Source organism: Vanellus vanellus (genome assembly GCF_965231255.1).
Source record: "Vanellus vanellus genome assembly, chromosome: 15".
NCBI lineage: Eukaryota > Metazoa > Chordata > Aves > Charadriiformes > Charadriidae > Vanellus > Vanellus vanellus.
This window is the reverse complement of record NC_138920.1, coordinates 7,118,097-7,188,130: the sequence shown is the minus strand read 5'-3', so window position 1 is coordinate 7,188,130 and position 70,034 is coordinate 7,118,097. Positions and strand designations below refer to the sequence as shown.

General features: G+C 55.3%; 2 protein-coding genes across 2 annotated transcripts; one reads left to right on the top strand and one right to left on the bottom strand.

Annotated features, from left to right (window-relative positions):
* Positions 1–44,564: 44,564 nt before the first annotated feature.
* EMILIN3 (elastin microfibril interfacer 3) lies at positions 44,565–54,309 on the top strand (the record flags this gene model as incomplete). Its single annotated transcript, XM_082491017.1, has 4 exons — positions 44,565–44,761; positions 48,425–48,547; positions 51,629–51,876; positions 52,415–54,309. 4 exons carry the CDS (start codon positions 44,565–44,567, stop codon positions 54,307–54,309), a joined length of 2,463 nt encoding a protein of 820 aa, XP_082347143.1.
* A 4,032-nt stretch (positions 54,310–58,341) lies between these two features.
* LPIN3 (lipin 3) lies at positions 58,342–67,666 on the bottom strand (the record flags this gene model as incomplete). Its single annotated transcript, XM_082490946.1, has 19 exons — positions 67,469–67,666; positions 67,034–67,129; positions 66,008–66,243; positions 65,561–65,668; positions 64,992–65,112; positions 64,413–64,821; positions 63,507–63,606; positions 63,217–63,386; positions 63,041–63,134; positions 62,752–62,821; positions 62,066–62,158; positions 61,528–61,586; positions 61,132–61,261; positions 60,740–60,888; positions 60,494–60,580; positions 59,226–59,378; positions 58,822–58,933; positions 58,615–58,718; positions 58,342–58,486 (listed from the first exon to the last, which is right to left on the bottom strand). Exons 1-19 carry the CDS (start codon positions 67,658–67,660, stop codon positions 58,342–58,344), a joined length of 2,628 nt encoding a protein of 875 aa, XP_082347072.1. The 5' UTR covers positions 67,661–67,666.
* Between the last annotated feature and the right edge of the window lie 2,368 nt (positions 67,667–70,034).

The following is a 70,034-nucleotide window of genomic DNA, read 5'->3' as shown; positions in this document are numbered from 1 at the left end:
GGAAGGTCTCATTGGATGAGTCCTGCCCTGCCATCTCCTCCTGGGTCACTTGGAAAGGGGGGGGGTCCAGAGAAGTGGCTTTGTTGGGGTCATTGAGGAGCTGTGACATCTGCAGGTGCTCTGAATGTTGTAAAACCCCACAGTGATGGTGCTGGAGCCATTTGCCGTTACTGTTCTTCCCGGGATGCAGCTCCTGTCTTCACCTCGCTCTAACCTCATGCTTTACAACTCAACAATTCCCATTTTTTACCCTTTCCCAGACTTACTCCTCCCTGGGTGTTGATCCTGCCCATTGTGGGATGCGCCCGTGTCCTCTGTGCTTTTATCAAGCTCCTCAGCACAAGGCAGATGCTGGTGGGGCTGGTCCAACCTCAGCCCTGGGGTCCCACTGCCTCCCCTTTCCCGGCCCCTCCTGCTCGGCTGATGTCCGATATTGCCGTCTCTGCTCCAGGCTCTTCGCAGGCCATTTTCTGCCACTTATGTGTTCTAATTTGGCTCTTCAGCGGAAAGACTCTGTGTCCTCGCCTGGTGTGGGTCCAGGCTGTGGCCATGGTTTGGACCCGTCTGCGTGCTGCCGGGCTGCCTGGCAGCGTCCCCGGCTGGGGATGCTCTTGGTCCTTCCCAGGGAGAGCCAGGCTGCTCCGCAGAGCTTCAAACCCTGCGGCAAGCGCGGCGGTGGCAATTCAGCGCTCTTCGGCTGCGTCTGAGCTGGGGTATGGTCATCCAGTTTGCCACATAGGTCCTTGGGGGAGAGACGGAGCCCCCAGTGCACCTACCTTGCCCAGACCCCTGCTTTGGCATGCGCAGGGCTGTCGGGGTGTCCATGTTGCCCACCCGCCTTTTTGGCATGAAGACCCTTCCCCTCCTTGTGGCCAAAGAGCTGAGCAAAGACCGTCCCTTGTGAGCCATCCCCCCGTGATCAGGGCATCTCAGCAGGGACAGGATCAGGCCCCTCTTCCCCCAGCCTCTGCAATCAAGCGCTGTGGGCATGTCTGGTAATTATATCGCCCACTGAAGTGTTGTAATTAGGGTATTGAATCATTTGGCAGCAGGAAAATGAGGACACAAAGCAGAGGAGGAGGCGCTGGTGCTGCAGGTGGACAGTAGGTCCAGGGCTGGGGGGGGCCATGGCACTTGTTCCCCCATGGCTGTCGCCTTTGGGGGTCTCGGTGTCCCCCCGTGGGGTTGTGAGGATTTTCATCAGTGGGAGCACATGTTTTGCTCTCCCGTTTTTTACCTGGCCGAAGGCATGCAGGAGTTTTATCCGCCTGAGAGCTCTGCCCAGCTCACAAGCTGGGCTGGGACTGCGTGTCATGATGCCGACACCTCGGCTGCTCCCATCGGACAGACAGAATGAGATAAAATTAGTTACCCAGCATGAGCTTCTCATTAAAGCGGGGGGATAAAGGCAGCGGTTCTGGCTGGGAGCCCCCTCTCTCTACCCAGCAGGTCCCGCCACCTCTCTCAAGAAACAAGTAGTACTCTCCTTCACTCCCGCAGACCCCAACTCTCACCCAGCCTTTGGCTCCTCGGAGGAGCCGTGCAGTGCCAACGCCACCACCGCCAGGGGCAGGGAGACATCCCAGCATGAACACAGGAAGGACCAGAACCGCTGCTACATTTCTGGAAGGAAGGAATGGTGGCTTTTTTTTTTTAACAAAAAAAAAAAACCAACTACAAAAAAAAAGAAATCGGGTACCTGCCAGGAAAAAGAAAAAAAAAAAAATCAAACATATTTTCCGTCGTGTCTTGGCTGTGGAAGTAGGGATGTGACAGCCACGGAAAATGGGAGGGATTAGGTAATATGCCGGGACGTAAATAAATAAATAAATGAGGGAGTGGAGGTGGGGAAAGATCCCAGAGCATCTCCCATCCCCCTGTCACCCTCTTCCAGACCAGCACACCCCCCCACACCACCCCGAAGCCCCTGCGACGCCATAGGGAAGAGGCTCCTCCGGGCGGCGTGCTGTCCCGCTGTGTGCTGGCACGAGCAGCACATTTCGAACCACGGCGAGAGATTCTGGGAGCAATAAAAAACGGCTTCACTTTATTTTTTTTTTCCCTTCCATCCACTCCCCCCTCTTTTTTTTTTTTTTTTTGTCATGTGCTGCATTTCCTACAATCTGATTTTCTTCTCTCCAGCAAATACAGGTTTCAGGTTCCCGAGCACGGGGCTGTGGTTTGAGAGGAGCAATGGAAACTCCCTCGCAGTGGGAAGAGGCCAAAGGCATGGGGGGGCCGGAGGGGAAGGGAAACGGGGCTGTTCTCACTGGGGTGTGGAGGCTCATAGGGGCAAGGAGCTAAAACCCCTGTGCTCTGCTCCGCACCAGGCACGTTTTTCCTTCAGTCCATCCTCTCTGAGGCTGAGGGTCACGATTCATCTGGAGCTTCTGCCATTTCCCATGCTGGAAGAAGAGACCTCAGGGGCTGCCATCACTCCAAGGCCACTCCAGAGCCCACGGGTGACCCACAGGAGGGTCAGAGCTGAGTTTGCCAGTGACCCCTACCCACTGCCACCTCCATCCCTTGCCTGTGCACCTCCCACGGGGCGCTTCCCTGCCTGGCTGATGGCCAGCATGGTCGCCTTTCCCAGACAGCTGGGGGAGAAGCGAAAGTGCTTTTCCCCATTCCCGAGTGCGATATTTATTTACAGGGACTTCAAATATTTATCTAAAGCGCAGGGCTGTGGCGAGGATGACGGCACGTGGCAGCCGGGTCCCCCTGCACAGCCCCCACAGGGTCTCACAGCTCCATCGTCCCTCCTCGCCCTTGGGCCACCTCCTGCTCTTTATTTATTTCCTTGAGGATCTTCTCTGTAGTAAATCACTGCTGGTGGGGTCGGTCTGGGGGTAATGGGATTCAGCTGCCCGTTGGGATTTTGGCTGGGATCTGCAGGAGCACCTCCGCTCCTTACGGGGGCTGGGTTAATCCTCCAAACAAGGACAAGCAATAGGATCTCCAGAGGCTATTTCCCTGGATTGAGGAGCTTTGACGCAATTTGGAGAAAACCTGGAAAGCCATCCTCTTTCCTCTGCCTCTCACTTCCCGGGCATTTAATCCGTCGCCTGCCATGAAAGTACGATCGCGCTGGTTGGGGCAGCCCCTCCTTGCGCGGTATCGTCTCGAGGCTCCTTCATGCTCCCCATCCTGGCTCCCGGGGAAGCCATTTCAGCCCGGGGCTCGCTTTCCAATTAGCAAAGTATTATTTCCAGCCCTTTGCAGTGCCAAAACAAGCAGAGCTTTTCCCATCGCTGCTCCCTCTCGGTGGCAGCTGCCAGGGCTGTGTTTTCCTGACGGCTTCAGCAAGGGATGAGTTTGTAACCCGGGGTCCGACTGCTGGGTCTGCGGCTGGAAACAGCATCCCTGGTCCCTCGCGTGAGAGAGTGCTGAGGGAAAGGGGGGTTCACGGCTTCTCCCACACCACCCCCAGCCTCAGCACTCCCCCAGCCCACTCTCTGTCCAGGCTCCTCGGCACTGTCACCCTCTGTCAGGACGTTTTCTCTTCACAACCACAAAGGCGATGGGCAGAAGTGCACAGGCATGGATGGACATAACCCAGGAGGGGAACACTCCCCGCACCGCTGGGACTGGGGAGGAGAGGAGGTAAAGACGCTCCGTGCAAACAGGCTGTCCCACAGCGCCTGCAACACAGCTCTCAAAGGGTGGGCTTCAGGTCAGAGCTGCATGCAGGAACAGTTTGCCAAAACCCTGTGGAAAAGACCCTGAGGAAGCCCTATTTCTCAGGGGTCTCCAGGTTCCCAGGGGGCAGCTGTGACTCACACCCCAGTCCAGCCCCCAAAGTGGCGCCGGGTCCAGGTTCTGTGGCCCCAGAGTGCAAAACCATCTGCCATGCCTCAGTAAAACTGGGTGGCCTTCAGGGAAATGACCTTTGTGGAAGTCCCCAAAGGCACTGTGACCTCCATCTCCATGAGGTTGCCCACCAGGGAGCATCTCCTGGGTGGCCCATTGCTGCTGCTGGGCATCAGCTGGGAGATGCAGGGACAGGACCAAGAGGTGTCTGTAGAGCAGGTTCAGAGCTGGTTGTGGGCTTGTTAGGAATTCATTCCCAAATGGGTTTCTGAATGTGTTCCCATTTCCATCACTCGTGCAGGCTCCTCCAGCGGGTAGGCTCTCCAAGAGCGGCTCAGCCTGGCGAAGACTGGGCTCTGCCTGCTCACCACAGCCCTTGCTCTTATCAGACAAAATATCCAACAAGAAAGAAAAATGAGTTTCTGGATTAGATTCTGGCATGAATAAACACTCGTGCTAGAATTTGCCAGTCTTTCAGGAACTGCAAGTATTTTCCCAGTGTCAAATGTTCATGCAGATAATGTATAAATAATGACGTTGATTATGTCAGATATTACAATGAGCAGAGCTCTGGGCTTTGGTTCATAACAGTATCTGCAAATCAGTGTCTTAACTTTCTGCTCTTCTTGGTGGATTCCTCATGCTCCAGCGCTTTGAGGCCAAACACCTGGGTTTCTGGACCCGCCAGCACCTTTCTTGCAATGGGACCAAGCGGAAGGTCCCCATGACATGGCAGAGAGACCTGGCGCAGTTTCGGGAGAGGTGTGGGGTGTGTGACAACCTGGGGGTCATCTGACCACCTACCATGGGTCAGGCAACCCTGTCCGAGGCACCTCCTGCCGCCCTCCGAAACGGAAAGCCCAGGCTGATCTGCAGCCTGAGACTCGCAGCAGAGGGTGCGGCAACATCCGAGAGGGAGCTGCGATGGGCCCAGGAGCGTTTCCCTGCGGGGCTCAGCAGAGCAGGAGGAATGTGGCGGCCAGCGGTTGCATCTTCGGCAAGAGCAATGCCACCCCTGGGGCTGGGGGGCGTGGGGGTTCCTCCTGTCCCCCTCACGCCTCCGTGCCTCTTGAGGGATGGACCTGAGACAGGAGGGTGGAAGGTCCCTGGGGGAGCTGGGGACACTCCTGGGTGTGACGAGCAATTAACGAGACCCTCGGAGCACGTCTGGGGATCACCCTCTGCCCCTGAACCCCTCGCCCACAGCAGCGCCTGGCACTTGCAGGAACAGCTCTTTTTCCCTCGCCCCGGCCCGCGGAGCTGCTCCCAAGAGACGTGGGTGACTGGGGAGGAACTGTCTGCCAGAAGCACAGAAAAGCACCAGATCCAGCAGCTTTGCTCCTTCTCCAGCTGGAGAAATGACATCCACGGGCTGCGGGTGAGGAGAGCACCGGTGGGAAATAGGAAGGCAAATGCAAACTGAAGCTAATCTGAGCCTCTGTTTTTTCTCCGGATTGCTCTATTTATTCCCAGTCTTTCTTTGATAAAATTGGTAGAGAATCAGAGGCAACACACACTGCCTTCCAAATGCGAAGGGAGGGGTAGAAGGAGCGCCAGAGAGAGAAGGCAGCTCCAGCAAAGAGTGCGCTGCAGAGGGGCCATCTAAGAGGCACGAGCAGAATAACTGCGCTCAGTTCGAGAGCCCCTCTCTCAGCAGCCTCCCTTTGCTGCTCCGTCCGTGCAGGACTTTCCCATTCATGTCCAGCATTTGAATCTGCACATTAAAAAAAAGAAAATAAAGACCTTTTATTTTCAAGGCTTGAAGCAGCCGGACAGCATCTCCCAAGACGATGGCTGCAAAGGTGAAACCAAAAGCGGGCACCAGCTTCACGTCAGCCTGGAGCAGCGTTCTGGAGCCAGTGTCCTTGTCTCATCTCTCACTGCCCCTTCTTCCTCCTGCCCTCAGCTTGTCAGAAGCTGGCTGCGCGTTGCCCGCTTGGGATGCTTACAGGGTACAGGAGGGACTTAATAGCAGATGGGAAATGAGGATGATATTAGGACTGCATTGATTTTAGCCAGAGATTGCAGAATGGGACACAGTCTCCAAAAGAAAGAAAGGGAAAAAAAAAGCGTTTTTACAAATTTCCGGCAGTTTTTATTGTAGGTGGAACTGGTAACCCCACCTGTAATGAAAGTAGTCTGCTATTTCCAGTTACAGGACTCTCATTTCATTTGCTTTTAACTGTGTCAAACTAACCACTTGGCCTGAACTTCTCTAGGCTGGCTGCACATTAGCCAAAATAGCACCACCGTTTGCAAGGACAGGGTTAAGGAAAAATGAAAGCATTTTCTGCAAGAGCTCTAACAGCCTTCTGATCTGGCAGGGAGATGCGCTTCACCTAAAGATGCGTCTGCTGGCAATGAGATGAAAAGCTGCCCAGGTTATAACCTCTGGAAGACTGAAGTCTGGCTGGTAGGTATGGCAGAAAGAAGGAGAGGCTGGGTTTAAATTCACGTCTTTTATAGCCCGATGTGAAAAGAAGCGGCGCGGCCTTGCTCTGAGGCACTGAAGGTGTTAACGCCGAGCCCCAGCCCCTGTACAGAAAGCAGAGCTTCCACTGCAATGTGGCAACACAATCGCTAAAATCCACACAGAAATTTACCCTTCCAGTCCAAACAGGGGATCTGCTTTCTTTCTCCTCGCTCTCCGCCTTTGGGGAGTTACATGCCAGGAGCGAGCCCAGCCGACAGCACGGAGAGCAGCCGGGACCCAGCACCGCGCACCCGGGCTGTCCCCAGGGCAGCAGTGTCCTCTCCTGCCAAAAGCTTTTAGGAAAGTGTCTGCAATAATCAGTCACTCTGCACTCTTATTACTTGCCAGAAGAGCTTTTATCGTGTGGCCTCGTGTGGATTTGTGTTTCAGACATGTCCAGGTATCGTTTAAAGCTCTGCTCCCGTGCCTGGCTGCCTCACCGTTGGGACGGGCTGGGGGAGACGTAAGGACCCAGCCCCGCTCCAGCGCTCTCCACTTGGCTGCTCTCTGTGATGGGGGAAGGAGGAGGTTTTTTTACTCAGTGTGCCTGGTGCTGGCATGGAAACCCCAACGCTTTTCTTCCAGCAGATGAGGACCTGCCAGGCAGCAGACATGGCTGGGGCCAGATACTAGCCAGGAAACTGTGACCACACTGAAGATGGAGATGACTCTCAGCATCAAAAGGCAGCAGCAGGCATGGAGTTTGGGGTGAAGGTGGCTGAGCGGGGAATGAAGGCCAAAGATCATCCACTGGCCAAGAGTGGCTGGGCTGGCCTGGCTCTGCTCTCCAGCAAGCCCCAGCGCAGCTGTTGGTGGGACCAGTGATGTAGCCTCACTGGCTACGAGGAGCTGGACCTTGCTGTGATGGGGTCTCAGGCTGGGGTGGGTGCACCCTGTGGGGTTTTCCCCACCGCTGCTCTCTCCTGGTGTCTCGGAGCATGGAAAGCAGCTGACGGTCCCTGCGCTGGTGTGCACCACCATGTGCCCAGGGCAGGAGGATGGGCAGTGCTCCATGGCCCCCCACCAGGCACCCCATCCCTCCACAGGTGCCCCCCAAGGAGGATGGGGCAGGGGATGCATATACAAGAAGTACAACCTCCCTGGGGCTCAGGAGGGTGGGGAACATTCGGCTGAGGGGTCAGATGCCTCAGTTGTCCTTGTGCCAGGGCTTGGCCAGCCATGCTCCAGAGAGAGGAGCGCATAGCACCCCTCTGCGCGTTCGCTGGGAATCCTCAGGACTGGCATCTCGATGCAGGAACAAAATACCCTGTCTTATGTTGGTGTTCCGACTCCAGCAGCTGGAATCCATCCCAATCCAGCTCCACCCATCATTTAAAAAACTCACTCAATTTCTTGCAGATAGATCAACAGCAAGGAAGGGAGTTTCCATTATCCCTGTGCAGGTCCAACTCTGACCTGTGGACGAGACTGATTATTTGTGTCTGGGTAGCCAAACCCCTCCTTGCTGCTGTTGCTGCTGCTGCCTGGGGTCCTCTAGCATCAGGCAAAACCTCCTCGGCTGCAGGGCCAGCTCTGGGCTGGGATCTGCAGGCGGTCAGCGTGTGGCTTGGACCGGCTGAAGAGCTTCGGGGGAGCCAGGATCACAGCTGTGACGCTGGGGAAAATGGCACCGTTAAAAACCTACGGAAGGAACAACTGGTAGATGCTCAGACTGGATCTTGGCCGCGGCACCCGAGTTAGCCCCTTGCCCTGGCCGGGAGCGCCAAGGTCTCCTTAGCAACCACACTTCAATATTTAGCACCAAATGCATGTGCCTAAACGACCTTCCAGGTCCTTTCCAGAGCGCTGCTGCTGAGCCGGCTCCAGGAGCAGTGGCAGCTACCAACTGAGTCACCGTCAACTCAAGATTTCCTCTGCTTCTCCCAGATGAGCACTTACTGGGCTTGCCACGACCTGGTCCACTCAGCTCTGGTGAGCTCATGGCCAGGGTGGAACTTCCAGGAGAAGCAAGGCGAGATGGCCCACCAGGGAAGTTAGAGAAAGCTGAAGTCCGGAGGGTCCATAGATAGAGACTGCCCTGTTGTAGCCACCAGATGGAGAGGAAATGTTTTTGGAGATGCGGTCTGCAAAGGGACAGAAAACAATGCCTGGCAGGAAAGCCTCGATCCTATCGTTGTTGTGACTTGGGGAAGGCCAGCGGAGTTGGCAGCTGATGAGCACCAGGAGCAGAGATGAGAGCAGGGGAAGGTCCATGGACAGATTGCACCATGGACAGATTGCACCATGAACAGATTGCACCATGCCCAGGAGTCTGATTTGCAATAAGGAGCTAATGAGGGAGAGAAAGACAAGTCCTGGAGACTGACTGCTCGGCCAGGACGATGGGCAGTAGCGCCAGTGCTTGCAAGGGCTGGCACAGCAGAGACTCAAGAGAAAGTCAGCAAAACAGAGAGGTGGAGGTTGCAGAAGCTCAGTGCTTAGACTGCTGAGGGGTAGAGTGAGTGGTGTAAGAAGAGGATGTCTAGGACATCTAGGGATGACGCAAAGTGATGACTAAACCCCATTTGGGCTCTCAGTCAAGCCGAGGCAAAAACAGACAGGGTGACATGCTGGAGAGATATGTGGCCATGATGCACTTTTAGTCTAAGGACTTAGCTGAGAGAGGATGGGGTTTCTTTTGGTTGTTAAGTGAAATACTATGCAGTGAAAGCGAGAGCACCAGCATCCCTCTGGGCCAATTGCAGAGCATGTTAAAAAAGCTCCAGCCACAGAGGTGGATTTTGCTGAAGCATTTCCAAAATGACAAGAAGTTTTGAGTTAACTAAAATCTGAGGAAGTTGAAATATGGGTTCATTTATTCTGGTCATCAAAGATGGTAGGGGAAAGGACCTGAGGGCTTTCGCCTGAGGCTTTGGGAACCCAGCACCAACTCAAGCCAATATTTGCTGCGAACTTCCTAATCTCCCAGACCCACAGAGGTGACAGTCATTGCTACCTCTCCTTCACCCATTTTAGCTATTGCTGTTTCGACTTTTGGTCGCTGCAGCTTCTCACGCCAGTAAGTGGCTGCTTATTCCAGCTTTCATGAAAAGCAGGTCTGACGCTACTGTTTGAAAACCATGGCTTTCCTTCCCTCCCTCCATCCACCTGACCATCCACCTGCCTATCCCTGTAGTAGCTAAGCGCCTCCAAAGCCAACTGCGTTTAATTTCTATAGGCTCACGCAGGAAGCCCTCTCCTCCAAGCTCCAGGGAGCTAAGGAGAAAGCACTGAGGCACGTAGCCCCCAGCCCCTAGTTTGGAGAGGATGGCAAAACCCACGGCTTGCTTCATCACGCTACACCTTAATGACAAAAGCAAGCACAGTTTCAACTACCTCTGGCCCTCTCCGGTCTCCAGCTTTTGGTGGGCTCTTCCTCACACGCAGAGACACTGTATAGACATGCTGCTCTCCCCTCCCATGAGCTAATAGTCCCCCACAATAACAAAATGAGGTTTTGGATGCAGGCTGCCTGGTTCACCTGCTCTCAGAGGCTGCATGCAGCCTATGCAGACCTCAGAGCTTGGGAGGTGGTGATTCCCCCAGCCTTGCCCCTAGCACTGCACCTGCCTGCAGCCTGAAACCTTCCCCTCTGTGCCCCCAGCATCAGCGCGGAGGCACGGCGTGTGCACCGAGAGGAAACAACCCTGCCCCGAGCAGGAGGTGGGGGATGTTTTATGAGAAGCAGCTACAGCCATTCTTGGAGGACTTTGGCTCTGAGCCGCTCTGCCACATTCTTAGGAGAGATCATATCAAAAAACTATTTTTACTAAAAATGTAGTGGTAACAGGCTCCAGATGTCTGTTGTTATGTAATAGGGTTTGTTTTAATGGATCCGACTTCCAGATGTGCAGCTTGGACTCAGGGCGTCTGCCTGGTCCTCTGCGGAGCAGGAGGGAGCAGCCAGCTCTCCGTGCCGTGCAAGAAGGGGCAACTGCCTCCATCGCGGATGGGATCTTTCCTGGCTCCTGTGTGTTTCCTGAGCATCACTTCTTTCCGGTCCAGTGCTAGACATCCTGGGCAGCCGTCTCCGGTCACACATCTCATTCTTGGAGGCTAACGACATTTCTCAGCTCTGTGTGAGAAAGAAGGGGGCTTATGAGCAAGGCTGGGGTAAGGAGGAATTCCTGGAGGCACCGTGGTCTCCCATAAGCCTCACATCACCGTCACATAGATGAGAAGTATTATTTGTTTGGGGATTCAGAACAACTAGGGACTGAGGACTGGAAGCTAAAGGGAATTAAGAGACTGGCCATGTCTTGACTCCCCAGGGCCCATTTTGTGCTTTCCCAGCTGTGAGAAAAACCTGGGCAGGATGGCTGCTAGGAGGAGGGAACCAGACAGTGGTTTCCCCAGGCAGAAACATTTTGGACCTGGAAGTAAAGTGGCAATGGAGGAAAGGGACTGCCGCTGTCCCATTGAGCCTCTGGGAACAGCCTTACAAACACTAATGGGACCAGCCCATGCACCCTTCTGGACCAGTTTCTATGCTGCCATCAACGCCTACCAGCTGAGCTGTTGCCTTGCTTCATCTTGCCTGGTAGAGGTCCACTTCCCTCCTGGAGACTGGAGAGAAGGTTTTTAAAGGCATTTTGGGGCACGGCGGTTTCCCTTCCCTCAGAGCAGGTCCAGGTGCCGCAGGTTCCTTGTCCCACTTCTCCAGCACGGCTGGACCCTGTTCAATGCACTGCTGTCATCAGCATCCCATTAGCAGGAAACATTGGCTGCTCACCTCTTTGGTAGGAAGAGCTCCAAGTAGGGATGCAGGAGACGTCTGGATCCTAGCTGCTAGGTGGACAGGGGGATGAGTGGCGCATGCTAAGCCGAGGAGGATTTGAATTCAAAGTATGTGGCTCTGTGCCATTACTATTAGCATCTGCTAATAAAATGCTAAGACTTATTAAGTGCCCAGATCCAGGAGGGAGATTTAAGGGGGACGCACTTGGACTGAGAGCACGAGGCTTAGGTGCTTTTCCGGCTTAGGTGCTTTTTTCTGAGAGCACAGAAATGTCAGCGGCGGGGGCCAGCTCTCCCGAGGAGCACACGTAACCTCTACCTGATGACAGAAGGAAAGAGCTGGAGAGGCAATACCAACCCCATAACACCCCACAGGACGCAAACGTTCTCCTCCTGAGCCGCAGCTCCAAGGGGAAGGAAAGGTGAAGGGGCCAGTAACAGATCTGCACCCTGCCGAGGGGGACCTCGTCTTGCAAGATCAGGTCCTGCCCCAACATCTGTGACCTCCCAGGCTGGGATTTCCGAAGCGGCTCAGGCAAAACTGCAGCGAGGGAAGATCCCTTTGGGTTTGCTGTGTCTCAGTATGAACCTCCCTAGTGTCAAAAAACAAACAAAGACGAGTGGGACAAAAATCGCTGCTCAGCTGGAGCCTGGGAAGTCCGGGGGGTGGGGGGAAAGAGCTGCTCTGGGCTCTCGGGGTCACATCCCGTCTTGTGCTTGATTTTACCTGCCACAAGACTTTTGTGGAGCTGGTTTTGCTTTGCATTGCAGCCACGTGCTCGTCTCAGCATCTTGATTTTCTTGCGCCTCTTTGCAGAGAGAGCAGCGCGAGGCGGGCCGGGGGCTCTGCAGCGCACAGGCAGGCTGCCTCGGCGGAGCCGATCGGAAAGCCATCTGCTCGCGCACGAATGAGGAGGTTTCCAGGGTTTTGTGAAAGAAAGGGGCTCTTCCCCCCCCCCCCCCCTTTTCTTTCTTCCTATGATGAAGCCATACGTGCACACAGACAGCAGTGCCAGAAATGTGGTGTTTATCAAAGGTGTATTCCTCACGCCGCCACGGGACAAAGCCCCGGTGGAGGGATGAGAGGGGAGGGGAGCGGATGCAAAGGCGTACCCAGCCCAGGAGACAAGCGGTGGAAGGTGTGGAGATGAAGCTGGGCTGGGGAAACGAATGAACGCTTCAGCCTGGGCCCTCCCCCTCCAGCGTGTCCATGTAAAATGTGGAGATTAGGTGGAAAATCCATATAGAGGGGAAATGTATGCCTTTACCAGAGCGGGTCTCCAGACAGGCCAGCGGGCTGTTTTGAAAGGATGTCCTGGCACATAGAAAGTCCTCTCTTAGTTTCTTTTCCTGCTTTGGCCAGTGTTTCTGCTGTTAACCCTTCTTCTGTGGGTGGACAGCGGGTGGGAGAGAGGGGACAGTCCCTATCCTGCTTAACCAAGGCAGCAACACCCGATCCCTCCAAACGCTTCTGAAAGTCGCATGGGGGAAAAACATTTCGAGATGAGATGTGAGGGGTAAACACACGGGGCTGACAACAAATAGCCAAGGGGAGGAGGAAAGCACTCTTGCTTGTTTTCTGGCTCGCTCTTGGACTGGCAGGGATGAGACATGGAGGAGACTGAATTAACTTCCAGCCTTAACCATTAGTCATTTTTACAGTGCAAATGGATTTCTCCAAATACCTTTAAACGTCAACACCCCTGGGGGAAAAAAGCCACATGTGGCATTCAGAGGGGATGAGTAAATGTCGAAAGATGAGCATGAAAGAGATGTGCAGGCACTTTGCAAACAGGAGATCACCTCTGCAAGTCATGTGTGCTGGGCGCACTGGTGCATGGCAGGGAGCAGATGCTATCCCCAAGGCTTTGCCTTGAGCCACTCCAGCCCCAGGTACAGCCTTCACACATGACCCCTTGCGTGGTAAGAGTTGCACAAGGGGAGGAGAAGGGGCTTAGACCAAGGTGGGGAAAGCTGGTGTCCTGGAGGATGTTCTCCTGGGTCACATAAAATGCCCAACTCATCTGAGAGCCAACTCATCTGTGGTCCCCAGTATCTAGGGCCTGAGTTGCTCAAAGCAGCTTGGGAAGGGAGAAGGAAACATCTGCATGATGGAATAGCAGAGAGCCAAAACAAGAGGCACTTGGTGCCTTGCTGAGGTAGGCGGGATCCCCGGCGAGGTCACAGCATCACACCGTGTAGGCAGAGCAAGGCGGGTGGGAGAGCCCAGCTCTTGTCCAGATTTGAATGGATCCATCAGATTTCCCACCAGGGACCGTGGGGAGTCCTTCCAGCCAGCCTTGGTGAGGGCTGGGAAGTACAGTATGGGCAGGCAGAAGGCCACGAGGTAGGACCCGCAGTCCTGCTCAGCTTCACAACCTCCCTGCAGCCTTTGGGGCAGGATTTCTTGCTGCAGTGCCAAGCTCCCAGCGAGGGTATCCCATGCCGTGGGAGATAATGATTGCTGACAACTGCAGGCAGGCGGTGACGGTTGTACGCTGGATCCTTCAGCCCAAGACCTTGTCTTGTCCTCAGGTCTGCTCCTGGCCACCCCGCTAGGAACATCTCCACTCTGCTGCCTCCAAACTGGGGGCTAGAGGGATGACGGAGAAGGCAAGCCATTATCTCCTCTTTTGCCATAACCATGCTGAGCACTTCTGTGACAGACACATTTTATAACACCCCCCCCGGCTCATATCCACAAACTGGGGGTCCCCGGAGGTGCAGTAGCGCGGGAGAGGAGGGCAGAGCACCGTGGAGGCTGCGCACCGCAGTGTGTTGAAAATACTACTGCTAATTACACAATGGGTTCCTTATGTTCCCTGGAAATGCAATATGCGGGAGGACTCCCAGCCAATTCATGTTTTAGGACAAATCAAGGCGATATATTACTCGACTCAGCTCCTAAATTTGGTCATACTTTAGCTGGTGTTTTCAGACATTTGTGAGTTAGGTTGGCCAATGCCACAGAGAAAAGTGATGGGGCAATTATCCTAATTAGGAACAAATGCATTACTTCTGCAAGTTATTTGGTGCTTGGAACAAGCCCACCCCATTGCGTGACTACTTTGCGCAGAGTTAACCCCTGCTGAGACCGCCAGGAGGTCATTTTTCTGGAAGATGAGAAGGAAATTCGGTGCCTATCAGATTGCTGGGGTTAAAAGCCGTGCAACGCATGAAGCTTTCACAGCATCCAGCAGCAGCCTCAGCAGCTCTGCTGGCACTAGGCAGCTTTTCCCCTTTGCAGGGGTCGAGGACAGGCTGTGTGCCCTGCAGAGGGTTGAGGGAGCACCCCAGGAAACCCCAGCAGCCCTCGAGCGTGGAGCAGCACAGCAGCGATCACCCTGGGCAGCGTGTGTCAGATAAGGCAGCATCTTCACCACGTGGATGAGCAAGGCTCCTCTCACCTCATCCCTAAATCACAGCCTGCAGGTGTCGGTGACACCACGTGCGTGTGGCCCTGATTTTGAGACCTCCAAGAAGAGCAGGATGAGCTCAGCCAAAGACCTGCCCCTTCCCAACCAGCCGCTGGCTTTGTGGATGTGCCCCAGCGTTGCAGCCCCCGGTACCCCACCATCCAGGGGACCTCCTGCACGAGCAGGGGAGCAGAAACTCCTGGCCCTCTTCACCCTCACATTTTGCCTTGTTTTCCCCCTTTTTAGCATCATTCCCAGGCGATTTTAGGTACAGTAAGGACCGTCCCGTCTCTGTCCACTGGCAGCCGGCACTGCTTGCACACACCACGCAGGATTCGCACCCGCACCCGCTTGCAGCAGCTCTTCCCCCAGCCCCGTCAGAGAGCCCACGGGCCAGTGGTTTAATGAGATGTGTTCAAGGTCTTGTGTGCCATCAGTCCGTGAGGACACAGAGCCTCACCCATCCCCTGGCCCCAGTCTGGTCCCCATTACAGAGCTCATAAACAGGCTTCCAACCCTGACATCCCAGCATCGTTTTGGGGCTCCAGCATCTCAGCTGGGGCTGCTGTGGCCGGCTGCTGTCCCCACAGCTGGGCATCCTGCCGCGAGGTGGGCTCCAGCACCTTGCTGCACCCTTCTGGCAGGCCTTGTCCAAAGCCAGACACCCAACTTCTGCATATCTGCCCCTGCTCCGTGTGGGTCTGTGGCTCACACCGAGCCCCCGTTGCCTGCCCGAGCCCCACGGGGAAAGGGAGGGGGGTGACAAGGGACACGGCAGGACTTGCTGGGAGCAGGCACAGCCTGGCAAACCCCTCTTTCCGCAGGATTCCCTGGCACTATCCACAGCGGGCGCAGGGGTATGGGCTGGAGAAGCTGCTTGTCTCCAAATCCTTTTTGCTTTTGTGTTTTGTCTTTCCTTCTCCTTTTCCTGCTTTCTCCAGAAGGGCCCAGATGCCTTTACTTTGGCTGGGCTCCCTTGGCCAGCAGCCCGCAGAGGCACCAGAAACGCCGTGTGTGAGTGCGTGAGCGTGTGTGTGCAATATTAATACACAGAAATGGAAGGCGACCAGCATATAAACATTCTTTACTGTTTGGGTCACAGCCCGGGGAGCTGTAAGAGCTTTTGTGCTGAGTTTTGAACGCACAGACTAAATAGAGCAGGAGTGAGAAGGGCAGAGAGGATGAGAGGCTGGGAGAGACGGGGTTGGAGGATGAGAGGGAAGGAGGAGCGGGGAGGACCCTCTCCAGACCACGGGGTCCAACAGGAGCACGCGGGGACGGTGTTGGTGCGGGGCTGGGAGCTCCCGAGGACACCCACATCTGCTCCCTGCAGAGGGCTGGGCAGGAGGTGGGGGAGAGACCGGCTTGGGGCTGGTCAGCACACATGTATTTTTTTGCATAAAGCAAAAGATAAATAATAATAACCATAGAAGAGAAATAATAATAGCAACAAGCGGCTGAAGTAATCGGGACCCCTGTGCAAATCTCGTTAGAGGGGCTTAAATGTCTATTTGGGAATAAGGAGGAGGGGGCTATGCTGGAAGCATTTCTGCAGCCGCCAAGGGGAAGGATGGTCTCTCTGGAGCTAACGAGACCCAGCTGGGTCCCGACTGCAGCCGAGAGTGTTAAATCAGAAACTATTCCGTCAACAGCCAGTTTGGCCAAATATGAAACATTTCCAGGGAATCAATGGCCAGTGCTGGTGACGCAGAAGCCAATAGTCCTGACTTCTTTTCCAGAGCCTCCAGAAATACACTCGTCATCTTGGACTTAAAGGGACAGACCGCGCTTTTTCCACTCATCTCGGCGGTGTTCGGCTGAGAAATCCACATCCTAGCAGCGAGAGCCATGGCTGGGCTGGTTTAATCCACTGGTTAATGCTTGCGAAGGGCCCCAGGGGCTGTCGGACCTGCCAAGCTGCTCCACATGACGAATCCGAACTGGACACATCCTCCCCAAATGTTTTCCATCGAGATGAGCTCAGATGGAGGACTCAAGATCTGCGCAGCTGAGCTCGAACCCGCCGTTGCTTTCGTCCTCCGCCGACGTCTGAGCCTTTGACCCTCACCTGTGCGGAGCATGATGGAAACCAAATGTTCAGGCTTTGCACATGGGGGTCCAGGAGAGCAGGGGTCACCAAACCCCCTGCCACAGGCAGGGCTGACTGGTGTCCACCTTTGTGCTTGTTAACATTGCACCTCTTGGTCTGCAAGGGGGAAAGCTCAGCAGCAGCGCTGGAGCCACCCAGCTCATCTCCAGCACATTTAGCTCTTTTAGGACTAAAACCCGGGAAATGGCCTAACTCTTTCTCTAGATCCCCAGCCCCTCAGGTCTGCTCCCAGTTTCCAAGGCACCAGGGCATCCCAATGGCTTATCCCAGCCATCCTGCCAGCCTGGGTCATGCTCATTCCATCCGAGAAGCAGCATTGGTGGCATATGCCAACTCACAGCTAAGCAAGACAGATAAATCACTACAGTATGAAATAACAATCCCTGGAGATAACACAGAAAGGGAAAAATTGGCAAAAAACCTAGCAAATAAATACAAATTACTCAGACGATGGAAGAGTAAGGTCTATGGAGCAGTATTTGCTGAAAATCAGCCTGTATTGCTATTTGGAACAATGCAAAACCTGCCCAGCTCTGAGCCTCACAGTGCACAGTGCATCCGTGTTCTTAGGCATCCTCCCTGTCTCGGAGAGATCCTGCCTCATTCCTGTCTCTGATGGGTCATAGAATCATAGAATCATAGAATCAGTGAGGTTGGAAGGGACCTTTAAGATCATCAAGTCCAACCATTAACCTACCCTGATAAAAACACCACCACTCCTAAACCATGTCCCTAAGCATCTCATCTACCCTTTTCTTAAACACCTCCAGGGATGGTGAATCCACCACCTCTCTGGGCAGCTTATTCCAATGTTTAATAACCCTTTCAGTGAAAAAATGCTTCCTAACATCTAATCTAAACCTGCCCTGACATAACTTGAACCCATTTCCTCTTGTCCTATCACTTGTCGCCAGGGAGAAGAGGTCAGCTCCCATCTCTCTAAAACCTCCTTTCAGGTAGTTGTAGAGGGCGATAAGGTCTCCCCTCAGCCTCCTCTTCTCCAGGCTAAACAACCCCAGATCCCTCAGTCGTTCCTCATAAGGTTTGTCCTCCAGACCCTTCACCAGCTTTGTAGCCCTTCTCTGGACACGCTCCAACACCTCAATGTCCTTCTTGTAGTGAGGGGCCCAAAACTGAACACAGTACTCGAGGTGAGGCCTCACCAGTGCCGAGTACAGGGGGATGATTACTTCCCTAGTCCGGCTCACCACACTATTCCTGATGCAGGCCAGGATGGTGTTGGCCTTCTTGGCTGCCTGGGCACACTGCTGGCTCATGCTCAGCCGGTTGTCCACCAACACCCCCAGGTCCTTTTCTGCCAGGCAGCTTTCGAGCCACTCCGCCCCCAGTCTGTAGCGCTGCATGGGGTTGTTGTGACCCAAGTGCAGGACCCGACACTTGGCCTTGTTGAACCTCATACCATTGGCCTCAGCCCATCTGTCCAGCCTGTCCAGATCCCTCTGCAGAGCCAATCTACCCTCAAGCAGATCAACACGCCCCCCCAGTTTAGTGTCGTCTGCGAACTTACTGAGGGAGCACTCGATCCCCTCATCCAGATCGTTGATAAAGATATTAAAGAGAACGGGCCCCAGCACCGATCCCTGGGGGACACCACTCGTCACTGGACACCAACTGGATTTAACTCCATTTACCACCACTCTCTGGACACGGCCATCCAGCCAGTTTTTTACCCAACGAAGAGTATACCTGTCCAGGCCATGAGCAGCCAGTTTCTCCAGGAGAATGCTATGGGAAACGGTGTCAAAAGCCTTGCAAAAATCCAGGTAGACAACGTCCACAGCTTTTCCCTTGTCCAGCAAGTGGGTCACCTTGTCATAGAAGGAGATCAGGTTTGACAGGCATGACCTGCCTTTCACAAAGCCATGCTGACTGGGCCTGATCACCCTGTTCTCTTGCATGTGCCGTGTGATGGCACTGAGGATGATCTGCAATGTCCTCCATCAGAGAAGATCCAGTTGTGTTCTCCTTCCCCCCAGCATTTGAGTTGAGGGCATGCCCACATCTGCAGCTTTACACTGTAAAAAGCCCTGAAACCAATCCCCTACCATGGATAACCTCAATTTTCCTCCATATAGTCAAAAAGCGCTGACTGGGTCACACCGGAGCAAAGCTGCCCGGCTTCTGGGACAACAGTGATGTGGTCTCGCTTTGCCCCGGTGTGCTCAGACATACGTGGGTTGTCTTGCTCTGCACGGCTCATGGCTCCCAGCCCAACAAGTGAATGACACTCTGCATCCACAGCATCATTCCCTGAATGTGAATTCCCAGTTGTGCCTGGACTTTAAAGGCCTGGTTGGTGGTCTCCTCCGGTGAGCATGGCTTTTATCAGGGGCCAGGGAGCTGGAAAAAGGAGCCAAGCATCTTGTTTCTCTTTCCCTGCTGTAGGCAGCCCACATTCCCACCAGCTGCTCCGGCCACAAAAATAAGCCTGGGAGTTCTCCTGCTGAGCAAATTTGGGGAAAAGGCAAAGTAGATGGAGAGGTTAACCTGGGGTGGGGAGGGGTGCACCCAGAAGCTGGGTAAAATTAGAAGCAGGAGAGAAGGTATCTGCAGCTCCCCTGAGAAAGGGGGCTCTGCTAGGCCATGGCAAGTGTTTCCCATCGCTTTGGGGGTGATGGTGGAGCAACCTGCATCTGGAGAGCACCAGGGTGACACATGCCATCGAGACAACGAGGAATCAGCACGGCTCCCAGGCTGCCTGGGGTGGTGCTGAGCACGGCAAGAGCTCAGGATTTGGGCTCACCCAGCAAGGACAGAGCATCAGCAGGGCGAGTTGAGCCAACGTCTGGAGAAGGAGCTCATGGCCATGCTGGGAGGTAAACGGAGGAGACTGTCCACAGGCCGTGTCCTGGTCCATCCCCCGTCCCCCGCATCCCGCTGTGCCTGCACCTATCACTCATGCTGCCGGCTCCCCCTCCACTGTGTTTCCAGTGGTACTTCCAGCATGGAAAGTTCTATTTAAAGGGCATTTTTCCTCTCTCTTTTTTTTCCTTTTGGATGAGAAACCAAGGGGCTGTAAAATGCAGAGTTTCCCACCTAGCTGAACCAGAGGAAATGATGCTGACAAAAAGTTTAATTTATCCCATCGCAGCAGCAACAGGCATCAGTTTTTGGAGATGGACAGAAAAGCTGGAGTGGACAATGTGGACCTTGGCTTGGGAGAAGAGGTGCTTGGTGCCCTCATCCCTTTCCTCGGCTGCATGCGAGGCAGCGCTGGGAAGATCCAGGGGGGCCAGAGCAAAGCTGCCTCTGCAGCTCATCTACTTCTGGCAGCTCCCAGGGCCAAGAGGGCTGTGAAACACCTCGTGTCTTCCGGCACTGAGCAGGAGACCTTCCCCATTTGAGCTGAGCATGCCTTGAGTCAGAGCATGCTGAAGCTGCTGCATCTCCCACAGCTTCAGACCACCTCTCCCCCACCGGTTTCTCCTCCCGGGGATGTGGTCGTGGAAGGGTTTCCCGTGCAGGGCACTGCAGCCCGCAGGGCTGGTGTGGGCATATGAGGGCGCATCCATCCCGGCGGGATCGCAGCGGGCTGGCTAATGAAGCAGCCCCCATGCACGCCCAATCAAACCCCGTTTGACTTGGTCCAGCGTTCAGTGGGGAGGTTAATCAGCTCCTGGGAAACCTCTGGAAAAGCAGGCAGGGGGCAGGTCTGTCAAAGGCACCAAGGGGAAGGGAAAAAGCATCATTATTTTTTTCCTTTCCTTCTCTCCTTGCCGGCTGGGAGCAAAGAGCTCACGTCAGAGGTCACCGCTCTTGGGGGCAACATCAGGCAGTCACCGGGGTCCCTTGGCCAGGGGCTGCCCAGGACCCACCAGCCTGTCTGGGATACAGCACGCCTGTGTGCCACGTATTGGGGCAATTCCCTCTGGGGATTAGGCTTGATGAATGCTAATTCCTCTGCTCTGCAGCATTTCTCCAGCCTTGCCAGCGTGCTTGGTTTTAACACATGCCGTGGGACCCGGCTGTAATGAGTGGGCAATTTTCTTGGTGAGGCTGATGAATCCCCCCCACTGTCCCTTGCCGTCAGGACAGCTGCTTTGAGGAGGGCTTAGGTCCCGAAGTCACTCATCTGCCGATGGGACGTGACTGGAGACCAGAGACAGACACTGAGAGCCCTGTGTCCATCTGCTGCTGCTCGAAGAAGACGGGGATCTCGGCACCAGGAGGGCAAGAAACACCCCCGTGTCCCTGCAGGCACTGAGAAAGTGATGTGCATGGATGCAAAAGAGGTTAGGGGCACATCCCCACTCCCAAGAGAAGGGAGGCTGGGTCACTGAGAGATTTCAGGGAGTTTGGCTCTCCCAAAAGCACAATGGCTGAAGGCAATGCCAGGTCTTGAGAGGGCAAGAAGCCTGGGAGAGCTTCCTGGGGTGATGCCCCGCACCCCATGCTGCTCCTGAACGTGAGCACAGGCTGCTGGATGGGGCTGCCCAAACTGGGGGGATGTTCCTGAGCGTGAAGAGCCCTACTGCTAAGTGCTGAGCTGGGGAGTTAGTCAGCCCCCACTGGGATCTTGAATTTCTCCCTCCCCTCCAAGCAGAGCAGCATTAGTGAGGCAGCGATACCCCTCAGCAGTGGGTTGGGTTCTTACCAAGCTCAGCTCGGCTGTGTGGCTTCTGGAGCCTTTTCCAGACTGCAGACCACTGCCAGCATCAGGGTTGCAGTGAAAATGAGCCCTGAGCCCGTCCCGCATAGCAGAAGGGGCAAGCCGAGCAGTGCCAACGCAAACGCTTGGGGCAAGAGGCCAAATCCAGCTCCAGCTGGAGGTTCGGTTACACTGGGGCCGCCAAGGAGCACACGTCCTGGCCCTCATCTGGCTGCACTAGGCAGTGGGTGAATAAGAGGCATCCCCTCCTCCCTGAGCCCTCGCTGCTCTGCAGCACTTGGAGGCAATGGGGGTCTGACCGAATGCTGGAGGTCAGGACCTCCTGGAGTCACTCATTCCCAATTAACAAGTCAGCTGCAGACCGAGACCTGCCAGGTTTTGCAAGAAAGCAGCTGGGGACACAAGCGGGTTGGCTGTGCGAGCACTGCACACCTCCGCCGGGGGACCTTGCCTCCAGCCGCAGCCGGGGAGCTGTTTCTGGGCCGTGGCCAGGTTCCCCGGGGACACTCCATAGAGCAGCTGAAGATTCTGGACTTGTTTGCACCCACCAAGCCAAGCACGCCAGGATGTCCCTCCTGCGAGCGAGCAGATGGACATTTCCCTCTGCTTTGCTTTCGTTCTCTGGCCTGGGTGGGTTTTGGGACGGCACTGTCTGTCCTCAGTGGTAGGGCAGAGCAGAGGAGTTCAGGCTGGGATGGGTGCTTGGGTGTCATAGGGTGATGCCAGTCCAGCAGCTGGGACACCCTCCCCCTGCACACAGGAGCCACAGCCTCTGAGACCGGTCAAACCCAATGGTTCTTCAAGGCAGCCTCAGTTTTGGGGAAAATGCTGACACTTGCTGCCTGTGTCACCCTTGTGCTGTGCTCTTCCTGCGCTGAGCTCAGCGATGGTCCTGTCACCCTCTCAGCTCCCCCTTTTATTCAGAGCAAATCAAAAGAATTATTATCTTCAGGTGTTTTAGTTAATGGGACAACCTATTTTGCCGCCCTCTTGGGTATGAGGAGCTCTGCCTTAGCTCTGCACCATCCTCTCTGGACGATGCACCTGCAGTGGCAGTGGTAGCCAAAGAAAGACCTCTCCTGGGTCTGTATCCTTCCTTCAGGCTGCAAACTGCCTTGGGGAAATTGCCATCGTTTTCACATTAGGTCTCACTGAAGGAGACGTTTGAATTCAGACTCTCTGTGGTGAAAACATGAAATGCTGCAGCTCTGTCCCAGCAATGCCTCTAAATGCTCTGCTCTTCCAAGCTCTTAAATATTTAGGATCTAATTATAAGGAGCCAACCTCTCTCCCCCTGCCTCCCCAGATTCGGAAACCACACCGGTCAGCCCAGCCGGCTTTGCACGCAGCAACACTGGGAGCAAATGGAGATAAAAACATCCTGTAGGGCATGAGCAGGATGGTGATTAATCCTTGGAAAAGGCTAACTGACATGACCATCAATAACTACAGTAACTTGTTATGGCTGCCTCATTCCAGGAGGATTACATGCCTGAACACTCCTTAAAACATCTAATGAATGTCATTTTGGTTTTACTCTCGGTGCTCATGCAAGTGAAGCACTCAACAGCACTGGCCAGAACCATGGGGAGAGCCGGCAGGGCTGCTCCCAGCTTCCCACACACCGATCCACCGCACACCTCCCCGCCGACCCCAAATCTCCCCACTGGGTGCTCCCACCAGCCTGCAGCCAGGTCTGCCCCGCCAGGAACCTCATGGATGGCCACATCCTGGTTCTCGCTAGCCTCAGGTGTGTTTGGGTGACGTCTCGCTGGAGGACACCTAACCCCTGGGGTGGACACTGTGGCTCACGCCTTTCTCTTCACAGTGACCTGAAAGCAGCGTTGTAGTCAAGCAGACCATGGGTCAGGTTTTCCCATCTGGTCCCCGTTTTGGGGGTTTCTTTGGCAATCCTCAAGGAAGAAGGTGATAAAGGCATGAGTGCTGACACAAGATGTGTTTGTTTACCCCACCTTCAGTCTTCTCCTCCTTGTCCTTACTGAGAGAACAAGCCAAAATGGCAATGGACCTGCTGTTAAAGGGCAACACCCATGAGCCCTGCAGGCATCAATAAGCCAAGGTGAGGTGTAGAGTGCCCAGAGAGGGTTTCCCAGTCACAGCTTGGTATGCTTTGCCCCAGACATACCCCTTATCTGGGTCTCTGAGGTCCATGCTAACTACAATTCCTCTCAATTTTCCTGAGGAATGTTATTTGGAAAGGAAGAACAGTGGAAGCAAAGCTGCAAAAGGCATTTTTTGCGCTGTTATTTTGCCTTTCCCGCACAGACCGGGCATGATGCACTGCGTCCTGCAGCGTGTCTGTGGCAGGCTGGGGGCTGGGAATCACTGCCGAGGTGCCCACCCGACGTGTGTACAGCATTTCAGGAGAGGGAGGGAGAGAGAGTTTTGGCAAGGATTATGTACAGCTCCAGACCCCGCGGGCTACTGCTCCGCCTCATTCATGCTGTACAGGGACATTACCAGTGAAACGCTGGGGCCCGTGTCTCTGCTGTGTCGGATCTTCCAAAACCCCACCATGAATCCACCGATGTCAGGGGCACCCTGGCTAACGGTAGCTGACGATGCGGTCTCTTGTTTCATGGAGTGGTGGTTTTCAGCCTCTGCAAGTCACTGCCGGTAGCAGCTCTTAAACGTGCCCATGTCTAGTGTTTCCCTCTCTCAGACATGGCTCCAGGGAAGGTGTTTTTACTTCCTACCGGCAACGCTCTCTGGGTTGTACCAGGCTCGCTGCTCACCCCCGGGCGAGGGGCAGCCAGCAGTCCTGCCTCACCCCTCTGCCATTTCATTTTTTCAGGGCATGGGCAGCTTCTTGCCCGCTGATGCCGTGGGAGACTTTCTGGGCCCTGAACAAAGGCTCTCCAAAAGGTCTGGAGATGCTCTCTGGACTCATGCTGCCTGACCCCACCGATGGTCTGAAGCTATCTGGAGAGAGACCTCAGCGCCGAAGGGGACATCAAAGTGGACTCAGCCGCCAGGATCCCACCCTGCTCCTCACCACATCCCACCAGTATGAGTGTCCTCACCAGTTAGCCGCTGGATTTCCTTACACGTGAGACTGCAGAGATGCAGCCTGAGCCCATCCCTGTGCGGCAGCGCCCACCTGATCTTCCCTGATTTCCTCAGCCCCGGCCGGCTCGGCTTTTCCTATCAGCAGAGGACCTTTTTGCTGCTTCTTGTACTCTCAGCCTCATATTTCAAATTCCTTCAGAGCTGTATCTGGTTTTCATTTAAACATATTACATTTAGAGAGATATATATAAAATACAATGAGAAAAGATTTTCAAGGTAATAAATGGAACATGCGAGCCTAATTATTCAGGATGACCCAATGCAATTCGGTAAGTCCAGCCAGTTGTTTATATTGGCAAGATGAGAACGAAATATCATTGGATACGGTCATTACTCTTATAAGATTTCAATATATATACATTGTCAGGAGTCCCTGAGTTATGAAGTCCTCCTCGCTGAAGGAATAAACATGCTGGGTAGTAATCCTGGAAGCAATCAAAATGCCTTCAGCTCGGTGCCTGCGGAGCCCCTCTCTCCCATGAAGTCTGCAGTCAGCCCCAAGCCTGCGGGCTTCGGTCACAACCCAGACTCGCACAGACAGTTTATCTCGCGCTGAGGCCACGGGCAGAGCTCGGCCAGCGAGCAGAGGCAGAAATAGGATTCTTGGCATTTCAGGTTGAATTACTGGAGCTGTCTATGACCGGCCCCGCTGGTCAAGTAGGAAAAAATAACACCAGGGAGCTGATTTCACTCTCAATATGGCTGGAGGAGCCTGAAGGGCGTCTGCTTCTGGCCAGGGAGCATCCTTTAGATGCTTTGGTTTTGCAGAGGCAGTACTGGCTGCTCTGCAGTTTGTTCGGGGCGTCCCACCTGGGGTGCTGCTGCCCCCCATTCCCCACGCTGCTGAGCACGCCTGGGGGCAGCCCCTCTGCCGAGGGATGCACGAGTGGGCTGCGGCAGCCTGCTGGGAACGTGTCCTGGTTTCAGCTGGGATAGAGTTAATTTTCTTTCTAGTAGCTGCTGTGTTTTGGATTTAATATAAGAAGAATGTTGAAGAGTGTTGATAACACATAGTGGTTTAGTTGTTGCTAAGTAATGTTTATATTAGTCGAAGACTTTTTCAGCTTCCCATAGAAGCCGAGAGGGAGCATAGACAGGACAAGCTGGCCAAAGGAATATTCCATACCATAGACATCATGCTCGGTATATAAACAGGGGTTGGCTTTGGGGCAGGGATCTGAGACTGCTGCTCGGGATGCATTGGGCAACCGATCAATGGGTGGTGAGAGCAACTTCTGTTGTATCACTTTATGTTGTATATTCTTTTACCATTATTATTATTATCATCATCATTATTATCATTATTATTTCCCTCTTCCCTTACTGTTCTATTAAACTGCCTCTATCTCAACCCATGAGTTTTTTTCCTTTCCCCTCCTTTTCTCCCTCCCCTACTGAGGGATTGTGGGGGGCGTGAGAGAGCGGCCTCGTGGTCCTAGTCACTGGCTGGGATTAAACCAGGACAGAAGGATATGGGAGAAAGGACCGGCCTCCTTTCCCACCTCTCATGTGCACCTTTCTGCCACTTGGGAAAAGCCTTCTGAGCATCCTTATTCCTAAAACCCGCTCGCGATCCGGGGAAGCAGGGCGCTGTGGGGCCGTGAGTCAGGGCAGCACCGGGACAGCAGGTGCTAGAAATGCAACGGCGGCCCTTCGGCTACCGTGGGAGGCCTCCAACCAGACAGAAACCCTTTTGTGGCGGCGGCACACAAGCTCCTCCAAGAAAGAGGGACTATGGCAGCCGAGCTGCACCCTCCCAGCTCCTGTGCACAGCCCTGGGTTTGCCTCTCCTGGGACCCCGGGGACCGTCGCGGGGTGCGGGGGGCTCTGGGGCTGAAAATGCTCAGCAAGTCAAAGCAGCGGCTGCTGTCTGTGCAGTGACACACTGCCTGCCCCCCGCAGTCAAACCCCTGCTCGTTCCCAACGGGGCAGCCAGAAAAATCCTGGCAAGGCTCTCTGACGGGAAAAGGACCCACCCCTCAGCTGGTCCTGTGTCTGGGGGGTATAAATCAACCCAAAAGACAGCGCCGCTGTTTCGGGGAGAAGTTAACTTTCCACTGAATGCACTGAGCTGACAAGCAGTGAAGCCTTGGCTGTTTACCCCAGAGCCCAGGCGTCATGGTCCGCATGGCTGGAAGTCTCAGTGGGGCTCTATTCACTTTGATTTTACACCAGGGTTAACTAGACCCCGGTAATTATCCCCTTTTAACAAGGCAGTGTTTACACCTATGAGAAAGGGTCAGCTCCTGACTCGCTCACTGCGGCTGGAAGGAGAGTATTGCTCTTGGCAGCTGGAGAGGTGAAGTGACCGTAGAGGGGAAAGAAAAGATGGGAAGAAAGAAAGACACGGAAATAGGAAAGGTGATCTTAAAGCTCAGATGAAAAATATCCCCCGTGATCCTTGACTCCACAGCTTGCTCCCTCCCCGTCACTTCTTGCACCCACCACGCTGCGATGCAGCCTCAGAATGCACACAGAGATAGTTGGAAGCTGGGATAGGTTGATGGATTTCTCAGCTCCTGGGCTATTAAATGTCTGGACCAGCTGATTTTAAAGCAAACAATCAAAGGCCCAATGACAAATTGTTTGAGAGGCCCTTCGGCAAGAGGATGAAGTTTTACGACCACCAAGGGCACTGTTGCTGCCATTAGATCTGTGGACATAGGGGAAAAATAAGATCTGATTTATTTGGTGATGGTGAAAAATATTATCCAAGCTATAATTTATTGATCATTGCATCCTCCCGGTTTCCAAAGCCTCTTTCTTGTGCATATAGAACATATCCATATTTTTCCTCACATATGAGGCTGAACACATCATTGCTGCTGCACTTGAGGAATTTCTGCCTGCTCTGCTGTCTGTGGCACAGGGGCCAGTGATGCCAGCAGCCCCCGTGGGGCAGGACTGGGGAACAGCCTTCTGCGGCGAGGGACAGGTCACCTCGGTGCTGGGGCTGGCGAGGAGCTGTGTGTTTACGGGGAATAACTCGACACTGGCAGGAGCTGCCGGTCCCGTGGGGCTCATGCAGGTCCAACGTCTCTATCAGGATGTAGAGCCCAAAGACTGTCCACCACGTAGATGGTTGGCTCTTCATCAGGATGTAGAGCCATCTGTCCACCTCCTCCTTCCTGCTGGACACTGATCACCAGATCATTGCCATGGTCTCCTTCCTCTCCCGTCCTGCTCCTCTCATCTATGAGTCTGCCCTCCCTCCTGGTCCCCACGGCATCGTGGAGACACGTGGCGCCGTATTGTCCCTGGGGAAGGACAAACTGGCCCAAACCCCCTTGCACACCCATAGTGGGGAGAAAGCAGACCTCGAGGAGATTTTGGATTTGCATAGGAGAGCAGGGACGGGCTGCTGTCCCGCTACAGCACTGCCACGGCCGCATGGTACCCCCGAGCCATCACCTCACAGCAGCCCCAGCGCTCACCCCAAAGTGCCTGCAGCAACATTTCCCAGCGGCTCCCAGCCACAGCCTGTACGCGGTTTCCATTTCCCAAAGCAAACAAGGGCTCGGTGCCTCCCCGAACGGGGGCCCGCAGAGCCCAGCCGCCTCTGTTACCTGGCTCAGGGAGCGGGATTGCTTCCCGCTGCAAGCCCGGGTGGTGGGAGCAAAAATTCAACATGGCAAATCAAAAAAAAGGGCAGCATCGAGGTCTGCATGAGCCTTGCTGGAGCTGGAGGCTCTCTAAGCTGGTCCATCTGGTGAGGAGAGAGCCGGGCTCTGCAGGGATAGCCGGAAATAACAGCAAGTTATGCAGTTATGTTTCCAGATTTTTTTTTTCCCAACCATCAAATAATACACGAGAAAAAAAAAAAAGAAAAAAAAAGAGAAAGGAAATAGAAAAAGCAATATACGGACCAGAGTTTTTAATCCTCTCTGCGTTCCCAGAGAAACCCAGGGCCTCTTTCCACCCTTTAACTCACTCCTGCTCTCCGTTAGAGCCTCCTCCAGCCGACCTGTCGAGAGGAGCCCAACCACTCTGCGAACAGCCCAGGCCAACTTTTGCCTGTGCAAAGCTATCGAATGCAAAACCCGATCCCTGCAGCTTTCTGGAGGTGACCTCGGTGGCCTTCCCATGGCAGGTGCCATTTGCAGAGCATCACACCCCCTCCAGCCCAGCAGCCCAGGGAAAGCAAGAGCCGGCACCGGGCAATCCCCGTGAGCCGACGGATGCTCCTGGAGCGGCGCAGAGATCTTGGCCTCCCACCCTGCCAGGATGATGCTCGCTCCCAGTCAGATGCTGCATTTCCCCGGCGTGTCCCCAGGACTGGCTCACTAGCCGTTATCACCGTGGCCCCGGTGTGCTGTTGATCCGACAGTAGCCGCAGCTCTACATCACTGGGGAATTACAAAAAAAAAACAGTTTATAGAGGGAGGCAAAGCCTCCCAGCCTCTGCTGTGGAGCTGCTCTCCTCTGAGCCCTGCACAGCCTGTGAATATTACGGTCCCTCCCAGAGCTCAGGACACATTTTGGCTTGGAGCAGCTCAGTTTCTGTTCTCTCTGCAGTCACCCGTCACCCAGAGCGCTGGACCGAGGGGTGCAGTCCGAGTGCCAGACGTGATGGCACGGAGATGCTCCAAGTTCCCAGGCCAGCATCCTGCTTTGAAGGAGAGCGCAGGCGAAAAGCAGCCAGGAGGTCAGCGAGGCGGAGAGCCTGGAGACCGCAAAGCCCCTGCGGTTTGCAGTGTGGCTGCCGCTCATTTGTTTTCCTTGATTTGGGGAGCAAAGGCTGGGGGCAAAGGTGGGTCACCCAGACCACCCACAGCCCTTGGTGGTGACAGGGAGTGATGGGACCAAGAGGGACCCGCCATCCCCTTCACACCAGAGCTGCAGCTAGGCAGGGGGTGCAAAGCTGGTGAGCACAAGCTGCGGCACCGATGCCCACAGCAGTGCCCGGCTGCTGCTCCCAACATCCCGAGGACGGGCGAGGGCCAGCATTGCCCAAACAGCAGGGCTAAATCCAGCCAATACCCTGCGCAGCCTGTTTTTCCTCTAGCATCTGGAAACGAGGTGAATAAAGCATTTTTGGGTGGATTTCCATCGCACCTATCCTGTTGGGAAATCAGGGAGAAGATTGATGGCTGCATCCTCCCTCTTGTCAGGTAGAAAATGAATGATGCTCAGAGAGCTGCCGGAGCTCCTGCCTGTGACACAGATGGACCATGGTGTGGGTCCCCATGCCCCAAAATCCGCTTAGGAACCAGTGAGGGAATTTGACTGCACGAACATCCCGATGAATGCCTCTTCCCAAGACTCCTTTCTTGCTGGGGGAAGAGGATGCGTTACCCAACCAGTCTGTCCCCGATCAGCGGGGAGAGGGAGCCCTGGGAACAATGATTTCCTGCCTCAGCCTTGAATTAAAACAGCGAATGTTTTCTCCTTTTTTTGGAACAAAGTGGGAAGAGGGTTGTGCTGCTTCCAGGAGAGAGCAGCGCCTTTCAGCGTGCTCACGTGTCAGTTGGACTCGATGCCCAAAGTGCGGTGCGGGGTTTCTCGCGTCGCCCAGGCCTGTTGGATGGAGGTCCTGGGGGACAGAGCGGGCCGGGGGGGAGCCAGCCCCCGCCAGTGCAGATCCCCCTTGGTGGGAGCAGGCAGAGGACACGCAGCCCTTACACTGTGCAAACAGAAGAGGATCTCTCTTGGCACCGGAGTTGATTTCCCTTCCCAGAGTAAAATGCCCAAGTACTTGCTATATTTAGACACCGGGGTTTTTCAGGAAACAGAAAGAGGCTTGTACGAACCTCTGTGTTCACCTCCGGAGACAGCTCTTAGCCTCCCGGCCAGGGGTGACCCCAAAGCCCATCACTGCATTGGTGCCAACCCCACGTGTCCTCCCTGCCCCGCCAGCCCTCATTGGGGGACCCCGAAATGCCCTTGGCCCATGGCAGGCTCTGCGGGCCCCCGCCACCCCCCTCCCCCTTCTGCATGGGGAAAGGCTTAGAAAAGCTGGCAGAGGGCCAGCGCCACAATGGGAAAGAGCAGCGGTGCCTGACTCCGGCTGTCACCGAGCCCTGGGAGCGAGGGCTGCTGGCGCTGGACGGCAGAGGGCACTGAAGATGGTGAAGCCATCCCATAATAAAAGCTTCTCCAGCTTTCCTCACGTTTTTTCATCGACAGCGAGGAAAGGAAAAAAGGTTGCCTTTTTTACTAATTGACTGTTAAAGGCTTGCCACCGCTCCTCACGGTGCCCGGGCTGGGGTCCCCATTCCCGCCACCCGCCCGTGGCTGCGGGGCAGCCCTCCCTCCAGCGCTCCCCTTTTCCAACTGGATGGCTTCCCAGCAAGGAGCAGCAGGAGAAATCTTGGCTTCTGGTGGGGAAACGCAGCCAGCGCCGGGGAAGGGCGGGGAGGGAAAGCGCTGCATTTCCAATGCTCGAGCACACCATCCTCACAAGCATCCCCGTAATTGCAGCCACATGCTGGCTCTCACAGCCCTCGCCTTGCTCGAGCCCCAGATCCCCTTCTCCGCTCCTGGGGCTGCTGTACAGCCCCCCCCCCCTTAGCCCAGACATGCCTTTCATCTCCTACTTTAGGCCGAGAGAGAGCTGCACCCGTTCTGCCTCACAGACCTGTAAACCCAGTGGGGCCGGCGGGGAATTTCCAACACACCCTTAAGCGGCAGAGAAAAATGATGGACCCTGGACTATAGTGGTCCCCAGGCCCTTCTCTCTCTTTCTTCCCTCCCTCTCTCCTCCAGCATGAATATTTATCCCCTCGCCTGGGCTGAATATTTATTCCCTCGCCTTCGCGCCGGCCATTCCTGCAAGAATTCCTCCTTCTCCTGCCGCCGAGTGCAGCCCGGGGCCGGGGCGAGGGGGAGGCAGCCCTTTTCATTTCCAATCCCCCCATCCTCGATGGAGAGTAAACATTGTTCCTCGCACAAAGGCGGGTATTGTGGCAGGACGGGGTGGGGGGGAAGGCGAGCGGGAGGAGGCAGGGGGGAGATGAAGTGGGAGCGGGAGGGAGGGAGGGCATGGGAGAGCCCCCTGAGAAGAGGGCGAACGGGATGTGAATATAAATTCTGTAAATATTTTCTTTAAGGTGCTGCATGTAATCCCAGGAAATAGATCCAGTTTCACAGGAGAGCAGAGGCAGCAGGACTGACTTTGCCATGGGTTTCTCCACATTGATTAAAAGAGTGATGGAGAGGCAGGGGGAGCATCCCGGGCAGCTGGGGAGAGCGCCAGAACCCCTCACCTTGCCACCTTCCTGCCTCCCCCCAGGTCCAGACACCAGGCAGGCAGCACCTTGCCACCCACTGTCCCCATTTGTGGTCCCCAGGCCCTTCTCCTCCTGGATGGTGCATGGCTGGGCTGGTAAAGCAAAGAAAAATGGGGTTTGAGTCCTGCAGCGAAGGGTTTACCGCCCATCAGCCACATCACCCGAGCAGGGACAGGATCCTGAGATGAGGTGGGGGCACGTGGCCCCCAAGGGAGGGTGCAGGGGCACCTCAGCCTGGCCATCACCCATTAAAAGTCAAGCACAATGCTTGAGATTTGTCTAAATGGGACACCCCCCGGTGATGGTGGCAAAGCCAGCAGCAGCCATGCGACAGCCCCACCGGCCACTGTCCTGCCCAGGAGCTGCTGTGTCCATCCTTTGCCCACCTCTGGACAAGCTCCTCTTTGCCCAGGGAGAAGACAGGAGGTGGGATGCCCTGGACCGGCACTGCTGGCCATGCTGGTGGGGAGGGCAGCTGCCCACCCCCGGCTCAGTGGGGCAGGGGCTTTCCCAGCCCCTCCACAGAGCAGCCCGGAGCGGATGAGCCGTTACCCCGTTCCGGTTGGACGAGCCGTTGTGTCTCCTGCAGAAAAGGATTACCAAATCATCCAATTACGCTTTCGCTTCTGCCTGTCTCGCCTCCTTTTGATGCTTTTTTGGCATTGTCTGAAACAACTGTGTCCAGAAGCCAGGATTTCCATGGACACTTGCTTTAATGGTGATTCTTCACTTGCCCAGCTCCATCCCAGGAGCCCCCTTCACCCTCCCGCGAGCACAGCTGCTCTCCCCACCCCACAGCCTGCTTGCCTTTGGGCATCAAGCAAAGCACCCACCACTGGGCAGGAGCCGGGGTCTCGGCACGGCTGGGGACCATGGCTGCATCCCATCACTCGTGCGGGAGCTCAGCCCGCATCCCCAGTTCACACCCATGGGGCAGGGGATGTCCTGCTGCCTTTGACACCCATAACCATCACACAGCATCCCCCGAGGAAGGTCCCGGAGCCACATGCAAGCACAGAAATTCCTAATTCTAAGGCGTTTCTAGGAATTCAACAGTTACTCTCTGTAATTATTAGTTTCTAGCCCTGCTTGCTCACAGGGGATCCCAGGACCGCCAGCCGGTCCCCCTGCGCTTCCAGGGGAACAGATGCCGTGGCCACCATCCCTTTTCACCCGGGGCACCACAAAATGTGACATTTGTCAGTCTGCTCACTGGGGAGGTCAGAAGTATAACCACATTGCAAAAGAGATTAGAGCCATTCAGGGAGGTCCCGGGGGTGCCCGCACAGCGGGCTGACCCGGAGGTGTGCCTCACCCTTTCACTGCCAGCAGGATCACTGCACACTTGCTTCATTCCTCCATCCCCAAGTCCCCGTTGCTGGCTAATATCTGAGAGAGGACATAGAGCTCTGCAGACCTTTGATCTGCTCCAGCACAGCTGTTCCCAGACCTTTATGTAAGGGACAAGAAATGCGACTGAAATAACCGACAGAGTGAATAGAAGCAAGTGTGAAAGGCTATAAATAAATATGACACAATAACTGTGATCATTGCTAAATAAGTTTTAAACTGAATCAATGGTATAGATAGAGTTGAAAGTAAAGATGCCACTGGCAGGTGACATGGTGGGGAGTGACCGGTGTGACAGAGGTGCAAACACAGCAAGACCCCATGTGTGTTCTAATTGCTCTGCTCCATCCCTGCTGTCTGTCAGCCATGGAAGTGGTTATTTTGTCCATTCCTGCTTCAGAGGGGGAGATGAGCTACAGCCGGCACTTGGGAGTGAGTCCTCCCAATGGAGAGAGTGCCCATGAAAGGAGAGGTGTGTGCAGTGGGGTGGAGAAAAGGCCACGGGACCTAGAGGCTTCTCCATCCTTCCAGCTCTCAGGTGCTCTCCCATCCTTACAACCCCTCAGCCCCGCCAGATCCGGAGGAACCGGACAGGGTGGGTGTGCAAGCCCATCACTTGAGGGGCATGAAGAAGGTCAAGCCCCCTCTTGCCACCCTCCTAGAGCCCACCTGGGCAGCCAGCAGCCTCACATGGGACCTCCAAGCAGCCATAAAATGGGGTTCAAACTTCACTTTCAGTGTTTGAAGTCTTTTCTCCCTTTTCCTTTCACTTCTTCCCCCTGTAAATGGGTTAACCCTGGCTCCAGCAAATCTTGGCCCTTCATGGTGCTGTTTACCAGCCTGTTCGCAGCAAGAGCTGGGCACGCGTTGACTCCCTTTCTGGCTGATGCCGAAGCTGTGTGAGCTCCTTAAGGCAGTCACTTTGCACCTATCCCACACATTACAGTACCCAAATGCTCCGGACACCTCAATCCCAAACCCACACAAGTGTTGAAGTGCTACATCTGGTATAGGCACTGCAGCTCCCGTGTAGCTGGGACAGCATCCCATCGCCTTGGCTCCAAACCACATACCAAGGCATCCCAAATTTCTGCTGCAGCATCACCTTGGCCGACTTTGCTGTTCTGGGCACAGCAATCCAGCAACACCCCAGCGATGCTCAGCAAACATTGAACACCGAGATCAGCCATGGGAGATCCCCGCAGGGACAGTGCTGGTGCTGCTTTCTGAGTCGTGCCATGGTAGGGCTCACACCACCGCTGCCCTCGATGCCAGTATGGGATGCTGCTGGCACCATGCAGAAGAGGACATGCCACCCACAGCCAGTGGGGCAGAGGTCTCTTCCAATTTTATCCATAGAGGATTCGCCCAGCTCAGAATCACAGCAACCCTGGCAGGGCGGAAAGCTTCCCCAGCCTCTCCTCCTATTTTCCACCTTCCTCACCACGGCTGCAAACCCAATCAACCTGCGGCGGTCTCCCTCCCGATTAATATTAGGGCAAACAGCCCCTCGGTATGAGAGCATCCAGCTGGGTTCAGCCCAACACAGAGGGCTGGAGACGGGGGGAGGGGGCACGTGTGGGAAGGGGCGAGGGGCTGCAGATCAGGGCTGATATGGCCTGGCATTTTGGCAGAATTTTCTAGGACAGTTTGTACAGTGTCTTCCCTATACAATGGTTATGTCTAGCCACCGCGCTGCAGCTCTCATTTCCATGAGCAAGGAATTCAACCGAAAAGTAAACAGGAAAAAACGTTACATCTCACAGTTTATAAATATATACGGAATTATTTAGGCAGTCAGGCCAATTTGCACAGATGCCGCATATATGCTGTGACAGATCTCGATGTTGTTTTGGAGCCACCCCTTGCGAATGGGAAACAGGGCTGGTTTCTCGCCATGTCTGCATGAAATATCGGTATCCTCCTGCAAGCTGGCTGCCAGCAGCGAGTGCTGCGGCTCTTGGGAACAGCGCTATGAGCTGATGCGAGCTATTTGCACGTAGTGCTGAGAGACTCGAGCCCCCACGTTTCCAGCTCGGGCTGCGCGAAGCCTTTGGAAGAGGCAGGGGAGCTTTTCCTGGGGATTTCAGCCTGGGATCTGTCAGGGTGATGGGACAAACTGTGCCTTGAGGGGGTGGGGGGCAGGACCTGCCCTGGCGCACACACCTCCACGAGAGCCAGGTGGCATTTTGGAGCCCCCATTCCCCATGTCCAACAGGCTGAAGCTGCTGGTTCCCAGAGCTTGGGGGCAGAGAGGGGTGCAGGCAGGGCAGACCTGCCTCCGACTGCACGCAGGGCACTGAAAAATTGTTGCCCACAACAACAAGGGACCCGAGCCCCCACCCCATCAGCCTCCTCCGCAGCGAGCATCCCAAGGCATCCCGAGCCTGGAGCCGCAATTCAGACCGAAACGATGGGATTGGGCTTTTCCCAACAACATCCCTTCCTCCCCCTCTCACACCCGGCCTGAGCCCGGAGGTTTATTCAACCTGACAGCCGAGTGACTTGATCGTTCGAAGCGACGTCTTAATTACAGGACATCCTCCATGGCATTTTCTGGCCACGGCCAGTAAAAGAAACTTCTCTTCCCGGTCTCCCTCTACCCCCCCAGCTCCGCCGAGCCACGAGAGCTGATCAGACAGTGGGGATATTGTTTTGGCCATTGCCTGAATGGCCCGGCCTCCTCAGCTGTAAAATTACCTAGAGGATAACTAAACAAACGCCAGACAAACACTTCTTTAAAGGCACTGCTTACTTTGCGGCAGCCATTTCCCCCTGCCCACCACATGTGCTCACACTGGGTTTTCTTTTCCTCCCTCTCAAGGGTGACACAGTTGCAATGCCCTCATAAAGCATTGCTGGGGGAAGGGGGGATGGCAAAGCGGGGTGGGGGGCACACGAGGGATGCCACAGGCTCTTCTGGACCAGGCTGTGCTCAGCCCCAGCTCCGTCTCAGGGCTGGAGACCTCATGACGCAGAGGCATCAGGAGCAAACAGGGAGGCAGAGACAGTGATTCTTCGGGCTGGTCCATGATGGAGCTGGGAAGGGGATAGTGTTTCAAAGGGTTCAGCCCTGACCCATTGCCTGGGGGGACTAGGGTTTTCCCCAAAATAGCACTGCTGGCCCACAGGGAAACTGGTCCCACCAGCCCGGTCCAAAGTCCACCAAAGGCAGTGGAAAAAACTCTCCCAGATTCCAGCATCATGCACAACCCAATGAGACTGCCGAGCTCCTGGGGATGAAATCGAGCATTAAGGGCCAATAAAGCCCCTCTGGATGGGGCTGGATGAGCAGGGAGGTCAGGACAGGTCCCTGCCGGGAGGTTTTGCTGTTTCCAACTATCCCTCATAAATAGGAGAAAAATTCTGGCCAAATCCTCTTTCAGAGTCAATCTAAGCATTTCCTGAGTTGGTGTTGATTTCACAGATTAAAGCCGGTCAAAAACAACCTGGTCGAAATCCAGCCAGCATTAATTTTTGGAAAAAGACCTTGAGGAATTTCATTCGAGTTTGTTCTGAGGGGAGGGACTGCGTTTTTCCCACCCAGAAGCTTGCTTGCTCTTCAAATACGTGCAATAAACACATGAACGCCGAGCCCCAGCTACAGGCAAAGAGGCTGCTTTCTGCTGCAAAGGCACTACTTTTTGTAGAAATGCAGGATATTAGTCAATAAGGCTATGCCTTTAATTTCAGGTCTGCCAGTGAACCACTAAAGTATTACAACTGCACCCAAGTTTCCATGTTCACGTGAGGGCTGCAGTGACAGCCTGGGGTTTGGCACAGGGAAGCAAGACGGGAGTTCAGGATCAAAAATCCCACTGATCCCAAAATAAAAGGGAGGAGGATGTTAAATAAATCCCCGCGTATTCCTGCAGCCAGTTGGAGGGAGGCTTTCCTTCCTGGTCTTCTCCACCCATTCAGATAGCGCGTGCCCTCGCAAAGACAGAGGTGGAAACCCAAAACACAATGCTGCAGCGTGTGCTCTGAAAATATGTGCAGAACCGAGGCAGATCCCAAATTTTGGCACATTCCTAAGATCAGGAAATTCTTTGAGAGTTTGGGAAACTCTCCAAGACTGAACCCAAGCTATTTAGCTTGCAGAAGATATCAAGTTCTCCTCCTCTTCTATTTTTTTTTTTTTTTTTTCTTTTTCGGTGATGGGTCAGTGGGACCTTGGCAAGCACACGTTGCTGTACAGTGAGAAAGAGGATTAGCAAAACACTGCAGAAGGCCAAACGCAGATGCAGGGCCCGCAGGAACAGCTGCTTGCAAAGGGAAGCCGACGAAGCCAAATATCAGCCACGAGGTCCCAGCTCCAAGCAGGTCTGGAAGGAGCCCAAGCTGGTATCACTTACACTTTCTTCCCTGCTCCTTTGCCTGTGCATAAATAACCGCCTGTTATTTATGGCCGTTCCCCATCGCACGCCCTACACGCGTGCCTGCGGGGTCACCTCAGAGGATTGGGCAGAGCTGGTTGCCTTGGGGGGGGGGCATGAAGTGCCCTTCTTCGGACCCTAAAATAACTCCCCCTCATCCCCTTGCCTCCAGCAGCACGGATAATAGCAGGGTTTCAGCCCAGCTGTTGCCACATTGATCTCTCCAGAAGTCACCCGGTGCTCGGGGACACGTGGGAGCCACGTTGCCCATGGCTCGCGGCAAGCAGCCCCTCCTTTCTGCCCCTGGATCCCATCTGCAGGCAAAATGGCCACAGCTGGGCCAAAACAGGCACAAGAGAATCAAGTGCATAGGATAACTAGTCCCAGGTAGGCTCATAGGGCTGCTCTCCCCCACCCACCCCAGAAACATCCATTTTCCCTAAATCCTCATCCAAGCAGGCTGTTGGAGCAGCCAGGAAACCTCCGTGTGTCTCCTGCCCCCAAAATGCAGGAGATGGGGGAGACACAGGACAACTCTCAGGCTGCCTCTTCCTGGAGCCCTGCAGCAGCCTCTGCACTTGGCCATTACCTACTCAGACCCACCGTGTGGGGGGAAACCCGTCTCCAAAGCCACCTCTCTTGCTGAAGTCACTCCAGCAGACCCAGCTCCCTGCCTGGGTTATTATCCTTCCAACGACTGCAGGAGCCGGGTGCTCAGGGACAGACAGCCCTCACAAGCATCCCAGCACCAGGACTTTGATGCTGGATGACCCCTGTGATTTGCAGGAGCATCAGAGGTTACAATTAGCTCAACTGTGCCTCATTGCTGGGTGAATCAAAAAAAAAATCAGCAAAGAAGTCCATTTGTACTAACGTCCTTCAATATTCCCCAGGTTCCAAAGGAAAAGTATTTTCTTTCCGCTCTTGTGGTGTTTTTCTTCCACTGTGTGCAGCAATGAGGTCACCAAGAAGAGGTTTTGTGGTTAAATCACTGGGTCGCTGCCATCATCTTGTTCCCAGGAAAGACCAGAGTTGGCCCAGCTGGACACGCAGCCAAGGAAGAACATGGATCTTCCTGAAAGCCAGAGACACAGCTCCGCAAAGGACCTGGCCAAGCCCTGGAGAAGCAATCAAACATACCAGTCCTAGGGGCATTTCTTTTAACCAAAACACCTGTTTGTTGTTCTTTCCACTTCCAGGGGAAGAGTTTCTTGCACCAGGGACGGTCCCCGCCTTTGTGCAGGAGATGGGAAGGACCATCTGAAATGCAAGTACTGAACTACTGCAACAGTGTGAAAATGATTGAATTATTTTGTTAGCACATGAGGACAACTTCTGCTGAAGACAACCTCTCCTCAGCCTCACAGGGTGCACCAGCTGGGACACAGCACAGAGCTGCTTTGGGAGAACCTTCCCCAAGCACACCTGGCCACAGGTCAGGCCAGCAGGTAGCCCCAAAGCCATGCCATTCCCCCAAAGCCAGGGCTCCTCAGGCACTGCAGACAACTGGGTTTGTAGGATGTCACTGTTGGGGGGCTGAGCTGACACCAAACCCCTCTCCTGGAACCATGGGATGGGCAGCTCAGGCACCTGATCTTATAGCTGACCCTGCTTTGAGCAGGTTGGACCAGGGACCTCCTGTGGTCTCAGCCAGGCTGAACAAACCCATGACCTACTACTGCCAGAGCTCTCTCCAGCAGAGCCAGGAGGGATATGTACCTCCCTGCAAGGGTTCATGCTAGAAGGACCCCTCCTGCAAAAGCTTCCCAGATACACCAATACCCTCCCCCACAGCACATGGCTTGAGCTCCTGCCAGCACAGCTTTTTGCCTGACCCAGTCTCAAGCCCCCACCCTGAAGGCATTTTCCTCCCCTACCACCTTCCCTTGGCTTCAGAGGTATCCCCACAGGTAGGCAGGAGCTGACAAACTTCATGCTTGTAATAGAGAACCCTCTGCTCACCCCAGACCTTTACCTGACTGCAGATCATCCTCTTCTCTCACACCCCAGTCACAGAAACAGACACCAGCCACCCCCAGCACCCAGCCTTTTATAACATCCCCAAGCTCCCGCTCAGCTGGGCACCAGCTGATGGAGACCAGCTGAGATCAGGGCTGCTCCTCCCTGGGGCTTACAGGGCCAGCCCGCCCCAGCACAAAGCCTGGGTCCAGCCAGGTCCCCAGTGCCCCACCATCAACACATTGGGGTATACTGGCAGGGTGTCACCTCCTCCCTTGCACGGTCTTCATCCTCTTCACCCTGCATCCATGTGCTGCTAAATGCAGCCGGGACTGCTCCTGCTCTATCTCCACAGCTATTGCTGTTAATGCTCTCTCATCCCCGGAGTCGTGGCACGGCTGGGAAAGAGGTTTTTTTAAGCACATCACCCCCGTCCCACACAAAGGACCTCCTGCCTGCCCCTTGCCCTTGCTAAATCTCCCCCGCCAGCCTCCCTGCGCATTTTCCTGGAGGAAGGACGCTAACGGATATATAAATAAAGCAACCTGTGTATTCTTCTCCCTGCTCAGAGCTCGTGTAACCTGCGGTTGACCCCTCCCAGTCCTCCCCAAACCACAGCCCCAGTTATGTGCTGCCTGCCGCCGCCGCCGCTGCTGCTCTGGCATTTTTATGAATGGCCTTGAGCCCAGGGAAGAGATGTGAGCATGGATTTGGAACAGCTCCATCCCTTCTACCGCACGCGCTAATCTTGACAAATGATCAGCGTGTGGCTTTCGAAACCAGAGATAAGGCTGTCTGACCACTTCAAGTCACTACACTTTCCCACGAAGAAAGGGATTTTGTTCTCAGCCCCCGGCCGCAGCTTCCTCCGGAGCCTGGGCGAACCCAGGTGCCCCCTGCCCCATAGCTTGGGGGGACACACACTGTAATCACACCCCTTGGGAGTGGGGCCAGGGTCTGATTCAGAACAAAACCTCGGCGACCTCCAAACAAGGCAGATGTTGTGACATTGCCTGGGTTTCTGATGCTACCGGCTGGACCAGGGCTGCCGCCTGCCTGCACGCCTGCATCTCCTCTCTGTTGAGGCCAATGGGAGAAATGGTCCATGCCCAGCATGGAGGTGGGATGTGACAGAAGCATGTGCTGGGAGCCAGCAAGAACTTCCAGTCCTGCAGCTGAGCTGTGACCATGGTGGGCTTCCTTGAGCTCCGTTTTAGCTGGGAACTGGAGCACCTGCAGAAGTCCTGGCCCTACTGGGGGCACTGTTCTCCTTGGACTGGTATCCCGCTGCACTGCTACCGCATTTGGGACATGCATCTCGCCTGCCAGTTTGGGCAACGCTGTGTCCCTGTTCCTCCCCAGGGCTGGGGAAGCAGTCGTGGGATATCTGCGGTGTCTTCACCGGGGCTCTGAAAGGGCAGAGCCAGCCCTGGGGGGATCCTCTTGGATGTGCACCTGGGAAAGCTGGGCTTTCCAGAAGGCTCCCTCTCTCGCACAGACACAGACCCGCTGCCAAGGGAAAAGGCCTCTGCGAGTGCCAATTCGAGGAATGCCTTTGATCCAGTGGGAATCATTAGGGAGAAACTCTGCCTCTAAATTGAGCTGCTCTCTTGCCTTGCCACTTTGGGAAATGAATTTGTGCTCGGAAAAACTCAGGCTGGGAGAGATCTTGGGAAGACATCCAATCCATTTCCCTACCCCAAATTGGTCCTGACAGATTTTTTTTTTATCTAACCTTTCCTTTAAAATCTCCATATGGCTCAATAAAGTCTCCTCCAGGGCTATATTCATTTTACTACCAGATACTTTTTTATTATTAATATCCAACTTAAATTTCCCTCGCTGCAATCTGCACCTACCCCATGGCAACACAGAGGGCAACTCAACTGTCCTCTTACCACTGCGCCCGGTGCACCCCACCCTGCCCAGCGTGGCAGGTGCCTTTCCAGCACCGGTACCTATTTAAAGCTCAGGATTAGGGTGGACAAGGCTGGTCCTGGCCAAGAGCAAGCAGAGTTGAAGAGCCCCTGGATTGTCCTATTACTTTTCCTGTTGCTGTGCTGACCCGCGGGAGGGTCTGGTGGTGCAAGAGCGCACACCCGCTGTGCCCTGTCCCCGAGCATCCTACCCAGGTGGGAACGGGAGGTCAGAGGCTGCTGACTTGTTGACCCATGAAGGGAAGCAATTATTCAGTTGATGAGGCCATGCAGGTGTTAATTAAAAAGCATGTGAAGCAGAACAGGTCTCTGTTTGGTGTTATCCACTCATGAAATTAGCCTCTCGGTGGTTCAGCCAGCCCTCCCCGGGAGACGGAGCAGGGGAAGAGCTGCCCATAGTACCTCCGCTCTTACTCTCATCTCTGCCAGCTGAGGTCCTGTTTCTGGGCACCTCCTGGGTTCTGCAGAATGTCCCTCCTTTTTGGCCAAACCTCTGCTGGATCCTTAGTAGGGAAAAACTTCTATTTGTTCATTCCATGCTGGCTTGGAGCATAGCTGTGCAGGGGTGGGAGGCGTAACCGAAAGAAATCAACTTCTGGTAGTCCAGGTGGAGAAAAAAGATCTAGTCACATGCTGAGCTGTTGCAGGAGGTGCTCACACAGGGACACCGATGGACACAGCCTCCCAGGTCAGGCACCCCTGTGGCTGTCCCTTGGTAGGGTCTCAGGTTTGCCCAGCATCCAGATTTGATCATCAGCGGCAGCTCTGATCCGATCCCCTTTACTCTCCAGCCAAGGCCAGGAGGGAAAGAAGAGCTTTCCTCTATGAAGCACCAAGCACTGGTGCTCCCTGACCCAAAGGTTACCAGTGAGCAGGTCTGCAGAGCCCTTCAGCAGCAGTTCAGGATGGCAAAGCCCTTCCATTCTGCTGGAGAGAGAGCGCGGTGCTCAGCACAGCAGAGCTTCACAGCTCTGGGAGATGAGGCTTGGCATCTTCTCTGTTAACCCCTGGGACCCGCCCATGCCAACAGGATGCCCTGGTAGGAAGGAGTCTCCTGCTTCTTCTCCACAGGAGCACTTTTCCAAAGCCAGGATGCCATGCCAGGCTCCACACAGGCACCCTCCTGTACCCTGCCAGAGCTCGCGGTGCGGTGGGGACCGGCAGCAGCATGGCTGAGCATCAAAGAGTCAAACCCAAGCTGCTCCCTGAGAAGTGCAACTTAACGAATCCCAGTTTCCTGCCGCTCTGTCTCATGGTTGGATTAGCTCAGGGCTAATAAGGCACATGAGAGTTTTTCCCATGGTTTGGGGCACTCATAATGGCTCTCTCCGTGTGGATTCTTTGATGTCCTATAATAGAGTTGATGATGAATCCATTTCCTCGGTGGGGACCCAAGTTTGGCTCTCCCTCGTCTACCCGGATGCCTTTTTTCATAAAACAATTAGACAATAGAACAAAAAAATGGAATTCAGTCTCTGAGGATGCTGCCTAACTATAAAATCTGGCAGAAAGTGACCCGAAGCTTCAAAAGTGGGGTCGGACAGCAGGGACAGGCAGACAGAGACATACACCCCCCCACACAAGTGCAATGGCTCCCACCTCCTTCCTGTTCACCGCCAGGCTAGCCAGAAAGAACGAGCACTCTCGACTCTGCCCTGTCGTGCCCGTTCCTCATCACAGCACAGGCTTGAAGGCCAGGACCGAGGGCTTTTTCCGAAACCGTGCAACACCAGATGTTTTTTTCCTGAGGCCTCAGACACACACGTGCAGCACGCTGTTATTAAAACTGGCTCATACTCCCTGCGCACGGGGAAAAAAAATTAAGGCTGTGCGCAAGGTTAGTTCTCGACTTTGGCATCCAGCGTTAAACCATGTAGGCTCGGTCGACTTTTGTTTGTTTTTATAGAGTTGCTTATAGACCATCCCTCCTGCAGCATCCCAGCGGAGTGGAACAGTTCGATGCACCAGCTGGACCAGAAGTGCTTCATGTGCTGCCAAATATACCATGTAAAAACCATAATGCAGCCACCTCTGGGGTGCAGCCTGACAAGCGCATGGCGGCTCGCAGCAACACCCTGCAGCAGATTGAACTGAGAGGAGGGAGCCGCTTGAGAGGATGCACTGGTTCATTACACAGACTTCCTCCTCTTGGTTTTCCGCCTGGTCTTTCCAGACTGCCTCCCCCTGCACGGCTCTCCTATGGATTTTTCTTCTCCTGCTAATGTTTCTGTGTTCACCTCAGGCCAAGCCAAAGGCTCCTTTTAACTGAAAAAGGCCGTTTGTCTCAGTATCTTATCATCTCTGTCTCAGTGTCAGCCCAAGCCTTGATGTCTCCTTCCCGCAGCAGCAGGTTTCACTCCTGCATTTGGGATTCCACCCAGCCACCCTTTCTCAGTCGCTTCTTGTTTTCCTCTGAGAGTTTTGGAGGAGCACTGCACGCCTCTCCATGGTGCTTCCCTGCCGGGGCTGACTTGGGGCTGACCTCTGCCAGCCGAGGCAGGAGCCTCATCAAACCCCTGGTGTGGTCTTAGTGGGATGCTCAAGGGTGCAAGTGTCCCGGGAACAGCGGGGTGCTCAGCACAGGCTCCGCCTATATGACGAAATCTCCTGCTCCCTGGCATGGCTGCACTTCTGCAGGGCTGCAAACTGACCTCCACTGGGTAGCACCAGGGATGTTACCCCCCTCCCAAATTGTCCAGTGCTCTGTGTGGGGGTTGTTTCCCCCTCGCCCAACAGCAAATGATCCCCGTGGCACTCAAAAAGGGTTCTACACTGCTGTGGTCAATAGTATGGTGCCTGGGAAGTGCTGCCAGGGCAGAGTAGGGTGCTTCACACCCAGCACCCACTGCTGTGGGTCACCTGCAAGTGGGGGCACCAGGGTGCAGGTTAGCAGGGATCTCTGCAGCGTGCAGGAGGGATAGGAGACGCCGAACCCTCCTTCCAAACCCACCTAGGAGGAAACACGCTTGGCTGTGGGACACCCACGGGTCTGCAAGGAAAGCCAAGGGATTCCCACGTCTCTCCTGGACCCCAAATCTACTTGGGGGGGGGCGGTCTGATGTCAGCTCCGAAGCAATGCCGCCTCCCTCTGCAAAACCCAGGTGCTGCGTTCGCTGGGCTCTTGGTGATGCTGGATGAATGGGAGGGGGATGTCGGGGGGGAGAATGGGGTAACCGCGCTCCTCCTCCCGCCCTCCCACAGCCGCCGACCCCCGGCCCCCACGGCAGGGGGGGCCGGGGGTCGGCGGCTGTGGGAGGGCGGGAGGAGGAGCGCGGCCCGCCCCCGCCGCCGCGGTACAAAAAGGGTCCATCGGGCGGCGGAGCAGCGTGTGCCGCCGGGCAGGGCAGGACAGGACAGCGGGCGGTCCCCCCCGGTCCCCTCGGCAGCCGGGGTCCGCGACCGCCCCGTCCAGTCCCGCTCCGTACCGCCACCGCCGGGCTCAGGACCATGCGGCGGGCGCGGACGCTGCGCCGCCGCGGAGCTCTGCTCGCCTGCCTCTCCCTAGGGACGCTGCTGGTCCTCGTCGACGCCAAGGGTGGCTTCTACCCCCCCGCCGCCCCCTTGCACTACGGCGGCAGGTACAGCCTCTACACGGCCGGCTCCAGCCCGCAGCTCGGCCCCGGCAAACCCGTGGGCAAGCACAAGTAAGCGACTCTCTACGCGCCCCCCACACCCCCCCCCACCCCACCCCCCCCGCGCAACCCCGTCCGCGGCCGCGCAACCGATCCGGTGGGCATCGGGAGAGGGCATGCATCAGCCCTTGGCTACCGGGGCTTTGCGAGCATCGCCTCCCGTCGGGCATCCCTTACCGGGCGCAGAGCACGGGTACCGGCCACACGTCTGGGCTCAGCAGGCAGCATCCCCGGGGGACCGTCTGCCCGCGGGCAGCCCTTGGTGGGTACGCAACTCCCCCCAGTACCGATGATGGGTACCATCTCCCAGGGCTCGGGCATCTCGTGCTGGCCAGCGGTCCCTGGGTACCGGCCGCGGGCATCCCTTGACCCGCACCAGTTGCCGGGTACTGACCAGGGGCTGGCGGGTCGGGGAGGGGTGTCCGTGTGTCTCGGTGCACCCCTTCCGTGTAGAGCAAGGCTGGGGGTTCGCTCAGCGCAGGGGGTGCAGGGGTTGTGTTTCCAGGAGGGAGCAGGGTGTGTGCTGCAGTCCCGTGTGGGACAGGGCTGGGGGATGGGCAGGAGGGGGGACGGGGATGCCTGTGGGTGCTTATGGGGTGGGTGTATGTACCTGTTCTGCATGACAGGGGCGCGGGGGGTGAAGTGCAGGAGGCGAGGATGGCAGTGCACAGACCTGCGCGTGAAAACACAGATCGGTTTGGAGGGAATTTACCCATTTGCTTGTAAAGCACAGACTTTACTAGAGTTTTTAAATATGTTTTCAAGTAACCTGGAAAGCTCAGGCAGATGAGGAATGTGGGCTTTACACGTACTATAAACTTTTTTCCATTCAATTGCAAAAATGCTGTTACACTGGTGGGGGGCTCGCTTCCCTCCCTGCTTGTTTGCTAGAACCGTTTCTGTTGGGCTTTGAAAAGGGGAGAATGTGGTGTTATGAACAAGCTGAAATGAATAAAGTAACATTCGAGACGAACAATACTGGCAGTGCCAGTGAGAGCTTTCCAAAACCCATAACATTTTCCAGCTGCTCACTCTTAAAACATCAGGCTGGAGCTATAAAACTACTAGCCACAGGTGGGTGAGAAGGGAAGGGGTTTCTGAGAAGGGGCAAGCCAGAACCACCCTGACCCAAGCAGTCACAGGCAGGTAGTGTCTGTTAGTGGGTAGTAGATCTGCCCATGTTGGCTACTGCCTTACTCACAGAGAGGTTTGCAGTGTGTTTGTAAGCAGATCCTGGATTTATGGATAGTCAGTGATTCTAAATTTCCATATGCACATGCACACATGATCTCCCTTCCCTCCAGCTAAGAAAAGTGGCTGGCCTTTGCTTTCGCGTGGCCCTGTGCATGGATAAATGACTCACTTTTGGAGGAGCGGGGAGCAGCACGGATCCCTGCACACGCTCCGAGCCTGGCAGCCTCTTGCCCTGGCAGAGCCGCTTGTGGCTGGGCAGGATGGCAATGCCGGTCTCTGCCGGGAGTCACGGTGCCCATCCCAGGGGAGCAAGCAGAGCCCTTGGTGAGGGGCCGGGCTGGAGGTGCTGGTGCTGCTCCTGGAGGCAGCCTGGGGGGTGTGCTGGGGGTGTGGGGTCGGGGGGGCCGCTGCTGGGAAGGAGCAGGGAGAGCTGGGGGGTCGGAGGGAGGATGAGCTTGCTCACGCCTTGCTGCTTCACCAAACGAGCTCCTGCCCCACACAGGCTGTTGGAGGTGGAGGAGCCTGCTTGGGGCCTCTGAACGGGAGTGCTGGGGGGCTTATGGTGGGTCTTGGCAGAGGGGGGGGGGATGAACTTTGTCTTCATGTATTTGCCGTCAGTGCTTGTCCCTCCACCCATCTTTTGCCACTCATGGTAAGCCAGAGCACCGCTGCTCTGTCCCCAGAGGGTGACAGCGGGGGGGCTGTGCGCACACACACATGCACAGGCTCACTCCTCCAAAACAGGAGACACTGTGGTCCTGCTCCCCAAACCCTTCTGCTCCATCACGACTGTCCCATTCCCTTCCCTCGCCTCCACCTGCCAGAGGTGCCTCAATGCCATCCAGGCCATCGTCATGCCAAGCCCGTGAGAGCTGGGCTGAGGCCCCGCAGCTCGTTTCTCTGGTCAGCCCCGAGGCTGCTCTCCGCAGGCCGTGTGATGGTGATGCCGGGGGACCCTGGCTGCTTCCCAGCCTGTGGCCAGGCAACTGAGCCACAGCGACCCCAGCTCTCACGGGGAGAGTCGGGTCCTCCCGCCTCACTGAACACCTCCCCGCACCTGCAGCTCGCGCTGGCCCATCTGCTCCATCCTGCTGACCCTCCGTCTCTGCCTTGGGTCCGCACTGTGTGCCTGTGCCCTCCTCTTCTCCTGCTCTGCCATCTGCCGCGTCCCTCTACCCTTAATCCCTGCCTCACCGCACATCCCTGCTGTCTCTGCCCCTGTAGACCAAGTCCATCTGCTCCTGCTGACAGCCCTGCCTTCAGCTGGAACAGCCTTGGCTTCCAACTCTCCCACCAGCACTCCCACATCCTTCCCACGCAGCCTTCCTCCCAGCCACCTCATCCTCAGCACCTGGGTTTGCTGCTTGGCTCAGGAGAGGGACCGTGCCTGGAGCTGGCCGGTACCCTGTGGCACCCAGCTGCAGGTGTGGTGGCAGGAGGGAAGAGGCTCCACTTCTTGCACCTCCCATCCAGGGGATCTGAAGAGGTTTCCAGCCCCTGTCCAGCTCAGGACCTGGGTCCTGTTCCTCCCTCCACGGTGGAGGGAGCTGGGATGCTGCAGCCCTGCAGAGCAGTCAGCCTGCATCGCCTCTCCCTCTGCTGACTGTAGCATCACACTTGGTCTGTATGTGACAGTACCTGCAGCAACCTCTGAAGGCTTTTGGGCTTGGTCCTGGCACTGGCAGTGCTGCAGGAGGATGGACCACCCCTTCCAGATGCTGCTGGAGCTATTTCTGGGAAGCTATTCCCATAAGAGCCATTGCTGGTGGGGTTCTGCTTGTTCTCCCCGCCTGTCTCACCACCCAGGTCATGCTGTGCTGAGCGCAGCCCAGCTCCAGGGCTGAGGCTCCAGGTGACCCCAGCACTGGTGACAATGTGGCCGTGACCATGACAGCAGCAGCCACGCTCATCACCCAACCTCCTGCAGCGTGGCGGCACCGCAGATCTGTCTGGGGGAGCTCTGCGTTTCTGGCAGACAGGGAAATTGCTAGAGAAAAATCAGAAGGCACAGCCTGTTTCCAGCACTGAGACTGGTGCTGGAGTGACCATAGCTGGGAAAGGATGGGGCAGCCACCAGCTCAGTGACACTGGGTGCCAGGCACTGCCCGAGGCTGAGTGGAGAGCCCAGCAGAGCGGAGGAGAGCAGAGCTGTGTTGAGGGCACAGGGTTTAGCGTCACCCCCTTAACCCAGAGGAGAGATGCCCGGACACACTTGGACCGAGTAAAGGCTGTGCACCCAGCATCCAGGCTGGGCGCCGGGGACTTTGCTCCATCCCCACTCCCTGCACTCCTCCAAGCCCCACTGCTCTCCCTGTCCCCAGTGGGTGGGGTGGGCGATGCCTGGGGGGTCCCTCCAGCTGCTGTCCCCCTCAAGCCCTCGCCAGCAGTGTAGGCAGACCTGCCCGGGGACCGGCTGAAGAGCCAGGGCACTGCTACCTGCCGGGGCAGGGGGTGATGGTGTCTCGCTGTGCTTCTCCCTAGGAGCTATTGTGCCTACGTGGTGCAGCGCAACGTGACGTGCACGCTGCAGGATGGGGCCGAGAGCTACATCAAGGCTGAGTACCACAAGTGCAGCTGGGGACCCAAGTGCCCGGGAAAAGTGCTGTGAGTACGGGGGACGCCGGGGCATGGCTCCCTTCCCCTCCCAGCTTCAGGTCGCAGCTGTTCTCAGGCTCCCCAGCCCCTGTACCACCCTTCCAACCATCAACCCGTGTTTCCAGAGGGCAGTGAAAGGGGCTGAAGGGCTTTTCCTGGACGAGGCAGTCAGCGGCAGGGCAGCGGTGCTGGGAGGAGGCAAGATGGGATCTGTCAGGAGGGAGAGGGAGCTCCGTCCCTCTTCAGAAATCAATCGGGCAGTCGTGGGCAGCCAGGGGGGCGCATGTGCATGTGTGCAGGGAAGCATTCTGTTAAAGACCTGCCATTTGGCAGAAAGATTGTGGCGAGGTGAGAGCTTGACTCAGGGGAAGAGGAAATGGAGCTGGTGGATGGGGATGGCTGAGGGCTTCCTGCCCCAGGGAGATATTTGCAAATCTCTCTGCCACTTTGTCAATGCTGGAGGGAAACACCCCGCCATGCCAGAGCTGGAGCCGCAGCCGGAGCTGGAGCCAGGGCAGGGCGGACACTGGGGCTTTGTGCTTCACGCCTTCCGCAGCCCCCGGCCGGGGATGCTGCTCCGTGCAGCAATGCTGCGCTCCCGCATCCTCCCCGGCCCCACCGAGAGCAGCAGAGCCAAGCACCGAGGAAAACTGGGCTGAGAGGGGCTTTTGTCGGAGCCTGGCACCCCTCCTGTGGCACTGGCACGTGGTGATGTGGCCAGCCAGGACTCGCCATGTGCCGGCGGTGCCGCAGGCTCAGCTCGCAGCCTCTCCCGGCAGAGATGGGCTGTCGGACCCGCTCGCTGACTTGCTCTTTCTTTGCTCCCATTGCAAGTGCTTTAGCAGCATTTGAGGACTTCAGGACGTCCTGCAGCCGCTGGTACCCATGGAGGAGATCCCCAAAGCCTCTCCCATCTCCGCAGCGTCCGCTGCTCGGCCTCTTCAGCCCTTCAAACAAAACTGGGGCAAACCCAGGGTGTTTTTTGAAAGCAGCTGGACCTGCAGCTGGACTTTCTGCATGGCCTTGGATGCTGCATCCATGCGTGAGAGGGAAACGTGGTTTCCCCGTGCGCTAGGGCCATCAGCTAATGTTTGTGCAGCTGCAATAAATACTTCCCCTTGTCACCATTTGGAGCAGGGAGAGAAGTGTTCGGAGGTGCCAAAAGGCTCCGGGCTCCTCTGCAGAGGCTGGTGTGACACAGAGAAGGCGCCTTGTGTTCTGGATGCAATCCTCATCCTCACTTCACCCCCTGACAGTGGTTGGGTGCAACAGTCTCTTGATGTGGTCCATCCAGGCAGGTTTCTACGCATTAAGACAGAAGAAAGGACCACAGGAACTCAGCAGCATCTGTGAAGAGGAATAACAAAAAGAAGAGCTTGTTTTGAAACTGTCCTATGCCTTTGGGAAATTGTTGATGTTGAGAAATTTTGAAGAGATTCAAAGAACAGAGGATTTGGGTTTGCTTGCTCCTCCTGCCCTGCAGTATGTACAGAGGTGGCTGTATCACACTGGGAGTCGTGTGGAAGTGGCATTGCCCGGGGACTGCAGCCCGGGCCGGGGGCACCGAGGACCGGGGCAGGGACCGGGGGGACAGGGGCTTGGCCCCATGTGCTGCCCTGAGCGACTGGATAAGTGCGAGTGCCTTTCGCAGCCCCTCTGTGCAGCACGGATGGTTGTGCCACCTCCTCCGAGCCCTTCTGCTGAACGTGCTGGAGAACAAGGGCCTGATTGTATGCGTTGTTGCAAAACAGCAAACTTCAGGATTTTCAGGCCCTAGTAAATTCAGATTGGAAATTTTCAAAAAGGCAGGTTCGAAGCACTGGCGTTTCAGAGGCGGTGAGAAACACACTGTCTTCAGCCTTGCGCGGCTCAGCTCGGCTGGTGGGGGGAGCACGGGTGCTGGCAGAGTCCTGTCCCATCCCTGCCACCTCATGGGAAGGTGCCATGGAAGAGCTGAGAGCAGCTGAGTCCTCCCCGCGAGGCTGGTAGGGAGCCCACGTAGAGCTAGAGCAGAGAGGGAGGGTGTTAGTGTCCCACCGGGCAAGGAGGTGGGCTCGTACCCTTGTTTGGTGTGTATGAGGTCATCAGTGTTGTTGTGCCCAGATTGGTGATGGAGAAACCTCCCAGGGCACCCCCGCTGGGGGACAGGAGGAGGTGTAAGGAGCCATCCCTCTGTGCACACCCCATGGCATCGCCCCGGTAAACCCTGCCAGGGCTCTGCTGCCCCACTGCCACAGCTCTCGCTCGCGAGGCCAGCCCAAGGCGCTTCGGCTTCCCATCAAACCGATGCCCTCCACGCATAGAGAAAATATCTTTCCAAAGGTATTTCAATCTTCCTGGAGGCTTCATGACAGGATTAGAATTGAGAAGAAGATTTTTTACCCACTAGGAAATTCTCTACGTTAATTCAAAGTGCAAAACACACCCACAAGCAGTCCAGACCCCTCTTGGAAGTGGTCCGACCTTGTGGGGGTTTTGGCATCACTTCCATCGTTTCAACTTGTGCTCTCCTGGGCCAAAAGTTGCCAAACTGCGTGGCATCTGTCACAGTGGTCAGCTATCGGGCCAGAGACCAGAGCAATACGCTTACAGCTGCTTCTTTAAACTAACGACGGGTGTCTCAGGTTAAAAAAGAATCCAACAAACACACACAAAAAAAGCATTTCTAGAAACCACAAATACATAAATAATGGCTCTGCTCAGATAGTCCCTCCTCACCCCTGGGCTGTTTCTGAGGCTTGTCTAGTTGTGTTACCAACTTATTGGAGAAAACTCTACTCTCACCATGTGCTATCACACCTGCATCTTGTGGTCCAGTCCCGGAGAGGGTGGGCACGTGTTTTTGGAGTGCTGGTTGATGAGCTGTGCCCCCGGATGGACACTGTAATGCTACACTGAGCTATGGTGCAGTGAGAGATCTTGGGAGGGGGGTCGTGGTCTTCAGGTGCAACATGTGGGTCTCAGCCAGGCTTTCCCACGTGCCCAGCTTTCCCACACCCAACGAGACCCATGGCCCTGCTCTTCTCTACTGCTTGACGTCGAGGTCGTGTCTCTAAATTGTCCTTTCTCTTCCTCTCCTCTCCTGGAAAGGTACCGCACCTTCTTCAGACCCAAATACAAGATTGGCTACAAGACAGTGACTGAGCTGGCCTGGAGGTGCTGCCCAGGCTTCATGGGAGAAGGGTGCCACGACAACCCGACTGACCAACCCGGCCTCCTGCCCCAACATCCCAGCCCTAAAATGCCTCCCGGGCAAAAGATGTTTCCGATCCCCAGACTTCCTCCCCATCCAAAAAGCCACCCTGACCTGTTTCCAGGACCAAAGAAGAATCAGTATGGTGAGACCTCGCTCCTGCTTCACATCCCCAGGTTACCACACCACCGGCATGCTCTCAAACAGTTCTTTCTGTTCCAGCACGGGCATGAATTTGGCAAACCTTCCGTGGGTGACTTGCTTTCTGACCAGAGACCTGGCATTTGATTTTTTTTGAGGATCACTTGTTTTTTTAATCTAGTTTATTTCAAAACACACTGCTTGACATTGCCTTTCCTCATTGCTTTAAAGCATTTTCCCATTAATTTTGGGGTTGATAGACTGTGTCTCACAATGAAGCTCGCTGTTCTCATCACCTGCTACTGAACTTGGTAGCAGAGGGCTCGATCCCAAGAAGGAAGAGGGTTTCCTGATCACCTTATGAAGAGATGTGGAGGAAAGGAGGAAGGGTGGCCTGATATTTTGCTGGAATGTCAATAAGAGGGAGGCAGGAGTTAATGTTAGTTAGTACGGGAAAGAACTCAAATCTAGAAGATAGTCAAGGAGGGAGTTAAAGGAGCACCAGCCCTGACTGCACCCTCCTTATTTCTTTCCTTGTGCAGGCAGAAAGCTGCCCGGTCTCTTCGGGGACCGCCTGGATCGGCTGGAGGAGGAGGTGAGGCGCCTTTCCCAGTCCTACAACAGCCTGCACACCATGGTGAGTGGCCTGGGTGACCGCCTGCGGTTGGCGATCCAGGAGGACACCACCAAGATGATCGGCTCCCTGATGAACAGCCCAGGCACACCTGACTCCATGGTGGGCTTCGGCATCATTCCTGATGGCCTGGTGGATGTGGCGGACAAAGCTGACATCACCACATACCCTCCCGTGGGGGAAATCCTGACCAAAGTGACGGAGGTGAGCGATGTGCTGAAAACCAAGGCAGATTTGCTGCATGAGGTTCATGGCATGGTCCTGGACCACGATGGGCAAATCAAGCATCTTCTGGAGTCAGCCCGGCCCTCGCCCCTCACCTCCATTGACCTGCTGGAGGAGTACGTGGACACACGGCTGAGCAACCTGCGCGGAGAGCTGCTCGATGGCTTTGAGAAGAAGCTGGGGAAGATCCAGACCACGTGTGATTTCCGGATCCAAGAGGTGCGGCAGCAGTGCGAGGAGGAGAAAGCTGCCAACCTGCGACTCCAGCAGACACTGGACGGGAAGGAGCTAGAGATCAAGAAAGAGATCTCCCAGCTGGAGACCCAGATACAAGGGCTGACAGTGGTGGAAAGTTGCTGCAGCAACCTGGACTACCTCACTGATCGCATGAACATCCTTGAGAAAGGCCTTCACAGCATCTCCGAGTCCCAGAAGAACTTGCACTCACGGCTGGATGGAGAAATCTCCACTGTCACCTTAGGGAACCTTTTTGAAGGGCGCTTTGAGGACCTGGAAGCCAGAGTCAATGCTACAGAGAGAGAAACGGGGAGCTGCTGCTCCCATATGGAGGACAGCATGAGAGGCATGGTGGTGGCAGAGGTGGATGGCATGAGGACTGCCTTTGAAGACAAAATGCAGACCCTGGAGGACAGGTTCATGACCATTGTGGGGGAGCTGAACAATGTCAGTTCCGCCATGGGCATGGATGGAGCGGTGGTGCCCGTGCTGGAGGGGGAACTCACCAGCATGAAGAAACGCACGGACGAGACATTGGAGGTGTTACAGAACCGCCTCATCACACTGGAGAGCACTTGTTCCCTGGGTTGCACCTCTGCCTCCAAAGACGTGGAGACCTTCCGGACAGAGATCGAAGATTGCCAGAATAAGAACCAGGACCTGCTCCTCCGGATGGACAGCAACTACGACCTCCTGCGCAAGCTGAACGCCACCATCCTAGAGATCCAGCGGCGAATCGAGGAGGAAGCATCAGGGGCTTTGCAAGGGGAGATCACCTTGCTGAAGATCAATCTCAACACCGTGAGCAAGTCTCTGACGGGGCTCAAGGACTCTGTCTCCCAGTACTCAGACACTGTGACACATGTCAACTCCTCACTGGATGAGCACGAGCGGAAGATTGAGGATGAGGTCCACTCCATTCAGGAGAAAGTCAACGACCAAGGCTCCCAGCTCTTCTTCAGCAACCGGCGTGTCCTGAACCTCAAGGGAGATTTGGAGCGACTCAAAGCCAAGATCATCAGCGACCTGAGCTCCTGTAAGAGCACAGCCCATGACCTGCAGCGGGAGATCGCTCAGTTCGATGACCGGGTGGCTCGGGTGGAGAGCGTCTGTGGCAGGCTGGGTGCTGTCACAGGAAGCCTGGATGGCATCAGGGATGAACTGGAGAAACACACAGGCAGTCTGTGGGACTACATGGACCACATGAACGGGACCCTGGCTGCCCATTCTCAGGAAATAACAGGACTGAAGGACAACCTGCTTGACTGCCAAGCCAAGGTCTCCGAGCTGGCAGAGCAGGTCGGCCACTTGGAAGAGCAGGCGGAGGGGAAGCAGCATTAGCAGCACCGCCACCACATGCTTCTTCCTTCTCCTCCCTGTGAAGGACAGGATTAACTTATATCACACAGACTCGGTCCAATGTGACAACAGTTCTTGGGATAATTTTTTTAATGAAAAGTTAAATTAAAAGCTGCTACAAACCTTTCTTTTAAAAAAAGAAAAAAAAAAAAAAAACAAGCCACCTTGTTGGCCCCACTTTTCCATAACTCTGCCGTTATGGTACTCGCCTCCTGATGCTCAGCAGTTGTCCCGACCCTGGTGCGGCAGTGTCACTGCCTCCTGGCCGGGGGCGTTGCTTTGGCTCCTGGGCTGATGACCCCAGAAGGACAATTCAGGAGGAAGCTGGAGGCGGCAACATTTTTTTTTAATTTTATTTTTGTGGATTTATTGCTTCTTGAAGAATAAAACCCTGTAGTTGTCAGTTGAGGAATAGAATTTCTCTGACCTAAAGACCACCTGCGTCTTAATCCAGGGACTGAGCTGAGCCAGGGCTCCTTACAGGGAACAAAACTCACCACAGGAATTGCGGATTTCAAAGAGCACACGTATTCACATATCCCCCTGGGAACTGCCTTCCCTCTCCGAGACGGCAGCCCTCCTCCTGTACGGTAAATCCATTTATACTGCTCACTCCTCCATGCAAACACATGTGCCTTACCGAACATATGCATTAGGAAAACGCACATATGCATATATATATATGGTATGTGTATGTATATTTTTGAACAACCCACTGTCATGGTGCTCACCCCATTGCAAAGTTTCCTCTTGCTGCCCCCCCCGTCCCTCGCTGTACACGGAGCAGCTAAACCCTGCCGCTGCGGCAGCAGCTCAGGGAGCGCCCCGTGGTCCCTCGGGGCTGCCGTGCTTCGCACTCCCGCTTCGCGGTGCGCTCTGGTTACACCTGGGACTGACAGGGAAGGGTTATGGAAAACTTGTGTCTTCCCCAAGGGGACGTGTGTCTCTGCAGAGACCAAGCTGGGCATGGAGCAGTCCTGTCCTCCAGGTCTGGTTCTCTCCTGTTTTTTTTTTTGCTTAAACTGTGAACGCGTTTTTCCTCACCTCCTCCTGGGGCAGGAGAGCTGCAGCTGCTCCAGGGTGTGAGCATGAGGATGCGCCTGCTCTGTGCTGGCTTTCCCTGTCCGGCAGCTTAAGAGCAGGAGCCTGGGTCCTCCTTGCGTTCCTCAGAGCCTGCTGGGACGCCAATGGCTCCGAGGACCCGACCTGATGTGGAGCACCAGGGTGGAGGAAGGCAGGGCACCTTTGAGAAGACCGCTCGAGAATGAAAAACTGAAGTGATTTACCCAAGGTCACTCTGCTGTCCCATGAAAACAGAGCCTGGAAAAGGCTGTATGTGTTCCTGAGCAACTCCAGCCTTCCCCTACGGAGCAGATGCCTGGACCGTGTGGCTGTTGCAGACAAAACCCGCCTCTCCCAGGGAGCCCGGCACAGGTGGCCTCTGCTGCTCACCCAACAGGGACTTCATTACCAGAAAAGATGAAGAGGAAATTAAAGACCCTCCATCTGACCAGCTCTGGCACTTTATAGCAGAGGAACATATTTTTCTATCAGCTCAGCGTGGCAGCTTGCGGACCCTTCTGCCCCGCACCCATCACCCTCACCAGGTCTTCCCCACTCTTCTGTACCACAATTCCCCCCCGAGGTCCCCCCCGCCCTGCAAAGGAGCAGCACAAAGCAGCAGCAACTCCCAGCAGAGGTGCATCCGGGTGCTTTTTCTCCTCCATTAAAAACTGGATGAGCTCCCTGAAATGGATGCTTCCAGGCTGGGGAGGACCCCAGGGATCACTGAGGCCAGTTGGCTGCATCATGTTACCCTGATGCAGTAAAAGCTCTTTCCCCTGCCAGAGGAGCGTGGGCCATCAGCTGTACGAGCAGGGAGAGGGGACCAGGCTTCCCACCACTCGCTTACCCCCGCCGCTTCGCAGGCTGCTGGATGCTCACAGCACCAGAATCCACTCTTGCTGCTCTGGGCTTTGCTGATTTGGAGCTACGCTGCAGCTGCCGAGACACTTCTCCAGCTGAGGACCAACTTCCAGCTGCCTTTGGGCATCCTGAAAAAACTGCTCTTAGACAACAAAACCTGGTTTCCCTCATCCCCCCCACCCCACAGAAGGATTCTCAAGCCAACCCGCTGTACTTTGCGATGGGTTGGGGATCCCTCACCCCACAGGAGCATCCCACCCGTGTCCCCTCCCCATCCTCTCACAACAGGGAGAAAAGGGCTGCAGCAACCAAAGACAAAATTAAGGCAAGGGCCAGCCTGAGCCCTTCCCAGGCCAGGGCTGGGTTTGGGAAGCAGCTGAACAGCAACAGCTTCCTCCAGCACAGATGGAGCTGGGACTGGCCACAACAAAACTAGGACAAGGAAGAAGCCTGACCTTCCAGAAAATGGTGCTATGTTTGGACTATTCCTGACTAGTCACTTGAAGCTATGGACAGTTTGTCTTTCAGTTCTCAGCTATTCATGTTTAAAGAGTGAAAGGAACTTTGTATAAAATAGGGTTTTTTTGGTTTTTTTTTTTTTTTTGGCTTGCAGAGATGGAAGGAGATGGTGCCCTCACAGTTGTCCTTGCACAGGCAGCTTTCCAAGGCAGTTGACAACCGATTCTGTTATAAGGCTGTGTTTTATTGTTTTTAAAACCTTGTATATTTGTCCAGATTTTAAAAGCTGAAAGATTGTTTGTACTGGAAAGGAAAAAAAAATAAAGTATTTCTTGCTGAGGTTTCCAGAATGAAAGTGGCTTTAAAAAAAGTAGCACAGCACCAGGATTGGGTTGAGAAAGGGAGCTGGAATTAGAGCACGGAGGCTATTTGGAGAAGAAGAGGGGACAGGCAGAATTAGAAGGAGATGATTTACACGCGCACACAGTGGTCAGAGCAGGAGAAGCTGGATGCCAGACTGCAGGAAGGAGCCCAGCAGCGCTCTTAGCTGTAATTACACAAAATAAAACAGGCAAAGGGCTCCCAGGGCAGGGGCAGCAGCCCGGCTGCCCCCACTGCTATGCGGTTTTTCAGAAGGCAAGCCTGGGGACAGGCTAAGTCAAGTCCTAACCCAACCCCCACTTAAGAGCAGCTGAGTTTTCCTTGAGTGCTTTGGTACAGGGCACAGGAATAAGCTCCTGCCCTGGCACAAGACTGCGGCAAGCTGCCAGCACAGGACAGTCACCCCCCCACCCGCGCACACCCACCCCACCAGGGTTTGCTCCCAGTCAGTTTTGCAGCATTACCTGGAAGTAGCAGGTGGGAAAAAGAAGTACAATTAAAAAAAAGTTGGGGTTTTTGTTGTTGTTTTGTGGTTTTTTTTTTGTTTTTTTTTTTTGTTTGTTTGTTTTTTTTTTTCCCATGCAGCTGCTCCAGAGGCCCAGGAAGCTGCAGGTCCTGCCCCATCTCCACCAAGAGCCCCTTGGCAGGGTACTTCCGTGGGATAAACCCAGCCATGGTTATAAGAGGACACGGAGCCTGGCTCCCACTTCCACGCACAAGGCTACAATGGACAAGCAGCAGCCTGGATTAATGCACTATTTATTAATTACCGCTATTGGTGAAGAATACTCAAAACCCCACTGCTTCCACCCATCTTAATGAGTTGTTAAGCCACATGACAGCTTCACTCCATCAGCTACCAAACTACAGGTAGCTGGACTGTCTGGGAACACTGGTCGTACTGGAGGTAGCAATAGCTATACCAGAGGCTTATCAATAAATAAGACAGTGACCCACCACCACCTTTAAAAAAGAGCCAGGTTTTAAAGCTGTTAAGAACATTAAGAAACCACCCAGCTTACAGGAATTTCAGTGTAGTAAATGCAGTTTTTGTGGAGTCAGGGCTCCCTCTTACCCCCCGCTTTGGCCCCCTGAGAAGGGGTGTTTCTAGTGCAGAATGTGACCCTTATTAGGAGTGCAAAATGCCTGAGCAGCAAACAGGGAGGAGGAAGAGATGCATCTGGAGCATCCAGTCCTGGCAGAGGACGCACGGGAGAGCCCTGGGTCAGGTCTCCACAGGTAATGGGGTCAGGAGAAGGCATCCAAGTCAACAGCAGGCAGTGGAAGCCTCCAGTAGGCAAAGTGGCTGTACTCTGGACACACCAGAGTGACGCTCCCACTTTGCCCCAGGGGAGGGAAGATCAGGTCCACCAGCTCCGACAGTCGCTCATACCTTTGGGGGTAAGAAAGAAGTTGCATTGAGGTCACTAGGCTTTGGTTTGCTTTTCTACCCCATGAAATGCTTCTCTGGGTTAAAGCCAGGTTAACCCAAAGATGCTGTGGAACACGCAGGTCACTTACGTTGACTTGTGGTTCTTTGTAAGCTCCTGGATTAGCTCTCCCTTGGGGTTGACCGTGAATATGCGGCTCTCTGGCAGGCCCACTTGCTTGTAAGCATAGACGTCCTGCCCAAGGAAGGCCAACAAGGTGTGAGAGCTGCAGGAAGGCACCACCACCCCCCAGCCTGAGCCCTCCCTCCTCCTCCTCCCCCCCAGGAGACTCGCTCACATTGGCTTTGTTACCAAAAGCTGCATAGAAAGGCAGCTTTGTGGCAAACAGGTTTTGGACGTCCATCAAGCAGGCAATCTTGAACGCCTCTGGCTTCTTCTCAATCACCTCCCTGCAGCACAAGACACATGCACAGAGCAGAACTCAGTGGCATCAGCCAGCAAGGACTACCTTCAGAAGCAATTTGAAGGGCTAAAGTGGGTTTTAGCATTGCAGGAGCTTCACCACGATCTCCAGGGAGAGCAGGCAGTTCTCCTGCTGCCTCCCATGACTGGCATCCTGCACCAAGGAAGCCAGAAACAGTTTAAGGCTGTGATGTTCTTCAGTGTCAAGCTGGAGAAGGGGGGTGCCATCCCCAGGGACACAGGGGATGCAATGCTGGGGAGGAAGAGAGGACATGGTACCTGTGGAAGGCAGAGAAGAGGCTGCTGGGGGCAAGCAGGATGGGACCTTTGGGGAGAGCACAGCCTTGCTCGTTGACCCATTTGAGGTACCCTTTGGTGATATGCGCCATGCCGATGGCTCTGGCTGAGCAGTAGAGGAACTTGTAGCCATTCCTAGAGCAAGCACAGGGAACCCCTCTGAGCTGTGCCGTGGACAAGATGTCCTCCTCCTCCTACTCTGAGGAGGAAGAGGGAAGATGGGGCTTCAGCCAGATGTTCAGCCTAAACCCAGTTCACCCCTTCAGCAAGCACGGTGGCTTCACAAACGATGGGACTCACTTGCCCAGAGAAGACCCAGGCAAAAACAGATCCCCATCCACTTCGCTGCTGGGGGGCAACGCTGGAAGGGGACCCCGTACCACCCTCCAGATCCTTCCCAGCAGCCGCACGCCCACCCTGGCTGGAAAGTGCCCTTCGCTGCTTGGTACTCGAGCACCCGGAGGGGACCCCCAGGCCAGCGCCTCCGTGACACCCCCGGAGGGCTGCATGCGGCCGGCCACAGCCCCCGCAGCCCCCCAAGCAGCCAGCACGGCCGGGTGGGCAGCTCGGGCAGAGGGGGTCTGCTGCTCTTGCGGGACCCGAGGTGTCGGGAGGCAGCCCCAGCCCCGCACCCGCCGCCCCCCGGGGAACGGGAGCCCCGTGTGTCACCGTCACCCCCCCGCGGGGCCGGGACGAGCCATCCGCGGGCCCACAGTGCCTCTTAGTGGCCAGAGGTGCCGGGGACGGAGCTGAAGGCCGGGCTCCGCGGGGACCCGCTGCCATCCTCCCCCGGGTGCGGGGACAGCATCGCACCCCGCGGCGGGTCGGTCCCCCGGGGGTGTGGGGAGCGGGAGCTGGGTGCCCAGAGAGGCGACCGGCACCCATCCACGGGGCTGGGAGCGCTGGGTGGACCCCCGTGCCACCGCTGGATGTGCCTATGGCCCCTCGGGTGTAATTCCGTGTGATTTCATCTCCTTCAGGGCTCAGCTACATCTCCCCAGCAAAGCCTCCACCAAGACATGCTTCTCCCATAGAAGGCAACTCAAGCATCTGCTCCCAGCTCCCAGGGGAGGCCCCCCACTTTCACCCCACAACTAGATGGTACAGCAAGCATCAGCCATCACTAATGGTAGAAGATTAGGCTATTTCAGCCAGCATCAGCAAGTAAGGAGCCCTGACCCCGGCCCCCACTCAACCTCTCCTCCATCATCCTCCCACTTCCCCTTGACCTCAGTCAATCCAATACCTACAGGTGGATTTTGTGGAAGAGCTTAGCAATCCCATGATGAGTCCAGTCTTTTCCCAGATGCGGCAAGATGTGCCCAAGAGCATCTGACCTAGAAGAAAAGGAGACCAAGTTAGGCTGATCCAACCTGGTGGGTATCCAGAAGATGATGTGGTTTGTGGTCCCTCCTGGCTGCTTACGCAAGCCTTGAAAGGACACTTTCCCCTAATGGGGGGGAGCAGGCATGTGTGGTGGGAGAAAGGCCCCTTACTTCGTGATGGTGCCATCGATGTCCGAGATGACCACCTTGTCATCCCAGTTCCACAGGTAGATGGTGGCCTCACAGCGGCATGTGCCCTGGTACTGAGTTGTGACGCTGAATGCCACCTCGTTGGGGCCATCCTGCAGGTTCAGCTTTCCCTGTGGCAGAGAAGGAACAAACATGGTACACCAGCAGTGATTCACACCAGTCCAAGGCTTGCCAGAGGCCTGACTGCCACCTGGCCAGGCCAGAGACCCCAAGTCTCTCCAGGGTGGCCACCCAGGGTGAAATACTTAGATGCCCTATAAAAACGTGAGGTTGGGAGTAGAGAAATCCCTCTTTAAGGGTTGTCCCACCCCTACACACACAAGCAGGCAGTGAAGGAGAAGTTAAGTACATACAATTTGTTCTGAGGAGAGTCGCAGGGATTTCTTGTAGGTTGGCTGAGATTTCTGCGCAGGGGCATCCACTGCTAACATGTCCCTGGGGTGCAGGGGCTCATCGTCGCTGGATGACACCACCTCCTCCTGCCTACACAAGGAAGGGATGTTGTCTTCACTCTGCAGACCACAACTTGTCCCATGAGCACTAGGGGATATCTGGAGGGGACCCTGGACAACCCACCCATCAGGAAGCAGCCATGGAGGAGCTTGGCTGAACTGGGGTCAGACAGAACCTTAAGAGAGCTTTCTGCCTTCATATATTAGGTAGACTTGGGAATAAGTGGTCATTCAGGAGGAGAAGAGATCATGAGCACGCACAGACTCCTGAAGGCAACCTGGGAGGGAGGCACTCACCTCTGCTGAGCAGAGTCATGCTGCAGCATCCCCACGTTGGCTTTCCCTGGCCTCGACCGCTGCTGCAGGCAGAGAGTGGTGTCGTTAGCACCTCAGTGCCAAGGGCAGGAGCAGGGGCTGCTTTGCTTTACTGCCACTTGGAGCAGCAATACCAGAAAAGGAGGTGGCAATGCATCCCCCTGCCTTCATGAGGAAGGACATGGCCCCACAGAAGAGGGACCACAACCTGGTGCTGTGGTGGGGCAGGGAGATCGGCAAGCACACACGGTGCCCGAGCTGTGGCATGAGGAGCACAAGGTCCACTTTAACCAACATCACCAACAACTGGTAATGTGTTAATGGTGCTCAGGTATTAACAGACCCAAGAAGACAGCAACAGCCTTCAGAAGTCAAATTGCCACCAGGTCCCTGTGGCTGGTCTCATACTCAGCCTCAGGCCATGCCCAGGACCCTGCTGCTCTCCTACCCCCAACCCCTGCCAACCACCGGAATGGCTCCTGTGCCCTGGGGACACTGTCACAGCCACCACTGCAAACACCTCCTCTGCTGGGAATTCTCTCCTCCTCCAGGAGAACCACCACCTGCTGCCTTTCTTGGGCATCTTCTCCTTCACCAGTCGGTCAATAGTGCTCTGTAAACATGGAAGAACATGGGATGAAGTCAGTCCTGATCCCAGGGAGGCTCAGCTGCTAACAGGCTAAGGAGACCCTTGTCCAGGCAGGGTTTCCTTTGCAAGATTATTCACAGGATAAGATGTGTGATTCCTGCCACACTGTGAGCTGAGAGGGTTTTGAGGTGAAGGTATGACGACTTGTTCCCTTTGTGCACCTTGAGAAAACAAAACCAAAACTGGATGCCTTATTCCATATAATCCCACCCAGGTCTACAGAGCCCTGGAGCAGGCTCATGCAGTTCCAAATCCTCCAGCCTGCCAGGGCACCGGCTCTGCCCAGCCTTGCACAGATCCAACCATCAGAATAGGAGATTTTTGACAAGGAAATCTCTGCTGTCCAGGCATCAGTGGTACCCAGGTACCTCTAAATGCCACCCCAAGGTGTCTCTAGGAGAAAGGGCAGACCTCAAGGTCTGTAGGCTGGAGTGATGTTCAGCTCTGCCCGAGACTGCCTGCAAAGCCCCAGATGGGCAGCTTGACCTCTTGCATCCCCCCTGTGCTTTTCAAGCCCTGCTGAGAAGCATAGCCAGTAAATGTGTTGTGCCACTGACCTCAGGAATGTTCCTCTGGAAAGCCTGCAGGGACAGGACCATGGGAGCAGCCACTGCCCAGTTATAATACCTGGAAGAAGCAAGAGGGATGGGAAAATCACCACTCCTGGAGCAAGGGCTGTTTCCAGATCCCCATCCTGCAGCATGGCCAGAAAGTCCCCTCCCACAACTACTTTGGTATAATCATTGTCTGGGATACAGTCACACTCCTACAGGAGTGTTTCTGTAGGGTCAGAGGGGCCACACTGGTAGTCTTGGGATGAAACAGCAGGATGAGCAGGCCACTCACTTCTTGTTGATCAGTATCACCAGGTTTGGGTCATCAATGAGTCCTGGATTCTCAGCAAACTGCTGGTAGGAAACCATGTGCTCCATGAATTTCTCTGTTGGGACAGAGGCTGTGTCATGCCACAGGTGTATATAATGGACATCAGGACAGCAGACTCCCCCTCCCCTCCCACCTACCACAAGAGATCTGCCTGCTGCCCCCCAAGCCTCCGCACAGCGACAGGGCAATTGTGGGCATCAGATCAGGGTCAGAGTCCATGGGGCTGTCAGCAGGCAAGTCGGACGATAGCTGGACACACAGAGGGTTTCTGGGGTCTGCCGCAGGCTTTGGACTCTGCTCTGTGTCACTGCCAGCAAGAGAAGAAACAGCGGCAACATGAGGCAATAGCTTTAGACATACCCCCATCCTCTGCTGTAAGGGAATTGCTCAAGAAGGCCTGAGCTTGGCCAGCCAGGGCCACTCATACCTCCTGGGGAAATAGAGAGCCACCTGCTCCTCATCCAGGTGGGAGAGGTCTTCCAGGTAAATGTCGCTGGGACCCAAGTGAGGACTTCTTTTGATGGTTCCTCAATGCACAGACAGAAGGGAGAGAGCTTAGCTGAATCACCTTTCCAACCATCTCAGCATCTACTGGGAAGACTATCGGCATTTTCCTCAATCATATTCATATATCATAAAGAGGGCACCTCTTTCCTACTTTAAAAGCTGCCTTAAATCAACAGCAACAGAAGTACCTCAAGACACCTGCAGTAGCATGAGACCGCTTGCCAAGAGGACACAAAGGACAGGCCAAAGTCCTGCCTACGTTCTGCTATGACAATCTGCAGGTGCTGTTTGAAGTTAGCACCGTGCAAGATAACACTTTCATCTCCCTCTTTGTACAAGTGTCTCTTCTTCGGGGATACAATTTTGTTCTGAATTTATGCTGGCTGGAAGAGTAAGGTTGGTTAGGACAGGTAACAACCTAAGAGTTCTTAAATACACAGAGCAAAGCATCCCTTGACAGTGCTATTTTCCACCTGACTTGGCATGCTCAGGATGAAGATACTCGTCAGGCCAAGCACTGCCAGACGCTTCAAGTTAAGTTATAGTCTATACTGCTGAGAAATCTTCTAAGGGTGTCTCTGCTTTTGCATTGCATGCAAAGGAAGCCTTCCTGAGGTGTTGGGTGGTCACTGAATGGAGGAAACCTGAGGAATGCCTCTTCAAAGCAAAGGAGCTGGCAGCACATGAAGAGGGCAAAGAAAATGTCACATCTTGAATACCCAGAGCAGTCATGAAGGAGTTACACGGAATGAACAAGCCAGCCCCCCATCCAAGTCACATACATCTCTGGGCTCAAACACCACAACAGTGCCAGTCACCCACTCACCTTGTCTCCTCTGACTTTCCAGCTGGGGCTCAGGGCCCTCTGAGCCCACCTGCCTTGGAGCAGCAGCTTCCTCAAAGGGCTCTGTATCTGGCTGAACCTCTGGCACAACGCTCTCACCACCCTCCTGTTTCTCTTGTGGGACTGAGGTCTCCAACGAGCTCTCCACCCCCACAGCACTGGGGATGTCATTCCCATCGCACAGTGTGGGTGTTGGCTCAGCAACAGACACAGTGGAGGAACAAGGTGCACCCTGGTGTCCTGCTGGGCTTGGATCTCCTCCCAGACCTTCAGAGGTGGCAACAAGATGGGTTGCCTCATCCACCAGGACTGGCGTCACAGAGACAGTAGTTGCTGCAGTAGCAAAGGTCTTTGTGAACTTGGCTGGTTCAACTCGTTCCGATTTATTCACCTCAAAGAAAGCAGAACAACAGGTTTGAGGATGGGATGTTGCCCAGAGCATCAGGCAGAAGAGGATAGCTCCTCTAAGGTCACCTGGCCGCAGCCTTCTCCACTTTCTGCAGGCCTTTCAGACACCCCCCTCCCACCAGCTGCTAGATAAGAGCAAGAGCAGGGACTCACCTGAGGAAGCCTTCCCCAGGTCCACTGCACATGGGATTCAGCCCCTAGAGAAAAACTGTCCTGTGGTCTGATCTCCAACTCAGAATCACTTCTGGGAGAAGATGGATGGCTCAGGATAGGGCTACAAGAAGAGAAGGGAATATTGGACTTCATCTACCTGGCAGACCTATGCTTACCTGTCACTGCAAGGACATTTAGGGCCAAGAACGCTGTAAGGTTGGTTTCCCCACAGAGTCAGTTTTGCCCCATAAGACCATCGCTTACAAACCAAGAGAAAGACCTATGGGAAGCTGAGGCCCAAGGAAGCAAAGTGCTGTGCCACCAGTTGTCCAGAAGCAGCTCAGCAGCAGAGGCAGGAGAGCCTGTGCACACAGGCTTCTTGCATCTGTGACCATGGCCAGAAGCATTCCTCATTGGCTCCAAGCTTTCCTCCAGCCACACCATATCAAGCTAGGAAAACCCTCCTCTACTGACACCCCCAAATCTCTTTTCCTTACCTCCTTCCCAGCCAAAGGCACATTCCCTGTTCTTACCTAAGCCAAGCAGATCACCTTGGCTCTGCACATTACCTGTCCATGGAGGCCAGCTCCCCATCCGAATAAGGGTGCACCTCTGGGGACAGCAACAACCCAATTTCTTCTTCGGGGAGATCAGCAAAGGAGAAATACACTGAATCACTGCAAAGGAGGAAAGAGGTCAGTTACGCTGCTCTCAGGCACCAGCTTCCTCACCTTAAAAGCTGGCAATATCCAATGTTACCATTTCCACTGGCTTTCTACTCTATGGGACACTGGGGTCCAATGTGAAACACTACCCCCATGTTTCAGTACTGTTGGGCATCACCAAGAAAATCTACAAGCTTGACCCACCCCATCACGCAACCCACCTGGATGTGTTCCTGTCCAACCTGCTCTAGGTGAGCCTGATTTGCCAGGGGAGTTGGACTAGATGACCTCCAAAGGTCCCTTCCAACCCCCGCCATTCTGTGACCACCCTGCCCAGACCCAGCCACTCACCTGGGAGTTGGCAGCTTGCATGCCTCCTCCATTGAAATCTCACTTTTGGTCTCCTCACAGCCTTCTAACTCAGAGTCTGACATCTCCTTCTGCTTGGGCTTCCTCCTGCGTCGCCTCCTCTTGCGCAGAGTTGCTTCAGTGCTAGAGGCCTCCTGCCCATGAGAGGGCTGAGCGACACCCTCCGGGCTGTCCTCCCTGGGGATGGGAGAGGTGCAGAGGCGGGAGGGAATGCTGCCCTGCAAGAAGGATGGAAGAGCCCGTCAGCTACAGCGCCCTCTCTTCCAGCCTGGCAACTCACAGCTCTCATCTATGCAACATACACCACCAGCACAACCAACACCACTGAGCCCTCAGCTTGGGGGTGGTTTTGTGGCTAGGTCCAAAAAGGAAAGGTTTTGTACATGCAAGTTAAAAAAAACAAAGACACACAAACCACAAGAACAGGGTTACCCAGCCACAAACTAAAGACATCTTTAACGTGGGCAAGGAGAGGCAGGCAGGAGGTGGCACCATGAGACAAGAATTACAAAGGCTGCAAACGGGATCTGGCTCCAGAGCCCTCTCCTTGCTCTCCAACCCAGCCCAAGCTAGCAGCAACCACAAGTCAGCTTGGGAGAGAGCTGCTGAGATTTCTGGAAGCCACAACTAGTCTCATCCCACTTCCCAGTAGAGCAGGCAGCCTGCCACAGCATCTGGCTCACTCTCATCCCTGTCACAAGATTCTTCAAGAGGCCAAGCTCCAAGATATCTGCCTGGCTGGCCAGCAGCCATGCCCATTGATGGAGGACAGTTTGAGATGCAAGTATTTGGTCTAGTACTCCCTCGGAGTGCTCCAATGCTCAGATTGTCCACACTGGTTGCAAGGTCCTTCAAGTAGGAACCTTTCTGGACATACAAAACATCAGAGGGGATAATGGAGTCACCCTGAGGAAGAAAAGCAGTCCAAACCTGGTGCTTCCACCTCAAGCCTGCACTTCCAGGTGGTCACAGGAGAACACAGACCAACAGCATCTCTTCATCACCAACCTCGTTTTCCTCCGACTCCTGGACAAAGAAGGCTTCTCCATTGTCACCCAGCTTCATGTGCAGGTCCACAGGCTCCCCATTGATTTCAATGTCAACCTGGCAAGAGACAGAAGCCTGTCCGTCTGAACCCACCCACCCATCAGCGCACAGGAAGGCACTTCCCCAGGGAGGCGACGGGTTGGTGCTGCTCGCAGGGCTGACAGCCACCCAGCCTTTGAGGCAAGGGACCTCTCCCAGTTTTCCTGGGAAGCACAGTTCTTCCTGGAAGAGGGTGGTGTCCATTTGGGGCATCCCCTCCAAAAATTGGCAAGCACCCATTTCAGCAGGGCTTCTGTTGCCCTCAAACAAAGTTCTTCCATAACATGTAAGTTAGGGAAGATCCTGGGTCTGGAGACACCAGAGAGGAAGCACAGTCCCAGGGCAGGCACCACTTACCACCTTCTCCTTGGAGCGCAGCACACCCAGCTTCCCAAAGCGCACGTGAAACGGGGAGCACTGGAAGGAGTTATCGGGCTGCCTCACCACGACCACATCGATGCAGCCCGTCAGGGTGGCGGGGTTCAGACCCCGGTACAGCTCCTTCACTGTGACAAACACGGTCTCAGCCAGCTGCCCCACGTAGTTCATTGTTTGGGACTGCAAATAAGAGACAGGAATAGACTCAGGTGGGGAAAAAGGGCTCCAGCAGCTCAATGCAACGCAAGTTTACTCTGGGAGAGTCGTTTCATGGCTGCAAACACGGCCCCATCATGGGGACAGGTAAGCCTCTAGGGAAACTGAGGCAAACACATGAAGGGCCTTGATGGAGGTCAGCCAGAGCCTCCACGAGCACCAAAAAACAGGACAGAAGCCAGAGTGCCAGTTATTGCATCCAGCGTGGAGGAGAGAGACATTTGCCGCTGGGATTCACCACCACATTTGCCCCTTGGGAGGGCAAATACTGCCTCAGAGAAACACTTTGCAATCAAGCTGTCAACATCCTGTTCAAACAAGAACTTGGTTGGCAGGAGACCTCCTGCCCTGCACTGTCCTTAAAGAAAGAAAAAGACAAAACACCCAGAAAACCTCAGAGCAGAGAGGTGGGAAGTCTGAGGAACTGCTGCAGACACCACATGCTCACTACAAACAAAGTCCAAATGTAATGTTTCCTGCTCAGAGGGGGAGGCATCCCACCTAGGCACTGCCGAATGGGCCAGACACGGCTCTTGTTAACGTCAGAACTCCCTGGTCTCCATGCCTTGGCCCCCGCCGCCATCATCCACCTTTCCCAGGGAACCCCAGCAAAGGGGCTGTGCTGCCCGGAGGACACCCAGACAGCTCTGCAATGCCGTTTTCACCAGGCGCTGCTACACTCCGAGGCTGCACAGCTCCCGACTTTCATTAGCAAGAACATGTGGAAAGAAAACCATGCCTGCTTCCTGCTGAACCCCTCACCCATTGGCGTCCCGAGTGGAGACAATTCCCCTCCGCCGTGCTGGAGGAGAGGCATGGCTGTAAAGCTGGAGATTGGCACGGTGCATGCTGGAGGTCACGGTGCAGCCATGCCTCCAGCCACACGAGGTGGCACACGGGCTCCAGGCGGCTCTCATGCAGCCCCTGCCTTCCTGCAGGCCACCGCTGGCGGCTGCCTCCCACTCAACACAGTGAAATCCCTGGAGTATTTCCTTGCAGATCTACGTCGGGGTGCCGGGTGTTGGTCCCAAGGCCAGAAGAACTCCTTGCTCCGTCTGCTCAGCGCTTGACACCAGCAGGACAGGAGCATCAGCAGGACGATGACAGTCTTGGTGTCAGCACGTCACCCCAGAGGCTGAGCCCTGCTTTCCCAGCTGCCGGCTCTGCACCCCACCTTGCCCCAAGGAGAGGATGAGGACACAGGATGACCACTTCAGAAGGACTACAGATGAACTAAAGGAAACCTCTTGTGCTGGCAGCATGATCAGCTGATGGCACAGTGTCCCCAGGGGGTCTCAGCATAGCCCCCAGCACACACCCAACCCAAGGGGTGGCTGACGAGAGTCGGTTCCTTACCCAAAGGGACAAGGACAAGCAGGTGCCACCCGACGAACCCTCTGCCCCAGCAGGCACCCAGCCACTCCGATCCACTTGGCACAAGCTCAGCCCCGTCCCATTCCCAGACATCCCTCCGGGAAGGCGGGCTGCATGGGGAGACACGGTCCCCGCTCCATGTCCAGTCCACCCCGATCTCTCCCTGACAGCCAGGAATAAGCCCAAAGCCCAGATACGCCCCCCCCCCGCCCCCCAGGCCCCGGGTGGGGGAAGGCAGGGAAGCGCTAGCCAGCTCCCGAAGCTTCAGTGCCTCCATCAGCTCTGCTGCAAGCGGGACCGTGGTCACGGGGCCACCCACCAACCTGCTGAGCCCAGCTTTCCCGGGCATCGCTGCCGCGGCGGGCAACCCTCCAGCTGCCTTCCCTGCTGCGCTGCAGGGCCTGGCAGCACACGGGAGAGGGGTCCTCGCTGTAAAGGGGGGAATTTTCAGAGAGGAGGAAAAAAAATCAGTCTGGCCCCAATTCTCCCAGGGCACTGCTGATGGGGTCCTGGCTGGGGTATACATTAAGACATACCCGAAAAGCACATAGGGAAAATCCCAGGCAGATAAACCTGCATATCCCGTGGGGGCTTGGAAAAAGTCCCCAGGAGCAGCCCCATGCTGAGCAGCACCTTCACAGCGAACAGAGGGTGCGAAGGCTTAACGCAGCGCTGCAGCCGCCCAGTGAAATGTGCTGCTGAGTGCCTGGTGCCAGGGTCACATCCCCTCTGCAGGACCAGCATCCCCCAGCGTGATTGCATGCCCCATTGCTGCCCCCTCCCCAGACATCTGCCTGCACTCGCTGGGGACCTGCACAGCTCAGGGCAGTGGGAAGAGGACCACTCTGGTACAGTTTTCAGCTCAGTGAGGTTAACCCCCTGTGGGTTTCACCCAGGAAAGCTGGAGACAGGCAGGGAACAGAGAAAAGAGGCTCAGACTTCTTGCAGCGCTCAG